General features: G+C 38.9%; 6 protein-coding genes across 8 annotated transcripts; 4 read left to right on the forward strand and 2 right to left on the reverse strand.

Moving 5' to 3' along the window:
- Positions 1-1640: 1640 nt before the first annotated feature.
- LOC145889265 (uncharacterized) lies at positions 1641-9034 on the forward strand. Of its 3 annotated transcripts, none has more exons than XM_082980188.1 (14): positions 1641-1755; positions 1864-2033; positions 2098-2954; positions 3054-3206; positions 3392-3493; positions 4760-4861; positions 5167-5274; positions 5411-5515; positions 5671-5775; positions 5831-5956; positions 6465-6584; positions 7021-7122; positions 7262-7366; positions 8151-9034. In XM_082980188.1, exons 1-14 carry the CDS (start codon positions 1738-1740, stop codon positions 8912-8914), a joined length of 2937 nt encoding a protein of 978 aa, XP_082836314.1. In that variant the 5' UTR covers positions 1641-1737; the 3' UTR covers positions 8915-9034. The 3 variants fall into 3 exon arrangements, with proteins under 3 accessions (XP_082836314.1, XP_082836315.1, XP_082836316.1); XM_082980189.1 differs by having other exon boundaries at positions 5710-5775; XM_082980190.1 differs by lacking the exons at positions 4760-4861; positions 5167-5274; positions 5411-5515; positions 5671-5775.
- Positions 9035-10461: 1427 nt separating this feature from the next.
- Positions 10462-14541, reverse strand: LOC145889890 (uncharacterized). The gene is made up of 4 exons (XM_082980940.1): positions 14400-14541; positions 13775-13880; positions 13068-13212; positions 10462-12664 (listed from the first exon to the last, which is right to left on the reverse strand). Exons 1-4 carry the CDS (start codon positions 14539-14541, stop codon positions 12599-12601), a joined length of 459 nt encoding a protein of 152 aa, XP_082837066.1. The 3' UTR covers positions 10462-12598.
- A 748-nt stretch (positions 14542-15289) lies between these two features.
- Positions 15290-16261, forward strand: LOC145890373 (uncharacterized). Its single transcript, XM_082981365.1, has one exon. It carries the CDS (start codon positions 15290-15292, stop codon positions 16259-16261), a length of 972 nt encoding a protein of 323 aa, XP_082837491.1.
- Positions 16262-34131: 17870 nt separating this feature from the next.
- Positions 34132-37236, forward strand: LOC145889891 (uncharacterized). Its single transcript, XM_082980941.1, has 9 exons — positions 34132-34267; positions 34345-34501; positions 34556-34611; positions 34691-34782; positions 34854-35031; positions 36134-36229; positions 36402-36506; positions 36874-36981; positions 37037-37236. The coding sequence occupies exons 1-9, from the start codon at positions 34132-34134 to the stop codon at positions 37234-37236; spliced, it is 1128 nt and encodes a 375-aa protein (XP_082837067.1).
- Positions 37237-40692: 3456 nt separating this feature from the next.
- On the reverse strand, positions 40693-41382 carry LOC145889893 (uncharacterized). The gene has a single exon (XM_082980942.1). The coding sequence runs from the start codon at positions 41374-41376 to the stop codon at positions 40693-40695; it is 684 nt and encodes a 227-aa protein (XP_082837068.1). The 5' UTR covers positions 41377-41382.
- Positions 41383-41842: 460 nt separating this feature from the next.
- LOC145889894 (uncharacterized) lies at positions 41843-44411 on the forward strand. Its single transcript, XM_082980943.1, has 5 exons — positions 41843-41972; positions 42214-42321; positions 42437-42541; positions 42642-42746; positions 43557-44411. Exons 1-5 carry the CDS (start codon positions 41843-41845, stop codon positions 44318-44320), a joined length of 1212 nt encoding a protein of 403 aa, XP_082837069.1. The 3' UTR covers positions 44321-44411.
- Positions 44412-60948: the final 16537 nt, after the last annotated feature.

Here is a 60948-nt window from a genome sequence, read left to right on the forward strand (position 1 = left end):
TTTAGGTGTTGTGTTTTGTGTTACAATAACATTAGGCCTGTAACAGCAGAATGTTCGAGTTTTTTTTACAATGCAAATTTATGTAGGGGGTTATTTAAAACGTCTACACAAAATATTAACACTGCCATATATCTGACTCCTGATAAAAAGGCTAGGGGAGACCGGGGATACCTCGGACACGGGGATACTTCGGACCCGGTATTTTACGTCACAATCAGGTATTGTTAAGACACTGATACAAAAGCTTTATGTCTCCATCAAACGTTAACAGGAACTTTGGAATTAAATCATGTCTGCTTAAAAAATTATAATCGAAAAAGTCAATTTATCAGTGAAACCAAGTTTTTCAATTTGTATGTGTAAGGCTATATATCAGTCACAGTTAATCAAAATGCACTAATTTTTGGTTGATTGCATATTCATATGTGTATTCTTGGATAGGCCAATGGTGATTTTGTGTAACCTTTAAAAATAAGGCCATATTTTTATAATTTCTGTTTCGTCACGTGGTCGGGGATACTTCGGACATCATGGCAAGAAATACTTTTTGAGTTTTATGAAAAATTATCAGACCATAGAAGAGAATATACAGAGGCTGTATGAAATAATCGAATTTTGGCAGTAAAAAAAAGCCCCAAAGAAAAAACATCGTTTGTTGACCCGAAAATCTATAATATCCGTGCTGTCGTAAAAGTACACGAGTTACCCAAAGCATGAACGTATGGAAGGGTCGAAACGATAAGTGGCCACGCCCCGATTCCTGAAAGCCTGAATATATTATATGCGCTAATGCCCCAATGGTGATATAGCGCCAAGTTTGATTTCAGATATTTGTTAAATAAACAAAAAAACGTCTGTTTAAAACTTGCTGTCCGAGATATCCCCGGTCATGTCCGATGTTACCCCGGTAATGCTTTACTACTTACAACAAAATAAAATTTAAGAATGTAGTTCATAATTTTAAAAAAATATGAGCAATTTTCCCAAAACCGTCCGAGCTATCCCCGGTCTCCCCTATATACTCTCTAACCCAAAGTCAATCTGTTAGTTTAATGCATAAATAACATTCGCACGAGTATTACAATAAAACGTTACAAACCGCGCATACTGACGTCTCTGTTTGTTAGGCTTGAAAATTATCGACTTAATGTCTTGACTTAATAACTCGGAAGGACTCTATTTTTTACCTAAAGATGTGGTGGCTTATATAATAAATGCATACAGGGTCGTTTGAGTTCGGACCAATTCGTGACTCATTTGAAAAGGCAGCTTGTTGCTGGAAGTTGTCACAAAATAGGTTGGCCGGATATTTAGTTGTCTTCCGTGCAAAACAAATGAATAGCACGCTCGTCGTAAATGAGTTGATATGGTTTCGTGGCGTGATTAGTATTCGACGTTATTAAAAATACAGTTGATGCCACAAAAACACAACATAACATACGATAAATACGACGTCGGATACATGCGTATCAGCGTTGCATGCAGTTAAAAATTTCGGTTTCTGCCCAATTTTGCAAAAATATTCGGCCGAAACAGAATAACTATAAAAACCTTAGTTTCGGCCGAATAAATTTGGCAAACCGAACTTTCGGTGCATCCCCAGTGGTTCTGTTCCCCCTTTTTGCTTTCGTTTGGTTCCTTTTCGAAACCACCACCGCCATTTTGAAAAGGGAAAGCAAAGAGGAACAGTTTTTTTTTCGTTTCCCGGCGTCCTTTCTGTCGCAATTAGATGGTAATATGTCTTCTGTGGAAGAGGTATGTTTTGTATCATTATCATTATGTTACCGGGGTAGCAGCCTACATCACCTTATGTTTTTGATCAGTAATATCAGCAATAACAATCCATTTTGTATGTTTTTGTAGTTACCTTTTATCCAAGCCGGGGATATTTTATGTGACGAATTGGACTATGTTGCTGGAAGTGGTGGATCCGGTGACGTAATAATTGGTTACCATGTTGGTTTGGAGCAATTTGTCGCCGTCAAAGTAATCAAAGTTGTTGGTCGTCACAGTGAAGAACTCTTTAAAAAAACGTAAATCCAGTATTCATGATACACTACTGTAACTGTTTTGTTTGACAATAATTTACTGTTGCAGAATTGGTGAAGAGCTGGAAAACCTGCAAAAACTAAATCATATCAACATAGTGAGTGTTTATGGTTGGACCAAATGGCCATTTGCCTTAGGGATTGTCATGGAGTTCTGTAAAGGGGGGAACCTCTTGGAATTACTGCTGAGGACATCAATCGATTTGGGATTCCCCTTGCGTGTCCGGTTTTTACTGGATGCTGCAGAAGGTCTAAAAGCTTGCCATGGTTTACCTCTGAAGAGAATGATTCACGGAGATGTCAAGCCTGAAAATGGGTTGCTTACCAAAATTCTGCTCCTGAAACTGTGCGACTTTGGAAATGCGGAACTCACAACCATAACTGGATTGACGACAAAGAATCCTTCTACAAGAAGCAAGAAGGAAAGACCTCAACACACACCGATGTACACGGCACCTGAAAAAATTGAAAACTCTTTCATGAAACCAACAAAAGAACTTGATGTTTATGCTTTCGGTGTGATGGCCTTTACTGTCGTGGTTAGGGCATTGCCATACTCCACCGACAACCTAAAAGCTTTACTAGACTCCATTAAGGAAGGGACTAGACCTAACTGTTTAGTAATAGAAGAACTGAAGCAAACTCTTAATGAAAGCGACAGAGCAATCGTTGAAAACCTGGAGCAACTAATGAAGCAGTGTTGGGATCAAGATCCATCTAAACGACCAAACATGATCGAAATCTGTGAGAGATTGCAGCAACTTCTTGACCAGCAAAGTCCGGAAGTGATCGAGCAACAAGTGGAAGATGTTGTCAGGCAGATGAACATGAAAGATCCCTTTCTTGTCAACGATGACAAGCTGGTTTCCCTTAAATGGTATTGTGCAAGAACCCGAAGATTCCAAGGTTTGTTCTGAAAATTACACCAACTAGAAAAAATTTAGAAATTGACTCATAATTTGCTGGCTTGTGTCTGTTGTATTATGTGAGCCCTTTCTTTCCCAGCACCCAACAATCTTCCAACCTTTAATGATGCGAAGAAAGATCATTCATCTACTGACAAGAAACCAGTTTTAGGTGATTCTGTTCAAGTCCCATCATCTTCTGGATTGGCGTCAAAAGTTAATCGAGATCGTCAGGATCAACAACATTTGGGAGGTATATACAGCATCAATGAGTTAGTGAAAAAATAATGTCAGACAGAAAACAATATAAAATCATCCCTCGAACACTGGGTTGGGAACCACTGGTTTAAAAGTGATGTACTAATCTTAAACTTTTAATTTCCTTGAAGTACAATAAGACTGTATTAAATCAAGTAATATTGTTTGCATCAAATTCAGGACCTATTTTACTTGGAAGAGGTCCTTCTTTTCAAGTTCCTCTTTACCATAACAATGCAATCCGACAAAACACAAGTTCATCAGCTCCACCACAGCAAAGAGGTAGAATTAAAGAAATTTGCATCCTCTCCATATATTATCTACTTCCTGTATAAAGATTTTACTTTTGTGAGTAGTGGAAGTTCCTATAATACTGTCTCCAGTTACCCACCAAGGAATGATCCCATAGTATTCACCTATCCAACACAACAACATCTGAATACTGTGCAAACTTTACAAACAGTTGTGAACTGCAATAAGATTGATAGTAGAAGTCGCACAGAAATGCAAGACATGTTTAGTCCAGTATTGTGTAAAAATTTGTTTTGTCTTAAATTTGAAAACACAAACAAGAATGGTTGGTCCTGGGGTGCTCGCCAATGTAAACTCAGTTATGCCATGAGGCAACCGGTGATGCATTGGGGGCAAATTTATGGTTGAATGAGCAGGGAGACATGTGCTGTTGCCAGGGCGATTTTCGGCTTGTTTGGTGCAGTTTTAGTGCACTTTTTGACTTTTTCATTCAGGTAGTCATTTTGTGCTTGGTGTTGTCGAAAAGTTAGTTGAAAAAGCATCAAAATGTTCAAGAGGACATAGCTTAAAATTGAATCACAGAACTATACCTTCATTTGTCATTTTATGTTAGGCCCACCTGTTAAAGGCTGCAAAAAAATGGAGGTTGGTGTGGCATATAAAACCTCTTCCAGTTTTCAATTCAATGTTGGCCCCAGCAATGGTGAAAATTTTTTGTTTGTTTCTGTTATCCTATAGGACATAAGATCTTCCCAGTCGCTCGTCAGATCCTTGTTATGTTTTTTCCGATGCAGCTGCAATCAATTTTTTGCCTTTCAAATAGAAGTAGTAGACCTTCATGGGTCAGCCACAGGAATTGTTGTGCGCAATAAAGCAAATTGCTCAATATGTGTATTAAGGCTGATAACCAAAATATAATTTTGAGGATTTAATACTGATATGGGGCCTTAAATCACCGGTTGCAACAGCTCGACACTATATTCTATGCGCTCTGATTGATCTTAATCATTATGCACCGACATGCATTACTATACTTGACTACACACACATAATTACACACAAAATGGCTATACCTCAATGGATTGGATATTTTTACCTAACAAACTTTCAGTGGGTAACATGGTGTACTAGGCTAGAATGGAGGACAGATGATTAGTGATACTCAATAAACTTATTCTTTAGGCTTGAATAAGCTGTAACACTCCAGAACTTGTCTACAATTGAAAACTTTTATGTCCTGTTTTTATTTTTTTCTGGTGCTTTATACATTGTGAACAAAGCGTATTCTTGTTTCAGTAAGTGCTGGAAATTTCAGCAACATTCCACAATCAAGCCATTTACCAAACCACCTCTCACAACAATTCCAGTACACTGCACCAAGTTTTTTTGTACAAACAGGTATTTTAGCAGTATTGGTTTAGGCCTTCCATTTTATAGTCATAAAACCCTTTTATGAATCCCTCACAGACCCATATGTAAATTTACTCAGGACATCTTGTGACATACTACATTATATAACTCTTTTTACAATTCTTTGATAACAATGGGTTTGATGCAGCAGATAGGAAAGTTTATGACCAACTGCTTAATATCAAACAACATTTGTTTGCATTGTAAATGTTTACAATGCATGCAAAACATTTTCCAGCCAATCCAATGGCAGTTAGTTATTGTAACACATCTTTCTTGCTTTGCAAATACAGACGATACCTCAGTGAATGGTTTCCACAACCCTGTGAACACCAATAGTGAAACTTGTTTCCCTGCACATCAAAGTGTCTTACCACCACAAATAGGCAATTTAAATAGAAGTAAGTGTTATGGATTATTTTGGAAGAAAAGTTTGAATATGAAAATTTTTACATTTGTAAATAGGTTTAAAGGTTTTATACATCCCTGACATGCAAATTGGATTAGTTGCAGCAGAAAAATGTTTTTTTATTTCAGTAACTGCTGGAAATTTCAACAACATTCCACATAGTCAAAACATTCTTCCAAACCACTTCGCACAGCAACCCCAGTACACTACACCAAGCTTTCCTACACAAACAGGTATTTTAATGATTGGTTTAGGTCATACAACTGGTTTAAAAGTTATCTACTATTTTTTACCTCTAAATTTTTTTTATAATTTTTGTACAATAAAACAATTAAGAGTATTACAAGATATTAATGTTATTCAAATAACATTGTTGTATCAAATTTAGGATATACTTCAATTAATGGTGGTCCTACTTATTTTGAAGTTCCTCTTTACCAAAACCATGCAGCACGACAAAACACAAATTTATCAGCTCCACCACAGCAAAGAGGTTGAACTAAAGAAATTTGCATCCTCTCCATATATTATCTACTTCTTGTACATAGATTTTACTTTCATGAATGATGGAAGTTCCTATAATGCTGTCTCCAATTACCCACCAAGGAATGATCCCATAGTATTCACCAATCCAACACAGCAATCTCTTAATACCGCACAAACATCACAAACAGGTATAGATTCCACTAAGAACCAATGTGAAAGTTACGTGGAAATGCAAAAAAGGACACATGGGCATGCATGTGTAGCAAATGTGTATTTCACATTTTTTTCTCCGAAGTCGTTTTATTTGAAATGTTATGTCAAAGCAAAAACAAGATTTACAACAAAAAACTATGCAGTGATTTCATTGCAATTTGTCACACAAAAAACTTTGTACCAATCTTGTCCACTGTAAATATTGTAGTGCGAGACTGCATTAAAATGCTGTCATTCACAGGTTTTGTTAATTCATGCATTGCCTTTCTTTCATGTTTATTCATGTCATGCCATGTGGTCATCAGTCAACTGTAGAAAATTTGCCTCGCATATACATAAAAACTAGGTATCGATGTCCTGTTAACTCTTGTAGTGTGGAAAGTATCGACATATAAAGCATTTTACAATCCCTGTTGGTCATCTTGTATTTTTATCATATTTGATTTTTTTCTTGAGTAATTTTTTTTCTGTTTTCAAATATAGAATTCACTGCAAACCATGTTGACATTCCTAATAACCCGACAATTGTTGTCGGATCAGAAACAACCAGTGATATATCTACTATGCAGTCAGATGCTGCAAAAGTGTTGATGCAACTTTCAGGTAAATTTTCTTCTAAACAAACACTTAAAACTAATTGGTAAATTTGAGTTAAAATTCAGGTGTAACAAATATTTACGCTATGTGTGTAACAAATATTTACTGAAAATAATTTAAATAAACTGTATCCACTCTTGGTATGCTACTGATAGTGGTAAACATTGCATTATAGCAGTTACTTACTTTCCTATATTGGGTTTTTAAGTTAAATTTGTCCTGGTAGCGGTGTACTTTCATCATCGATCTTGCGAAAAAGCACAAAACCTCAGTTAGTGTTTCACACAACCATATTGTGCTCCAATAAATATATGCCCACGAGTCTTATGTATTATTCAGGGTCACATGAATAATAAAACTATGCTGATATTTAGCGAATCTATTCGGGTTCGGGTTTGCTTGGCACATCCCTAGTTGACATTAGCAATCTATTCTCATTCAGCTTTGAAAAGAAAATCAAGCAATGACGTTCCAAGCACTTCCAGTGACAGCAAAAAAAAAAAAAATAATAATGAAGATGGAACATCACGAAAGGAAGAAGCAGGTGAAAAAATAAAACTCACGACCTCCGTCATATATATTTTGATATTGTTAACGGAGGGCACCTGTTATGACATCACAAACTAGTGATTGTGGTAAACATAGTATAAATAAATGTAAATTCATGTTATATTACTTCCAAGACACTGAACAGCATCCAACCACCTCTCATGATGAAACCCATGATCCTTTTTCAAGTGATGAACAAATAAATGCTGGAAAAGTTGTGCAGGGACGACAACAAACAGGTAATGCTATGTGTGTAACAATTTTTTACTGAAAACAATTTGAATAAACTTTATCTGCTGTTGGTATGCTACTGACAGTGGTAAACATTGCATTACAGTGAAGCAATTACTTTCCTAGGGTTTTAAGTTAAATTTATGTAAGACAAGACATTGGCAATCACTTTGTAAAGAAGCCTTTTTCCTTGCCAAGCCTTTTTCTTTTTTTAGCCAAATCTTTACAATTCAGCCACTCCAAAACCCCCAGGAACAGATTGCTAGCACCTCTATTTAAAAGCTACTGGTGACGAAACCAGAATAAATTGTTAAAATGTAGGAATACCATTTAACAAAAGGAGCTGTTGATGATACAGGAAATACAACTATTAAAAATTAAATACCATTGTATTTAAAAATATCTGTTTAAACCAATGAGTAAGAAACAAAAATCTTTCCAAAAACTTTCGGGAAAAAATGAACATTTAGGACTTCCAAATATCACATATAGGTTTTACAGCACATTTGTTGTTTTATGACGTCACAAATAATAGCATTGACGTGTATATTCTGTGATTTTTCACTAAACCAAATCAAAATCCCTTTTCTGGTAAATTGTAAAACATTAAAGGTAACAATACCTGGAATATATTTATACGCCCCCTTTTTTAAAAATAAACGGTTAATGATCTCTAGCGCCACCAAAAAAATTCCCCCGAAACACTGACACTTTGAATAGACCGCCAGGGTATGTGATGGCGGGAGGTTGGATTTATTTGTGTTTGAATTAAATAAATTGTTTTTATTTCAGATGAAAACATCGATTCAACTTATTTGATCCAAACTTACGTGAATTTGTTGGAAAAACATAAATATTTGGAAGCAAATGAAACAAGAAACCAACTTTCATGGTCGCTTGAAGGTCGTGGGGAAACTGCGGAAGATTTGAGAACAACTGGACATGAAAAGAGAGAAGAGGGAAAATATTTGGAATCGATTTTATTTTTCGATGTTGCGTCTGAACTTTATGTCAAACGTGATGGAGATGAAGCGGTGGAAGGTGTGAAGGATTGTGTTCTGGGTTTGAGTCTAACATGCGGATATTTGATGGAAACATCGGATTCGAATCAAGAACTTGAAAACAAACAAATAATTAGTGGTCATGTGATCCCACTGATGGAAACGATGAGACTCAAAATACAAAATATTCAAAACGTGGAAGAAGGATTTAAATGCGAGAATCAAGTGTGGTGTTTGCACAACATTGAAGGGAGTCTAGATTCAATCGGAGATTATTCGTCCGAGGAATCAACAATTAAACTTGGACTTGAAATGATGAGGAAACAGTTTGGTGAAAACTCAGCAAAACATCGAGTGTTCGGACTTTTGTTACACAACCTTGGTGTCGTTTGCATGGAAACAAATCGACTGAATGAAAGCGTGGATTTTTATCAAAAAGCAATCCAAGCTTTCAGAATGGCAACAGACATAACTGAAGAGGAAAGGGAGGAGTTGATTGAAACATGTAAAAACAATTTTAGTGAAGTTGAATCAAAACTTGCACAAAGAAAATAATTGTGACATCACAAACACAAAATGTATGTTTTTGTTAAATATGTTTGAATTATGCATTGTTTACGTAATTTACATGAAAATGGAAGTTAGCTACCATGCACTTAATGAATTTTGTGATTATTATTTTCATGTCGTTAGTGATTTGTAGCTGATAATAAAGAATAAATAAATGATGTTGACTTCAAGATTAAGCTTTGGTAAAGTCATTGCAAGGTTTTCGGTAAAAATGCAGAATATTATATTTTATCTTAAAAGAGAAACCAACTTTAGCCAAAGAAAATTAGTGTCCTGGTAAGAGTTTGCTTTAATCTTTGATGAAAGTGCTTAACACCATAAAAAAAAACTATTCAAGTGTGAAAAACTTACCAATATATTGGGTAATTCTGTTTGATAAATATGTCATTCGAATGTGCCATGGTTTTGACTAGCTCTTCATATTATTAGCTTTTAGCACATGCATTTGGTGCACCCAATGATAGGTCTTATAATAAAAAACTTTAAACAGTGCTAAAAACTTTGCAAAGTAATACGATACAATGGCCAACATCCTGCAAAGGGCCAAATGTAGTACATTAGGTCTTTGTATCTGGCCTGCTAGGAGTTTGTACAAATGAGACACTTTACAGACAAGGTTTATACTGAAGTTTGATGTAATTTTTGTGCACGTCACTTACCTAGGCCACATCTTCAAGCATTGTTGTAAATAGGTTGTAGTTTACCTCTAATTGTCCACTTTATAATGGTTACAAAAGCTGCATGCCAAATTTTTGATTATTTCCCGTCTGGTAATAGAGAAGTGTGCCTAACACTGCCAGGACAGATAAACGACAAAATAAACCTTACCCACCATTCCACATGGGCAAGACAAAAACTTTTCTGTATGCTACACAACCAATAGTTCCAAATTACAACTGGTTACTATAGTTGATTCCGCTACGAATGCATGTTGATTAAAAGACTGCATTTCCATCATGGGTATTGCATATCAACCCAACTTTTTGGAATGGGATATAACAAATCTACTGATATTAATCAGAAACCTGTTGCTTTTGATCGATTACTAGAGATATTATATGTGTTGGTTAAACAAATACCTTTACATGTTCTGTGCAAGTGTACACAGGATTTTCAGAGAATGTAAACGCGACGTAAGTCTGCAGGTAAGTTTTGTTGACCCTTCGGACGCTCAAGTTGGGAGGTGGATTTCAAAAGTTAACGATAAACTGTGGATAAAATCTGCCATGCATTTCGGAACAACAGAGATTTAAGTTTGAGCTAACTTAACTAAAAGATTTTGAAAAGCTAATTCTTCTACACTACGAGAATAATATTTATTAGAATGATATGTACATTTGCTGCAGAATCCCTCAAAAACGTTGACAATTCTATTTTTGTTGTAAAACTTGTTGTGACATCATTCTCGATCGTCCCAAACTATACAAGTAACAATCAAAGCGTTTTTGAAATTTTCTACAATAAGCAAAATTATTACTTGTTTTAACTGATGGTTACATCGTATACACAGAGAAATACGAACAGTATCTGCACACAGATGTTATAAAACTTGTTGCATGACAACAACAACAGTAAACGACAGTTAATAAATTAACATACATTTGGTCAATAAAAAGAAGGTTAAAATGAACACGAGAACAGTCTCAACTACAGCATGCATATGAAAGCAAACACACAATTTGTTTGGTGGTGGTTAAAGATAACAGAAAACTTATTTTGCGACTGATTTTAATAAAAACAAAAACCATTGGCTTATTTTGAAGCAAAAATTTGAAAAACCACAGGGAAATCCAATTTGGCCCAAAAATATTATTTGGCAGGGTTCCTTAGGTCTTTAAAAAACTGCATTGATGCCAACTATGGCTGTTTTGTTGGAAGGCCTTGCTTATTTGTATACACCAAACTCAGTTAGGTTATGTACAGATTTAGGTCAGCCATGGAAAAGTTGAACTGTTTGTCTAAAATTGTAATCAAAGTGCATTTCTGCAAATCCACGGTTCCACAAGTGATCCAAGATGTACAAGAATATAACGAGTATAAATACACAAATTATTCATTTCACTTTTTTGTTGATTCTTTAGGAACCATTTCCTTTGATTGGACATAAGCTAAAAAAATACAATCTATTGCCAACATAGTTTATTAATTTTAAAAACATTTTTTTCAGGTTTCTTATTTTTTACACTAAATCATACTTTATCAAGTTTTAATCAATTAACATGAAAATGAATATGACAGATACACACCCAACATATTTCAACATTTTTGTACACATTTGTGCAAAAAAATCAATGCTGATAAAATGAAGGTGTTTATGTAAATGTTATCAATTAAACATTATACATTATTTGTACATTGGAAAAAATTTCTGTTCAAAAATGGTATTTCAAAGTTAGTGACATATGGCAGGAAAAATGTGATTCACAGAATAACCAGCATCACAATATTTCCTGCTCCACTTAAAGTGCATATGACACGGCCATGACAACTTTGCGTAAAACTAAAGGTACATCTACAACAAACATATATCCAAAGTTTTTCGGTTCTACACCAACTAAAAAATGTAGATAACTGCACGAAAAGTAGCGGCGACCAAAAATCCTAAACCTTTTGCGCTAAGGAGAAAATGACATCACATAAGGCACTCACGTTGAAAAAATGCATTGTTTAGATAGAAGAGGGCGCCTTTTTTTCAGATATCGAATAGTTTCAAACATAGGATAATCCACAGATTACGTTACCTTAAAGGTCAGGACAGGGTTTTGCACCACACAAAAATATGTCATAGTGACATCATAAACCAAAGGCTTAACCTACTTCTAGCTATTGCTGTGAGTGGATAAAACGACAATGCTAAATTGACGGTTTGTCTCTGTCGTGTTTTCAAAAGTTCATGCATCACGTTAGCGATCATAAATGCAGCAACAACTAGTAACTGTTTTATTATTACACAACTAAACAAGACATAATAGGTCGAACAGCGGCCATCTGCCTTCAGCTTAAATTAACATAAAATCCGTATGTTTCACTTGTTCACTTTTTGTCCCCTGTTTAATGCAATATTATGCTAAACCAGTTTTACAATGTTTTCCATTCCTATGCATAAGGCTTGCTGCCAGCACTCGCGCACGACCGAAGCGCCTTCTATGACGTCACGCAACAATATCACGCTTTCGCACGATTTCGTTCGCAGCGGCAAAAGTGCGACTTTGATCAACTGTATCTCAGAAACCAGTCGCCGCATCAAGCTACTTTTTTCGCCAAAAATGTTCTCAAGTTATGAACATCTTTTACTTTTGATTGTTAACATGTTTTATTTTTACGTGTCATATGCACTTTAAGCACAAGCATTGGTTGATACCAACTCCATGCAGTTTGGACCAACCTATACCTAATATTTAATTTTCTTTAAGTTAAGCTGCAAAAAGCCAGGACCATTGACTACACATATATATTGGAATATATGTCTACACAAAATCAAAGAGTATGTACAAATAAAATTGCACAGTTTCGTCAGATGAGAAAGGTCTCTAGTATTGCAGAAATTGCAGAAAGATGTAATCCATGGATACTGATGAAATTAACACTGTATGTTAGGGTGTTGAAGCCACATACTGTTACCATTGTGTACAATTGTATGTGAACTGAGCAAGTCAAAGGTGAAGAGTGTCAATTTTTCAAGATTTTGGTCGCGCGTTCGTTGGCTTGGCTAATTCTCATGTTGTTCGATTCAGCCTGCATTAAAAATGAAGATATTGTTGTACGACAGAAGTGCATTTTGTATGTGACTGCTGCAGACGATTCAATAAAAGACATACAATCAATGTAACAGTAGTTGGGCATATGGGGGTGGTTTGCTGTTACAAATGCTTGCACAACACAGACAGAAATGCCTTTTTAAACCGCCAGACCAAACACATAATACAAATCCTACACACATTTATCAACACTTTATGCAAAACCAAACAACCATTTGCCCCTGAACCGATTATATCCTGTATAGAAAACCAAACAAACAATTATATCAAACTGATCGTAATCAAAAAAATCGAAAAAGTATGCAGATTATTCGTACAAGAAGTGCCAGAAAAATAAGAACCTTAATGTTTAAATCAGAAGGGAAAAACCAAACACCTACCTTAGTGTTTATTCTGTCAATCTGTTGGTTCTGAGAGTTAATTTCGTTGCCCATGTCGATAGCCATGTGTTTGAGGTTTCCAAGGACTCCGGCAACTTGGCCGAGGTTTTCTTCCATCTCATCTTCTCTTGCATCGTTGGTGACTCTGCATTCATTGCATACATATCATATTGATGAATGTTCATAACCAGCAAACCAGGTATAAATTTTTTTAAACATTTATACCTACAGGTTGGATCATTTTGTGTACGGGTGAAAGTTTACACAAAAAGTTTATGGGAAAATGATTAGGGAATAGTTTGGTAGCTGAGGTTATTGTCATGTGTGTTTCAGACCCTATATTTTCACCTGATTGAATTGTGCATTTTTTTTTATTAAGCCAATGTTTACCGATTTCAGGACAGTTTGGTGGAAGTATTCATGAAAAATTTATACAGACACTTTTCAACGTGTGTGGTCGTTTTTCGCACCCAACATTTTTATTTAATTGCTTATTGACCAATTTTAACGTTTTCAGAGTTTCCTCTAACTGTAGTAGATATGGCCTGACACTGTGGATATATCCTCCGCGCACGACATTTTTTCCAGTCTGGTTTAGTGGGCTGCAGACAGGGGCACTGTTTCGACCTAATAGTTCTCATCAGTGCAGCTATTTTCATTTGGACTGCTGCCGTACGTTTCAGCCATCTTAATAAAAGATTTTTTACCTGATTGGTGTTGGATATACGGAGTTTACAGCAGAACAAGCATTAAACGCAACAGTATCAACAGCAAGAACACGCAAGCAAGCGGACTTATCTTCACTCTTCAGCACTGCAGGCGGCCGAAATGATTTGGTACGCTGCAGCGTTTACCACCTTTTTTAATTTCTTTTCGACTTCTTCACTGAACGATTAATTTTATTTACAAATATTCCAATGTGTTATGCAGCAAATAATGCCTAAAGTGCCCACACAGCGAAGTACAAACTCAGCTAGTAGAAATCATTGACAGCCCTGCCGCACCGACACCGACTTGATGGAATTCTTACAGATTGATGTGTTCCGTTTTATGAAGATGGAAAGCATGTTTATGGCTGGACATACAAAGGTCGACCCACCTATGCTGTGTCCTTTTGTTTGTCCATAGACTTTGATTTTCAATTAAAGGTTATTTGCGCTGTTGTATAGCAAAGTGAATGTGATTTCGGGTTATATATGTCATGGTTATGGCCATTGTATATTAAAGATTCACTGTGAAGTCAACGACCATTCGAACAGCAAATATTGCCGAAATGTCCCACGGTTCGTCACGACTGCTTAAAGACGATACAGCGTCCGGATTCCTGTTAACTCTCTCGTTTTCTGTCCTCCCGGGGTGGAATTCGCTCCAATTTGAATACGAGGTACGGCTGCTGTGTGTAAGGATGTCGTCTTTGGAAAGTTACTTTTACGAATAGTATCGCCCAAACGTTCCCAAATGATGTTGATGGCATGTCGCAAGTATTCTTGAGTTGATTCGCGAATTTTAATCTGTATCAATCTGTGCGACCCCTTAATTGTTGCACTAATATAAACAATTTATCTTTGTGCATTATCTCAGAGAATTTCTCCGAAAAAAGGTCATCTGGAACGTTAACAGTTTGTTAGTGGTGAGCGCGTCATCTTTCACAAAAGTTGGGAACCTCTGTATTGGAATAACCACGTGTTTATCCTGGGTCTTGTGGAGATAACAAGAGAAGGGCAGTAAAATAGTATTTATCTGGCAGTAACATTAATCGTCATGTTTCAGTGTTGGAGGCTGAGCCAAGAATTGTTGGTTTTGATTCAAACAAAATCAATAATTCAACAGTTTTGACGATTGAAAGTGTTAGTCTCGCGTCATGGGTTCAATGCATGTTGGCGACACTAATTTCTCTGTAACATCGGCGTTAGGTCAAGTGCAAAGGCACTTTTTTATAGTTTGTTTGTTATTTGCGACACTTGAATCAACAAATCATGGCACGTGTAATTTCCAACCTCTGGTTACTTCAAGGTCATGTGAGTGTCACGCTCAGAGACTTTCGCGTGTTGCGTGTTTTGATATAATTATTGTTTATTTTAACATTGTGTAGTTGCAATGCCAAAATCGCGTTTTCTACTTATGTGCAAAAATTATTTCTTTCAGTACAATAACCAGTATCCTCTATTTTGATGTTTAAGCAGCAGGAAAGTGTTTTTTTAAAATAAAACAACATCGTTTCGATGTTGCCCAAGTGCTGTGACCCTTTTGCTGACGTCACAAACTGCTCTGTTACGTTTTATCAGCATCACAATGGCTCACTTGATGATTTGAGCTACATCAGGAACTGCCGCGTACCTGTGATATTATTTTCCGCTGTCTCGTTCTACCTCCTAGCGGTGATTGTTTACCGCGAGTGCTTCCGCAAGAGGCGCAAGAACAAACGCCTCTATCACCGCGTCGTGCCTGTGTCAATGCTTGCGGTCGCGCTCTATTCGGTGCAGACATTGTGTGATCTATTTCTGGGACGCATTGGCTATGCGGGTTGCAGCGCCCTCCACTGGTCGGCGACCGTGTTTTACAGCGGCGGAAGTTGCCTCGTGTACACCATCTTGTGGTCGAGGCAACGCAAATTCTACTCCGATCCCTTATTAAAGCATTCTGTGGGGAAGGTGTCGCGGACGCTCAGTTCGGCGGTGATTTTCTTCATCTACGCGCTGCTGATCGGTTCAGCATTTGCTTTCGAATTCACATACTGCCTTGTAAGCACGGCGGAAGGTTGCGTCGTGATATGGGAAACAGACCAGGGAGTTTTCTCTGTTGTTCCAGTAATTTTCGTCTTCATGAGCGTCTGTTTCCTATCCCAGTTAACTCTTCTCGCGCTGATAGCTTACCCGTTGGTCAGCGGCTCCAGTACGCTGTGGCTCACTCTAGCGGCGGTTTGCAAGCCAGCTCGAACCGATATCGAGTCAATGTTACGTCGGTTGCTGTACTGCACGATTTTCTGCATAGCAACAACCCAAATTATCGGTGTTTTCGTGATTCTCGATGCTACGGGGGTCGTCCATATTTACTGGTCGTTGGCACTCCAGCTTGACCTTCTGTTGAACAACGCGATCACATTTTCGTTTGCCGATTGGAGAGAGAGACTCCTGCCCGGTGTCCGTTTCCGTGGAGAAGGAACTCCGAATACTACGGAGTCGATTCCACTGTAAATCATATCTTGTTTTGTTGAATGTTACGCACTTAAATATTGTTTTTTGTTAAAAATACCAGAACGATGGACAAAACTGATAGCAGAAACGTTGAAACCTCATTTGTTTCGTTTTGTTTTAGTTTTGTCAGTTCCATTTCTCTGGCATTTTACATTATTGTTTCCTGTTAAGTTTTTTTAATGTGGCTTGTTCCAAACTTTTTTCATTTTCTTTTCCTTTCGTTTTCTAATTTCTTTTTCAGATAAAGCGCTGCTTTATCTTGATTTGTGAGAAAACTTATCGCAAAAGTAAGTAAATTGCATTGCACCCTGCATGTTGTTAGTTTGATTCCCACACCAAAAACCAGCTAAATTAAAAATTATTGACAGGGCTTCTGCAGCAGCCGAAGTTGAAAGACGTGAAAATTAACACCTCTATGCTGTTTTAGTAATTTTTTAGTGTGCAACTATTGCTGGTAATAACCTAAAATAAAATTTCCTGTCCTGTACGATTGCACGACAGAGATTATATGTGCCTTATTACAAACGATATAAAAAAGGGCAGTTTGTATAGTTATTAGGTTGTAGCGTTTATGCAAAATACTCCTTCAACTGTTTTCTATCGCAAGGTTTCCCCAAAAACGTACAGACCAAACTAAATTACGTTTTGTGTCGAGTACTGCTGTTCACTAGTTGAGCGAGACACGACGGGTTCTTGTAGAACAATTCTCGGTAATTTTTTATAATTTGATAATTTTATTTTCCCGTCGTGATAGCAGTCTATTTACGCCGTAAACATATGCAATGAACTGACGAGAACCGAACACCTTTGAAGGCGGTTATCGAGAAGGTGGAAGTTCCGCGCTTACCAAGACACAAGTATACCGAGGCAGCATATTTTGCAACCGATCAACAACTTTCACGTTTGCTGCGATTTGGCTTGGACTTGATACTTTTGTAATGGTAGCATACATTCTAAATAAATCTGTACAACGCTTTCTTTGCCCATACCCAACTTCCACGCGCAACCAGGAAAACACTACTGTCATTTCGGCGAAATATTTTTTTGGTTCAACGAAATATATTTCATGCATGAATGAACACCACTTCAAGGGATTCATCAAAAACAAAACACAACTACATACCCAAATTAGAACACATTGACAATCGAAAAACATCAAATGTAACTTTAACATACCTATGCTACCGAATCTGACAATATTCGTTCACATAAGATATACTTTAAGGTCACAAAACTTGTAAATTTGATGCGACCATGTATCAGGCAGATAGTGGTGTAGTCGCTTGATATAGGCGAACATTTGAAACCTTTCCGGGACATAGGATTTTTTTAATTTTGCGCAGGGCTTGCCTGGAGCCTGCTGATTAACGTAGTATAAGTTAAAATACCAACTCATTTCAAATTTCCCAGCGAAATGAACTTTACTGCAGGTCAGCGCCTGTGACGACAAAGAGACCATTGCCAGCGTACAGCTTGGCGACAAGGTCTCTTGTATAAGCGAACATTTGAAACTTTTCCGGGACAAAGGACTTTTTAAAATTTTGCACAGAGCTTGCCTGGAGCCTGCTGATGAACGTGGTATAAGTTAAAACACCAACTCATTTCAAATTTCCCAGCGAAATGAACTTAACTGCAAGTCAGCGCCTGTGACGACAAAGAGACCATTGCCAGCGTACAGCTTGGCGACAAGGTCTCTTGTATAAGCGAACATTTGAAACCTTTCCGGGACATAGGATTTTTTTAAATTTTGCACAGAGCTTGCCTGGAGCCTGCTGATGAACGTGGTATAAGTTAAAATACCAACTCATTTCAAATTTTCCAGCGAAATGAACTTAACCGCAGGTCACCGCCTGTGACGACATAGAGCCCATTGCCAGCGTACAGCTTGGCGGCAAGGTCTCTTGTATAAGCGAACATTTGAAACCTTTCCGGGACATAGGATTTTTTTTGAATTTTGCACAGAGCTTGCCTGGAGCCTGCTGATGAACGTGGTATAAGTTAAAATACCAACTCATTTCAAATTTTCCAGCGAAATGAGCTTAACCGCAGGTCACCGCCTGTGACGGCCAAGAGCCCATTGCCAGCGTACAGCTTGGCGACAAGGTCTCTTGTATAAGCGAACATTTGAAACCTTTCCGGGACATAGGATTTTTTTTGAATTTTGCACAGAGCTTGCCTGGAGCCTGCTGATGAACGTGGTATAAGTTAAAATACCAACTCATTTCAAATTTCCCAGCGAAATGAACTTAATTGCAGGTCACCGCCTGTGACGACAAGAGGTCATTGCCCGCTTTTACCTTGGCGACAAGGTCTCTTGTATAGGGCAAAGTCGACAGTGAATCTGCAAAAGGTGCGTCTGTTAAGGCAGTTTATGGAACAGGAAAGTTGTTTGGATTTGTGTTCGATGTCCTCAAGCGAGGTATTTGTACTATCTTCAGTTTTTTGATGTTCTATCTGTTTTTTTATGCAATATTGCCTGTGTTCGGTTGGGTTTGGGTATATTTGTTGTTTCGCCTCTAAGCAGCTTTGGTTTTGTTTCCGGAATCCGGCGATTAACTCGAAATCGGAAAAACAGTCGAAATAGTGGCATTCCCGGTTCGGTTTTATTAACGCCGCTGCAGTTGTCTTGTCGCCTGGTCCTCACCGGTGGTTCACGGTGTAAAACCTGCAATGAAAAAATTGACAGAATTTGTAAGTACTTGCGTTTACATCGATTGAAAAAGTTTACCACGAAAAGTCGTTTGAACTTTCTTCGTTCCAACGATCTTTGGCCCGGAATGCAAGTTAACAGGCGATTTAAAAAGTTGCTGAATTTTTGTGAAGTCCATAAATTACAAAACACATTGATTCAACGTCTTGATCTTTCTCCACATAGCCCAGGTCACCAAAAGCAAAATTTGTTTTACGCCACATTACCATCTTTAGTGGAGTGCCTACAAGAATACCCCCACAAGTTAAAACTACCAAACAAGGCCGTAAAAGCAGTTTTGAAACATTGCAAACTTCCAGTAAATGAAAAAAACAGGATGAAAGTAAAATAGTTTTGGCCAGAAGATAAATCATTTCGCAAAACGGCACAGTCGTATTTCAAACAACGTAATTGTTGCGAACCATCACCGAAGTTGTCCACACAGCCCAAAACGCCTTTCGGTGAGGCTTTATTTTGTATTTGTAACGCGCCCTATGATGGCACTTTAATGGTTGAATGTGAATCTTGCCAGCAATGGTTTCATCCCAGATGTGTATTTGAGGAAACGGCCGTCGCTGTAGGTTTAACGGACAATCAATGGAAGCGGTCGCATTTGGTTTGTCCTGGATTTGATTTGTGCTCGAAATCTTGTTTTGTGCATAGGCCATTAAAATCCGATGATTTTGCTGTTGGTGGTGATAAAACTGTGACAAATAATAGAGAGCAAAGACTGATTGACACCGATGAAGGGACGTTTCCATCATCGTTTTCTGGACTAGATTTTCAGTCGCATGTAACAAGTTCACCGGTCGCACTTTTACCTGCTTTTACTACACCCTTGACAGCTGTAGACAATTTAGAAGTGATGAGGGATCTGCAAAAAATCACAATAATTTGATCAATGAAAACAATGGCATGAACTTTAATTCGATATTACATGAAAATTTTGATGTGACAAGTGAACTTGGTGGAAAAAGTTTCGAAACCCAGCAAAACTTTCAACATGCAGCCGACGTCGCGATACACAGTAAATTCGTTCTTTCACTTCAGGAATGGCAATCAATTGTGAAAAATAGATTCGCAAATCACTTTGGTAGTAATGCGTACGTTGATGTCACAGTAATGCACCTTTGGAAAATTTACGCGGGTTGTGTCCCGAACATAGCTAAAAATTACTTGGTTAACTGTAGTGGCGTGAAGAATATCAAGAACTTTGACAAATGTTATAAGGAAGGTTGGGTAAACTTGTATTGTGCGCACAAAAGATGTGAAAATTGTGTTTGTGAGGTACAATTTAAAGTGACGTTTTGGTCGTTTGTGGATAAAATTGAAGGCCACGTACAAATTACTGAAAAAAGAAACCATCACCGCGCTTGAAAGAAATGTAGACGTGTGTGTGGACTAATGAGGGAAGAACTTCGCAAAAAACTGCAGCATCAAACTGCAGTGAAACAATATCGCGATATGTTTGACAAATTATTGCCAGAGGAACGTTGGTTAGGGGCTTGCACATATTTGCCTTCAGAATCAGCTTAAAACAACATTAAATTCGAACATAGTGGCAGCAAACGAATAAGCGATTCGTGGTTTGTAAATTTAAATATGCAGCCACTAAAAATGGATAAAAAATTTATTCGTTGTATTTCGGCGCATTTTCCTATGGTGGCAATGTATTCCGACGCACAGATAAAAAAATTTAATCGCGTGTGCGCGTTTGATATTGCATATTTTGATTCCACTGGCACTGGAACTTCCTCACAAATTGGCGCCAATGTCTATTACAATCCGAAATGATGTGGACGTTTGATAGATGTGGTTTTAAGCAGAATATGTTCAACGTCTAAGTTAATGCTTGGGGATTTGTCACGGCAATTCCACGACGGTAAATCCACCAACGAACAGGCCAACATGTTTATTACGTACTCGAAAGATTTCAATGTGATAAAGAGTTGCCTCCACCAACAATCCTTCACAACAACAAAACTCAAGGAATTATTGAGCAACATTTTCGAGATTTAAAACGAATCATAATTGATGGAAAGCGAATAGCTCGAATAGACGATTTTGCTTTGAAATACTATGATGCCATTAAAGTTTTAGAAAAACTCTTTGCCGATTCGTTAATGAGCTTTTGTGGAAAACCAAACAAATCCCCTTCAAACCCAAACAACACTGAAACCGCTAAACGAACATTGGTTGTGGAGTCAAAGTTTAAAAAGAGGAAAAGAAACAAAAGTATTTTTTACTCTTCGAAAATCATATGTAAACGTTTGAAATACGAAAACGAAAAATCACTTTCTCCGAAACCAATGTCAACACTTAAATGCACCCCGACGATGACATTTTTTACAAACTGTCCAAAACAAAATGAAAATTTTTACGACTGTAAGAAAATTGCAGATTTCGTTTGGAATCATATCCCTTTAACCCCAACTCAATTTTTTGATACCGCCCTCGTTATGCTCTGTCGTCAGTCAGTTTCTTGGTTAGATTTGTGTTCCCTTTGCAGTAGACCTCGTGGGAAAACTTATTGTGCTTTAACTCAAAACCCGGCGAAAACACATAACGACTTAACAATTGGTTGGTTAACGGACAACGTTGTAGATTATTATATTTCCAGAACACTCCGTTATTGTAATTTACGGCGCCTTTGGGTTTTTTGTCAACTATTACAGCGGGAGAAATTTTGCACGGCAAATAATTCAAAAATATTCGCAAAGCACTTCATGTCATGTTTCATAACGAACGTTTGTGTGAGCATGTTTTTATTCCAGTTCTTTTTGAAGGGCATTTTGTGATTTTGTGGTTTAAAAATTTTGAGAACGAAATGGTTCTTTATGATTCTACTGGAAGTTCGCAAAAGGAACTCAGGTCTTCAGTAAGAAAATTTTTAATTTCGATTTTTGTTTCAATAACCGGTCGTAATGTTTCTTTTAAATCCGACTCAATAGTACATCAAAGCGATCTGTCTAGTTGCGGTTTGTGTGTATGTTTCACCGTAGAAAAATTTGTAAACAACGTAATTGGGATTGATAAGATTGAGTTCGACGTTGCGCGATATCGTATTTGGATGGTGTTTGCGCTTGTCCAGGGATCGATCAATTGCAGTGACAAATTAAATACTTGGATTGTTAAAAACAAGCTAGTTTTGGCCGGTCTTCCAAATTTATACAATAACTGTTGGTTAAATTCTGTGTTACAAGCTCTTCAAAGTTTGTTAGATCGCCCTTCAATTTTTCCCGGTAAAACAACGATAGAAGGTAGGATTGGTCACATAGTTTGTCATCTTACACTGAACAACGTTGATTCCTCATTATACTTGCAATTGGTTAAAGACGTTTGTAGTCACCTTAATTTTAATTTAAATGAGCAGCAGGACCCCACTGAATTTTTAATGCTTTTTAATTTTGCTTCCGTAATAAAGAGTTGTGGATTAAACTGGTCGTACATCAAAAACTTGCAAGACATGTGGCAACGAAGAGAAATTTCAGAATGACCAATCTGTACTGACGTAGCCATTGTTCGATCACATCCCGGACAACAGTAATCTCAGCACATATTGTGAAACTGATTCACAACGTTGCCATCAGCCATTGTTCCCATTGTAATTTGGATACAGAGAAGAAGATTAGCAGTGAGCTCCAAAGTCCAACAGACGTATTATGCATTGTTGTTTTTAGGAATATAAGTGGCAAGAAAAGCAATAAACGTGTAGTCCCAGATGAATTGTTGCGTTTTGAACAAGGAGTTTCGTTTAGGCTGATGTCTGTTGTTGTACATATTGTATCCGGTGTTAACTCAGGACATTATTTGACGTACAAATTCAATAAATTTCATTTGACAGAATTTAATGACGACACTGTAAAACATGTCGCATGGAATAGTGTTAAAGAAAGGATACTTACGGGTTGTTGTATTTTTTTTACAAGAAAATTAAGACCGGTATTGATTTATCCAGCACCCCAACCAAACCTTTTGTCCGTCGCAAGCCACGACGTTTCAACGAGTCGGCAGCGAAGTCTACGGATCGCATTATTCAAACAAATATTGTTTTGGAACAATACATAGATGGAAGAAATGTTGAAATTTCGAATGTTACTGAATTAAACTCTGCTAGAAAACAATCATATGACCTTATTTTTAACAAAATAAAGGCGGCTTTATCAAAATCATTTCAACAAGCAAAAAATTTACCAGAATGTTACCGCCTATGTTTGTATTACCATGGTAAAAAAAATATGTTGATAAACTACAACAAAAAATCCCCCCCCCCCCCCCCTTACAATTTCCCAGGATGAAATGAACAATATATTGCGATTCGTTGAATATTCGTTTTGTCGACGTCTCCTGCGTTGGTAGTCAGGTTTTCCGTGAATCATTTTGCGGCCGAGATTTGAAACCCGGTTTGATTGTGGAAGGAAGCATGTTGAGTGAAATGTTGATTGACAAAATACTGAATGTGAAGTTTTTCCTAAACAACGTTTTGTACTTTGAGGCCATCATTTGCTATTTAATGAGTACGAGTAGCAGTACATACGAGGAAACGTGTAGAAGGGTCGGTTCCAATACCTTCGATTTGTGTTTAAAAGGACGCAGTTAAATTTGCCAGCCTTCTTATGTATACTTGTTGTTTTCCCGTTCATTTGGTATACATTTTAGATAAACAAGAGTTTTTCGGAAGGGGGTGGCTGACTACAAAATGGTTCTTAACCAGTGTATAGGAACACAACCATGCATGTGAACTAACTTATCACTTATGTTTTTGTTATACATTCAGAATAACACAATGTGTTTACATTTCAGATCAGTTCTTTTCTTCATTTGGATGTGATTGCATCCAAATGTAGTTTTATCTGCAAAATAAAACCACTACGATTGCCGGAACTTTGACGTGGTGTAGCGGCTTTATACCAATACCGGCATACTGATACAAAATAGGCTAATTTATTACATCTCACAACCAACCGCCTCTATGCAGTCACCCACCATAACCTGCGGTTAAGTCCATTTCCCAGGAAATTTTGAAGCCCGTTGGAATTTTCACTTGTATCACGTTCACCTGCAACCTCCAGGCAAGCCCTGTGCAAAATTAACGAAATTCTATCGCCCGGAAAGTGTTTGAATTTTCGCCTATATGTCCAGATGTCTCCGCCGCCATTACGCTCACAAACAGCCTCTATGCCGTTACACACAACGACCTGGGGTTGAGGCCGTTTCGCTGGGAATTATGGAGCCGGTGGGTATTTCAACTAATACCAAGTCCACCTGCATGCTCCAGGCAAGCCCTGTGCATAATTATAAAAAATCCTATGTCCCGGAAAGGTTTCAAATGTTCGCCTATACAAGAGAGCTTGTCGCCAAGCTATAAGCGGGCAATGGGCTCAATGCCGTCACAGGCGTTGACCTGCGGTTAAATCCATTTCGCTGGGAAATTTGAAATGAGTTGGTATTTTAACTTATACCACGTTCATCAGCAGGCTCCAGGCCATCCTTGTGCAAAATTTAAAAAAATCCTATGTCCCGGAAAGGTTTCAAATGTTCGTCTATACAAGAGACCGTGTCGCCAAGCTGTACGCGGGCAATGGGCTATATGCCGTCACAGGCGGTGACCTGCAGTTAAGTTCATTTCGCTGGGAAATTTGAAATGAGTTGGTATTTTAACTTATACCACGTTCATCAGCAGGCCTCAGGCAAGCCCTGTGCAAAATTTAAAAAAATCCTATGGCCCGGAAAGGTTTCAAATGTTCGCCTATATCAAGCGACTACACCACTATCTGCCTGATACATGACCGCATCAAATTTACAAGTTTTGTGACCTTAAAGTATATTTTATGTGAACGAATATTGTCAGATTCGATAGCATAGGTATGCTAAAGTTACATTTGATGTTTTTCGATTGTCAATGTGTTTTAATTTGGGTATGTAGTTGCGTTTTGTTTTTGATGAATCCCTTGAAGTGGTGTTCATTCATGCGTGAATTATATTTCGTTGAAACAAAAAAATATTTCGCCGAAATGACAGTAGTAAATCTAAATCGGCCACATCGTTGCATTGCAACAAAAGTTTTTACACAATAAACAACATTCCAAAAACAAAACTGAAGAAGCATGTGATTCCAGGGTAATACTGAATGTTTCTAGTGTTAATAAACTAAACAATACATGTCATGTTGATCTGTTTAAATTTTCTTTGCCATAATGAGTAACTTAGAGGGTATGAATTTTTAAATCAACTGTAATATAATTAACAATTTATTTGCTTACAATGTGAAAGTTAAATCCGGAAGCGGCATAACCACTCATGCGTGTCGGCATTTAACAAGTACCAAATTAATGCAAATATTTTCCCAACCTTCTTTAATTTTCTTGATTAAATAAAGGTCGGATAAGTGAAGTTATGCCAGACGTAATTTATTTTTTTCTTCAAGGTCAAACAAAACGCGGCATTTGCTTGACAGAAGCAGTACAAAACTAAGTACCATTGGGTTGTGTGTGAGACAATTATCCACACCATGCAGTCGTTCGGTCATGAGGCGCACCGCAGTGGTTCGTCTCTATTGTAGTTGGGTACTGCAACGCATCGATGTTGACTCCTAAATATAACGACAAAGTAGAAAATTTGGTGTCCTTCATTTTTAAAGCTAGTTTAGTGAGCTGCAGAGATGTGATCTAACAGGTCGAAAAGATGTGAACTGTTGTCAATTATATACGTTTTGTACCGCAGAAAGGCGAATGTAGATCCCACTGCAGCGTTAATGTAAATAAATGTAACTTATTGCTCACTTCGCACCTATTTAGGGCGAGGACGAATTCAGAAATTGAAAGGAAGCGGTTGCGACCCAACACCTATTGCGACAAACTGTTGGCAAATTTCGGCCCTAGATGAGAAGATGTTCAAAACCTAAACCAAATTTGAAAGTTTGTTTTCATTGTATCGCCTGTTGTCTCTATGGCTAACGAAGACTCAATAATTACCTCCATTAGTTTGTTTTCTTTGAAACGACTTTTTCTCACTTATGGATAAAATAAATATCAATCACCGCCGCTAGATGGTGCAACTGAAGTAAAAATATGTTGACTGTATTTCTTTAATTTAGAAAAAACAACCTTTTCTTAGATTAAAAAGTCCTGTTCGCTTAGGGGAGTTTTGTTTTTCGCAAAAGCCCAAATTAACACCGAATGTGACGTAACAACGGCGTGTATTCCGTCATATAAGGTAAGTAGAAACAAGGGGAAGATGATGTATAGCTGCCGAAAGCGGGATTGCGACAGAATGTAAACTGTGGTTTAACAGTAAACAAACTACGTTAGTTCGCCAATGTGAAGTGCGGATAATAAAAAAGAATGCTTGAATAACGTATTACTTGCCGTTTGTGTTCAGTGAAATGCGTAAATCCTAAAGTTTAGTACAGTTTGGTTGTCATGTGATTTTGCCGCTTGCTACTAGTACTAAAGGAACATCGAGCAATAAAACATAAAAGTGCATTAACTATGCTGAGAACTTGGCTGTAAAGTTTAAAGCAGGATATGATTTTGCCGCTTGCTACTTTTAGGTTACGAGCCTTGAATAGATTGTCTTATGACTACAATGCAGTGTACTGGCATTATGACACTGCTGGTACCCACGACTGGCATCATGTCCCTGCTCGTATTCGACTGAACAACCAATGCAGGCGCACGTTAATGTTTGAGTGGGCGCTGTATAATTGACAACAGGTATTTAACCTCTTCTTTCGAAGAGAAGAGGTCCGTTTATCACCCAAGCAAGGAACTGTAAACAACATTATTGAGCCAGTACTTTACTGTCTTGTATGCGTCAACTGTATAAATTTGTGTTACTTTGAAAGGTGTCGTCGTGAAGACGAACACATTTGTACCACGTCTTATACGCATGTATTTTGTAAAGTAATGGAACAAATATGTCCCCTGACTTGGCGGTGCACATGGTAAGAGTTTCACAAAAACTGTGCTTAGTGCAAATCGCTCTACAAACTACTACGCGTGAATTCTGCAATTTCATTTCACTATACAAAAGGTGTTTGTACAAAACAGAGTGGATTTCCATTGAATGATTTTTTTTAAATGCAGCCCTCACCGCCCTATACATGTTGATTAATCATCAGTCAACTTATCATTATAGTTTACCGTTTAGTGTCAGTGTTCGCCGTGGCACGATTAATTCATCTACAGCGGGAAGTTTATATTCGCTTGTTGCTGTTGCCTCTTACCGAATGTTGTGACGTCATAATTGCGAAGTAGAAACGCCTCGCGGATGGGCTGCGGTTTAACCACAATCTACAGAGAACCGCTATAAGCAGCATCGGTTTAACCAGACTGCAAGAGCTTTGTAGCGCAATAAAGGCAGGTGGTGAATTGACAACAATGCAAATTGTTACAGTGTGGTACTTGCGCTTCAGGACGGTTTCTAATCTTCCATTTGTGTAATAGAGGTAGCACCACTAGTCCAAGCTATTGCACTCATTTTGCTGCAAGAAAATATACAAGAGGTTCCTAATAGTTTATCAAGGTCATGTGTTTTTGCACGACCGTTAACAGCTATGTGATATTTCGTCTGTTTGTGTGGGATTAAGCGTTGTACAGTTCAATTCATTAAAGGCTAGTTTATCATGCCGAAGCAATGGAAATTATACAAGATCTGTTATTTTCAGCAATTAAATTTCGGTGAAACTCTTTGCGCGTTTTTGTGTGTAAGTGAGGGCGATGCGTGGATTGAGTCAATCGTTACAAACCAATGAGACACATCATGACTTTAAACTGTGGCATGTTTGTTCCTTGGATTGAGTTATTAATCACAGTTATATCAGAACAGTAAAGAAATTGTCCTCACAATTTAGGCTGTAACTCTTAGGTTCGTTTGCACAATATGAAAAATTATTGATATTGTATAGAGTCAGCCTGGAGAAAACCGATAGATTCGATTCGTCTCCCGAAGATTCCATATTATATATCATATTATAATATGATCAGTAGTTGAACTTTTTCTGAAGTTGTGAAAAGTGGAAATTTGTTATTGCATAAAAGTGCAACGTTGGCTCAATGGCTGTTTTTCGAATGCATTTTCTGTTGAGTCGGGTCAGCACAGCACCCTATTCAATTTTGGAATGTATTGTTATTTATCGGTGATTGTTACGTAACAACTATGGAAGGTAAGGTGTAAAACTCAGACCCCAGCAGTACAGTATGTTAAATAAACGTTCTGAAAGGGAGCTGTTTACAACGAGCCATGCAACTTTAATGTCAGCTTCCGCCTTTGACAACAACTGCTGTGTGCTTCTTATTTCCTCTTATATTCGTAATTAAGCGGTGGACGACCGGCCAGTGAAAATACTACCTGCATTAAACCAATCCGTACCACAACAAAGTTTAGGAGACGCTTGATTTGATTTGTGAAGAGTTCCAATACCTGAGCAGTGCGGATTTGAATTAAGTGTATATGTAACATAGTGTCGTTTATCATAATTTAAATATCTTCTGTACTCGTCGACCGAAAGCGTTGGGCGGCCAAAAGAGTGCTCAAAACATTAGCGACAACAGATCAATGTGCGTGTAACGCATTAATATTAATTGCAAGGCCTAAACCTAAGCCGAAGAAGTCCCTGTGGGAGTGGTGAGGCTTATTATTAGCCTGAACCTTGGCACGCACAAAAGTCAAAGAAACGGTTTCGAATTACGGAAGAGCATTATCATGATTTGAGTGCTGTCATTGGCTGGCAGATATCACGTGAAATCTGGCACGTGGATATTGGTAATGGGATGTAATCCTTTCATGGTAGTGGCTATTTGTGTCGTCACAAAAATTTTGGTCCTACTTATTGGTGATATTTCTTTCCTTTATCATTTCTGCATGAACATGTTTAGTTTAAAGTTAAGTGGGGGCATTGTGCATTGTAAATTCTCGTAGTCAGAAACAATTTTTTGTCTAATTGCATTTTGTATTATTTGCTTATGTAATGCTAATAAAAATCAGTATGTCATTTACGTCCAATAATTGGTTTTACTGTGGTCCGGTTGTGTTTTGAAAATATGCTGTTATGTCGGATGGAAATTTATGTAATGCTGGCGCGCACACGTCGTTTATCCAACGCAACAGATCGGCAAATTGTCCAATTATCAAACAATCTTATTTATCGAATGTTGATTGAATAGGTTACACCTGCTGGGCTACCTTAAGCGCAGAGGGCGTCCGCTAAATTATGTATGAGCTTTGGTTAAAAGACAAATTGAAACCCGAGTTATATCTACGGTTTAAATCTACTTTGTGTAGTATTTACTTTATGCGCTCAAAGCTTAGTCTAATCGGGTTGCAGTTACGCTCTTACGTGATTTCATTTTTGAATTATTAGTGATAATGCATTTTTGGACGAACGTCAATGTTATCATTTTATGTAATTTTTGTTACGTTTTAGAATACTCCATTTGCACACACTGATATAGTGAGCAACAGGGTTGCGCAGGAGCATTAAAGCCTGGCGCCAATTGAGAGATTTTCGTTTCAGATAAAGAAAGGGGATAATATTACACGGCTGATAAAGCCGCTGGTGATTGATTTTGAAGGAGGATTGTAGCAAAAACGTTGGCACGATCGTAAATGCATCGCATGTCTGTTTGAAGCAAAGTAAGGTAGTTTGTCGTTCGATACTGAAACTGCTACTTAGTTATAAAGTTACAAAGTTTTTCTTGTATGGTTCCTCGAAAATCATTATGATGCCGACACTAATTTTGAAAAGGAAGACACAACTCTTTCTTGGAATGAACTTTAAATCGCAGGTGATGCTGAGATCAGTTGTTCAAATATACTTCCACTGCTAAGTTTTTCACATTGCGTTGTTCATTCGTTTGTTTTTCTAGCGAGTGTGCGAATGCTGTGTTATCAGTTAAACTTAAAGTTGGTCACAGGCCTGAAAATTGTTAAGCGAAAAATCAACGCACTGTATTGTATTGTTTCGCCTCTCGTACAAAACATCATGGTTGGGCATTCAAATGCGACGGTGGTCAATAGACCGTGTATACGTGGGAGGTGATTTCGACGCTATCCGACACTTATTGTGTTAAAACGCAGTTTGTTTGATGGCGACTTGCAGCACATTTAGCGTCGCGAGCACTCGAAAAAAAGAAACGTAGCATTTTTAAATAGTTTCAACAGGGGAAGTTTTGCACATATTCTTATTTATTGGTTACGCTTATTACGTAGTTGTTGTAGCTTGCTGTGATTTGTTTGTGGCAAACATATGATAAATTCTGTAATGTTCGTTCTTTCAGCCTTTTCGTCGCGTTGCGTCGACGTTAAGGATAGAGCTGTGCAGACGGCTTAAATTCCATGGAAAACTAGTGGTAGTTCAAATAAAAGTAAGTAATGTTTTGTGCTTTAAGTTATTTAGTGAGATTGAATCTTCTGGGAAAATATTACGTCATGTCTACGTAAATACAGGTGTAAGGACATACAAATTTCGACCAACCTATATGCTGTGGTTTTTTGTTTGTCCAAAGACTTAGATTTTCAATTAAAGGTTATTTGCGCTGTTGTATAGCAAAGTGAATGTGATTTCGGGTTATATATGTCATGGTTATGGCCTTTATGTATTAATGATTCACTGTGAAGTCAACGACCATTCGAACAGCAAATATTGCTGAAATGTCCCACGGTTCGTCACGACTGTTTAAAGACGATACAGCGTCCGGATTCCTGTTAACTCTCTCGTTTTCTGTCCTCCCGGGGTGGAATTCGGTTCAATTTGAATACGAGGTATACCGCTGCTGTGTGTGAGGCAAAGGATGTCGTCTTTGGAAAGTTAACGAATAGTATCGCCCATACGTTCCCAAAATGATGTTGATGGCATGTCGCAAGTATTCTTTGGTTGCTTCGCGAATTTTAATCTGTATCAGTCTGCGTGACCCCTTAGTTGTTGCACTGATAAATTTGTCTTTGTGCATTATTTTGCGAATTAGTCTCCGAATAAAGGTCATCTGGAACGTTAACAGTTTGTTAGGGATGAGCACGTCACCTGTCACGAAAGTTGGGAACTTCTATATTACGTGGAATAACCACGTTATCCTGGGTCTTGTTGAGATAACAAGAGAAGGGCAGTAAAATAGTATTTATCTGGCAGTAACATTAATCGTCATGTTTCAGTGTGGGAAGCAGAGCCAAGAATTGTTGGTTTCGATTTAAACAAAATCAATAATTCAACAGTTTTGACGATTGAAAGTGTTGGTCTCGCGTCTTGGGTTCAATGCATGTTGGCGACACTAATTTCTCTGTAACATCGACGTTAGGTCAAGTGCAAAGACACTTTTTTATAGTTTGTTTGTTATTTGAGACACTTGGATCAACAAATCATGCCGCGCGTAATTTGCAACCTCTGGTTACTTCAAGGTCATGTGAATGTCACGCTCTGAGACTTTCGCGTGTTGCGTGTTTTTTATGTAATTAATGTTTTTTTACCATTGTATAATTGCAATGACAAAATCGTGTTTTTTATTTATGTGCACAAATTATTTCCTTCAGTACAATAACCAGTATCCTCTACTTTAATGTTTTAGCAGCAGGAAAGTGTTTTTAAAATAAAACAACATCTCGATGTTGCCCAAGTGCTGTGACCCTTTTGCTGACGTCACAAACTGCTCTGTTACGTTTTATCAACATCACAATGGCTCACTTGATGATTTGAGCTACATCAGGAACAGCCGCGTACCTGTGATATTATTTTCCGCTGTCTCGTTCTACCTCCTAGCGGTGATTGTTTACCGCGAGTGCTTCCTCAAGAGGCGCAAGAGCAAACGCCTCTAACACCGCGTCGTGCCTGTGTCAATGCTTGCGGTCGCGCTCTATTCGGTTCTGACATTGTGTGATCTATTTCTGGGACGCATTGGCTATGCGGGTTGCAACGCCCTCCACTGGTCGGCGACCATGTTTTACAGCGGCGGAAGTTGCCTCGTGTACACCATCGTCTGTTTCCTATCCCAGTTAACTCTTCTCGCGCTGATAGCTTACCCGTTGGTCAGCGGCTCCAGCACTCTGTGGCTCATTCTAGCGGCGGTTTGCAGGCCAGCTCGAACCGATATCGAGTCAATGTTGCGTCGGTTGCTGTACTGCACCATTTTCTGCATAGCAACAACCCAAATTATCGGTGTTTTCGTAATTCTCGATGCCACGGGGGTCGTCCATATTTACTGGTCGTTGGCACTCCAGCTTGACCTTCTGTTGAACAACTTCGCTATCACATTTTCGTTTGCCGATTGGAGAGAGAGACTCCTGCCCGGTGTTAATTTCTCTACAGAGTCGATTCCACTGTAAACCATATCTTGTTTTATTGAATGTTACGCACTTAAATATGGTTTCATGTTAAATATGCCAGAACGATGGACAAAACTGATAGCAGAAACGTTGAAACCTCATTTGTTGTTTTTTTAGCTTTGTCAGTTCCATTCCTCTGGCATTTTAAATATTGTTTCCTGTTAAGTTTTTTTTAACTGTGTCTTGTTCCAAACTTTTCCATTTTTCCTTTCGTTTTCTATTCTATTTTTCAGATAAAGCATTGCTTTATCTTGATTTGTGAGAAAACATATTGCAAAAGTGAGTAAATTGCACCCTGCATGTTGTTAGTTTGATTCCCACACCAAAAACCAGCTAAACTGAAAATTATTGACAGGGCTTCTGCAGCAGCCGAAGTTGAAAGACGTGAAAATTAACACCTCTATGCTGTTTTAGTAATTTTTAAGTGTGCAACTATTGCTGGTAAAATAACCTAAAATAAAATTTCCAGTCCTGTACGATTGCACGACAGAGATTATGTGTGCCTTATTGCAAACGATATAAAAAAGGGCAGTTTGTACAGTTATTAGGTTGTAGCGTTTATGCAAAATACTCCTTCAACTGTTTTCTACTTAAGGTTTCTCCAAAAACGTACAGACAAAACTAAATTACGTTTTGTGTCGAGTACTGCTGTTCACTGGTTGAGCGAGACACGACGGCCGTTCTTGTAGAACAATTCTCGGTAATTTTTTATAATTTGATAATTTTATTTTCCCGTCGTGATAGCAGTCTATTTACGCCGTAAACATATGCAATGAACTCACGAGAACCGAACACCTTTGAACCGTAGGCGGTTATCGAGAAGGTGGTAAGTTCCGCGCTTACCAAGACACAAGTATACCGAGGCAGCATATTTTGCAACCGATCAACAACTTTCACGTTGGCTGCGATTTGGCTGGGACTACTTTTGTAATAGTAGTATATAGATTCCAAATAAATCTGTACAACGCTTTCTTTGCCCCCACTCAACTTCCACGCGCAACCTGGGAAAAAAATGCAATGGTGAAATGACGTAATAATCGTGGCTAATGTGACGTAATAACCTGTGTTGGTTTAGCGGAGGATATAAAATCAAAAGGGAAACGCAATGTTGATATATAGTAAATGATCGACAGAAGACAAACTTTTTTCTGTTGACATGCTGGATTAAACAGCATTTGTCAAAGCAGCATAGAGGCTATTTCGGGTCTAGCTTATAACATTGCACCAAATAAAACACTATTAGGCACAAGACAATTTAGAGTAACCCGCAATAGATTAATTGTCAAACGGGGGTGGGTGATTGGCAACATTGGTCAAGCGCCCGACCTGTATACTAAGAAGAAAACTGATCGTAATTCGATGTCAAGATAACCAGGGTTAGAATCCGGTGTGGTCAAAAAAATGTCAAACGGAGTTACTAACAACATTGGTCCTGTGGAGTTGTAAATAATGATTTGGCAATGGAGAAACACATACCGCTGTTGAGAAAAAAGTTGAGAAAATTGCTGTTTACTGAGTCAGCCACGGTGAGCACGTAGTCTAGAACCAAGCGTTGAAGCGTCAAAGCGTCGAATGACGAGTTGACGACCCGGCCAACGTCCTATGGCAATAAATAACCGCTAGTTCCCTTTCGAAACCAGATAGCGTTTGAACACAGAAGGTGGTGTTTACCTCTCATTTTGTCGGCAGAAGCAAGGTGTAAGGACCGAGTTTTGAACGAGAAGTAATGTATTAGAAATTAATTTAATTAATTTTGTATCAGGCCTCCTGGCTGTCTGGCTCTATATATTTTTTCCACATTTTACTTAACTATTTTGCCAGTAGCCTACTATGTAAAGTTTTCAAAAATACTGATTAGTAGTTTAATATGGATTTTGGTGAAGTGCTCATACAAATGGTTCGCAAAGCACGGTGTTTATACGATTCTGCAAACAAGGATTATAAAAACTCAGAAAAGAAAGAAAAAGTTTGGAAACTAATCAGCAAAAAAACTGGCCAACCAGGTGAATCTTGGTTTATATCACTGATGATAACATGATATGTGATTGGAGGAATAATTATAACTAATTCGTATTTTCAGTGAATATATGCAAGGACAGATGGAAAAGTTTGCGTGATCGCTTTTTGAAGGTAAAAAAAGGTTTGGACAGCCTTGAAAATGGCAGTAAAACTGGTGCACGACAATGGGTGTATTATAAGGATCTTCAATTCTTGAAGCACCATTTAAGAAACAAACTGTAAGTAGAGCTGTAAATTGTTTTTGTATTTTCATTTCAATACTTTGTTTGCAGAGTTGTGACCGATTTGGACATCACGGATTTGGATAGGACTGAGTTGTCAGAAACAGGTACCTGCAGCACATTGGTCCTCTTTATGCAGCAATTATATTGGTGAAAGGGAAATCTATGTGTCTTATTGATTTGTAGAATCAGAAGCAAACGAAGCATTAGAGGAAGAGAGAATGTCGTCTGCCATGGACTTGCCACCTCCTTGCAAAAAGCGTAAGGCTGAATGTCAGGTAAATAAACACTCATAAGAATGTTATAAAGGAATATTATATAAAACAGCAATTGCCTATCTTTGTTTTAGGAAAAAATACAAACCACAACAACACCAACTCCCACACAAGCTGAATGTGAAGATGAGTTTTTAACTTTTGGAAACTTAGTGGCATGTAAGCTCAGACGTATGCCCAAGAAAAATGCAGACAAGATAATGCCCAAAATACTTGACTGTTTTGTGGAACATGCTGTGGACAAAGTGCCAGGTATGTGAAGTTCAGTAAACAAAACTTACAGCCTTCTCTATGTTTGTAAACCTATTATTGGCTTTTCTACATTTATAAATCTATTATACACTAACATTGTATATAACCATGGGCGTATCCAGGGGGGGGGGGTCCGAGGGGTCCGGACCCCCCCCTTTTGTGAAATATTTTGGTCTTTTTTGATAACTAAACAAACGCCAGTGTATTTTTTTGTCAAAGTCCGCATGAAAAACAGAAATTTTCTTTGATGTTGACCTAAAAACCGCATCGTGCTTGCATTCGCCATTGTTTCCAAACAGGGAGCATCGTTACCGAACACTTGGCACTGTTACCAAACATGTTGCATTGTTACGAAACAAGTGTCATTTTTCGTCAGTTTACGGACGAAACGTCGTTTTTCACGTTGTGATGACAAGCGGTTTACTTGCGTGAAAGTTAATTAGTTTAGTTGTTAAACTTTTTATAGCTTTACACAATTGCGCAAGCCAGAAAGTCACCGTGTATGTGACGATTGACGCGAACACCGGCGTTCGTATTTTGCGATTCTCGCCCACAAATAACCTTAGTTTATACCTAAAAATCGGGGAATACCCTAAAAAATTTGGACCCCCCCTTTAAAAATTCCTGGATACGCCCCTGTATATAACCCTAAAATATAGAATATTAAGTAAAAGACAAAAACATGCTGCAATATTCTTTCACATCAGATAAAATTTTCTGTACCTGCCGGGCACACAATCTTTTTCCACTCAAAATCTGAACATTTATATCTCCAGTTATTTTCCTTACCTATGTATTTGACCAAAGTTTGTTGTTTTTGAAAATAAAGCATTGAATCAAGCAATACCAGTAACATATCTTCTCATGGCCATATACTCTCTCTTGAGTGCCAACATAGATCCTACAATTAAACTTTATGGACACATTGTGTGGTGGCCACTTTGGGTAATTGGTTACCTGACATGCACAACAGCAATTGTGATTAACATCAAGCAACATTTTTTTGGTATTGTAAGTGTTTACAATGCATACAAAACATTTTCCCAGCCAATCCAATGACAGTTAGTTATTGTTACACATCTTTCTTGCTTTGCAAATACAGATGATACCTCAGTGAATGGTTTCCATAACAACCCTGTGAACAATAATGGTGGAACTTGTTTTCCTGCACATCAAAGTGTCTTACCACCTCAGTCAGGTATTTTAAATAGATGAAAGTAAGTGTTACGGATGACTTTGAATGAAACGTTTATGAAATGTTTGACGTTTTCATTGGGTTAGTAATTGTAAACAGGTTAAAATGTTTGATACTGGCATGCATCTTGGATTAGTTGTAACTTGTAGCACGAACGTTTTTTTTTTAATTTTAGTAAGTGCTGGAAATAACAACAACATTCTACAAAATCAAGGCATTGTTCCAAACCACGTCACACAGCAACCCCAGTACACTACACCAAGTTTTCCTACACAAACTGGTATTTTAACGATTGGTGTGTTTCTTTCCATTCTGTGTTTACAGACCTGCTTTATGAATCATCAAGTTCCTCACCGATCCATATGTAAATTTACTTTGGACGTCTTGCAACAAACTAAGTTTTACATTTTTTTAAATAAACAATGGGTGGAATGCAGCAGATAGGAAAGTTTAGGAACAATTGCTTTTCTTTTTTGCATTCTCCAGCCCCCTAAAACCGTTCTGTGGACCCCTTGGTGGTCAACGAACGCCGAATATGGAACCTCTAGTTTAAAATTTTTCTACCAATTATAAACTTTTATTTTTTGTTTTAACTTCGGTACAACAAGAGTATTACAAAATAATCATTTCATTCAAATCAAATTTAGGATATACTTCAATTAATGGTGGAGGTCCTACTTATTTTGAAGTTCCTCTTTACCAAAACCATGCAGCACAACAAAACACAAATTCATCAGCTCCACCACAGCAAAAAGGTAGAACTAAAGAAATTTGCATCCTCTCCATATATTATCTACTTCCTGTATATAGATTTTACTTTCTTGAATGATGGGAGTTCCTATAATACTGTCCCCAGTTACCCACCAAGGAATGATCCTATGGTCTTCACCAATCCAACACAGCAATCTCTAAATACCGCACAAACGTCACAAACAGGTATAGATTCAACTAAGAATCAAAGTAATGTCACAGGGAAATGCAAAAAAGGACACATGGGCATGCATGTGTAGCAAATGTGTATTTCACATTTTTTTCTCATAAGTCGTTTTATTTGAAATGTTATGTCAAAGCGAAAACAAGATTTACAACAAAAAAATATGCTGTAGCGAGGTGTTTATTCGAGGTACAAACTAATGGAATGACACAATGGGCGAATAAACCACGAGGGACGAGAGTAAAGGAAAAAAGGCAATTTGTCCGGTTCGCTGTAGGAGCGCAAACGTAGTTAGAGAGGCCGCTACATGACCCCCCTCCAGAAACGGACATATATCAACACTGAAAACGAAGTGGAATACGAATGTTGCCACGCGTGCGCGTGTGTCTGCCTGAATGTGAAAAGTTGGGCTGGTGCTCCGGTGGGCCCAGTGATGTATGCGAGGGTTCAGGTGGAACCAGAAAAGGCGGAGTCGAAGTGTGCGAAACCGGCTCGGACAGCCCCGGGTCGGATGGCGGTGGGTGGTGCGTTGATGTCGGGGGTCGACCGCGGCGAGGAGGCACAGCCACCTGTACCGGTTGTGTGAGGTCGACATGTGCAGGCTTCACACGGTCGATGGAAACGACCTGATTGTGTCCACCAATGGCAAGCGTAAAAGTCTTGGTATTGCGATCAAGGACGCGATATGGGCCATCGTATGGCGGCGTAAGCGGGGGTCGGTGTCCATCTTTGCGTACAAAAACGTACGGGGTCGTGCTTAACGCTTGTGGGAGCATTGTGCGAACGGAACCATGGCGTGACATCGATGTCGGCACCAGTTGACGCACTGTGTCCCTCAACGATGGAATGACATCTTGAGGGGTAGGAAAGGATCGGCCGAAACGGAAGAAATCGCCGGGTACCGTTATGGTAGAACCGTAAACAAGTTCGGCCGATGATGCCTGCAGGTCTTCTTTGGGAGCAGTCCGGATGCCAAGCATAACCCACGGGAGCTGGTCTACCCAGTTGGGGCCTGCTAGCCGTGCCATTAGGGCGCTCTTCATATGCCGATGAAATCGCTCCGCAAGGCCATTAGCCTGAGGGTGAAACGCAGTTGTTCGGTGTAGTTGGATTCCCAGAAGTTGGGTGAAAACCGTCCATAACTCCGAGGTAAACTGGGGGCCGCGATCCGATGTGAGGTCGGAAGGAATCCCGAAACGAGAAACCCAATGGAACGCGAAGGCTCGTGCACACGTCAGGGTGGTTGCATCGGGCATAGGAATTGCTTCCGGCCATCTGGTAAAACGGTCAACAATGGTAAAAAGGTACCTGTTTCCCTGTGAAGGTGCAAGAGGACCGACGATATCGACGTTGATCTGTTGAAAACGTGCACGACAGGGTGGGTAGTTCGCCAGAGGCGCACGAGTGTGGCGCTGGACTTTTGCCCTTTGACAGTGGATGCACTGTCTCGCCCAAAGGGTGACCTGGCGGCGTAAGCCGTGCCAAACAAACTTGGATGCGACAAGTTTGCGTGTAGACCGTATCGACGGATGCGATAGACCATGTATTATGTCAAAAATTTTGCGTTGCCATGATGTTGGAACAACTGGACGGGGTGAGCCGGACGAGACGTCACAGAGGATGGTGGTCCCGGATTGATCGAGCTGTATGTCCTCTAGTTTAAGGTTAGTGACAGCAGTGCGATACGCTTGAACTTCGGGAGAGGACTGAGCGGCTGCCAATGACGAATAATCCAAATCCAGAGGTAGTCGAACAGCATCAATGGAACCGCGCGAGAGTGCGTCGGCAACGTGGTTTTGCTTGCCTGCGATGTGTCGCACGTCTGTGGTAAACTCTGAAATCGCGGTTAAATGACATTGTTGTCGCGATGACCATGGAGCTGACACTTTAGTAAAAGCAAAAGTCAAAGGTTTGTGATCCGTGTAAGCGGTAAACACGCGACCTTCCAGAAAATATCGAAAGTGACGAATGGCAAGGTGCAAGGCGAGTAGTTCTCTGTCAAAGGCACTGTATTTCTGCTCGGGTGGTCGTAAACGTTTGCTGAAAAAGGCCAGTGGGCGCCAGGCATTGTCAATAAATTGTTGGAGGACAGCTCCAATGGAATGCTGTGACGCATCGGTAGTTACAGCGGTCGGCGCATCGGGTAAAGGGTGGTGCAACAGTGTGGCACGGGCTAGGGCGAGTTTTCCCTCTGAGAAAGCCGAATTTAGCTTGTCACTCCAAATCAACTTTGTAGGATTGCCCGAAAGTGAATCGTAGATTGGTGACATTATGCGTGCAGCCCCAGGAATAAAACGATGGTAAAAGTTTACTATACCTGCGAATTCTTGGAGTCCTTTGATAGTAGTAGGGCGAGGGAAATTCTGAATGGCTTCAACCTTGTTGGGAAGAGGTCGTGCACCGTTGGTGTCAACCCGATGTCCCAGAAAATCAATTTTGGATACTCCAAACTGGCATTTGCCGAGGTTAATGACGAGGCCATGATCTGAAAGCTGCTTAAAAAGGCGTTTTAAATGGTCGTAGTGCTCAGAGAGGGACTTGCTTGCGACGAGTATGTCATCTAGGTAGACGAACACAAAATCCAAGGATTGACATACCGTGTCCATAAGTCGCTGGAAGGCTTGTGCCGCGTTTTTCAAACCAAAGGGCATGCGAAGAAATTCGAAAAGGCCAAAAGGCGTGATAACCGCCGTTTTCGCAATATCATCCGGTGCCACAGGAACTTGGTGATAGCCGCGAACAAGGTCAATTTTGGAGAAAACTCGACATCCGGCCAAACGAGCCGAAAAATCTTGGATGTGGGGGATAGCGTAGCGATCAGGCTGGGTAGCAGCGTTAAGACGGCGGTAATCGCCGCATGGGCGCCACCCACCTGACGACTTTGGTACCATGTGCAGGGGCGAAGCCCATGGACTGGATGAGCGTCTAATAATTCCCAGTTGTAGCATGTTGTGAAATTCCTTCTTAGCGCGGGCGAGCTTTTCGGGAGGAAGTCGTCGAGCGCGAGAGTGCACGGGTGGTCCGCTGGTGGGGATGAAATGCTGAACTCCATGCTTAGGAAGCGACTGCGAGAAATGGGGAGAAGCTATCCCTGGAAATTCAGCCAACATTCGAGCATAGACCGATGTGCCTGCGGAAATGGCGTTAAGGTGGGGAGCCGATTGCGCTGCTTTGCCCAGTTTACTGCTGGAGAAGGTTTCGGCGTTGATTAGGCGTCGGTGCTTGAGGTCAACCAGAAGGGAATTTGCCCGCAGGAAATCAGCGCCGAGTAACGGCCGGGAAACTTCGGCCAGAACAAATTTCCATTGAAATTTGCCGGGAGGAAAATTCATGGTGACTAGACGTGAACCGTACGTCCGGATGTGAGTACCATTAGCAGCGACTAGAGCCTTTCCAGGAGGATTGGTGCGGCGCTCTAGTCCCGTGGGAGGTATGACGCTTATCTCGGCGCCGGTGTCAACAAGAAAATTACGACCCGCTGAGCTATCCCACACAAAGAAAAGACTACTAACTGCGCCGGCCATCGTAGCAACTAATGATGGCCGGCCTCGTCGTTTCCCTGCAGTGCACAAGGGGGGCGGCACTTTATCGCATCTTTGCCGAAACGACGATGATAAAAACAAAGCGACTTCGAATCGGGCATTATCTGTGGCAAACCTGATGAAGACTTGGAAGGTTTGATGCGACGCACGTTGGAAAGTGCGAAATCCGTAGACGGCTGACTTCCTGTCCATATCGCATCAGCTTTGCGTGCTAAGAGTCGCGAATCACGAAACTCCTCTCCTATCAGTCGTGTCCGTACATATTCTGGCAAGCGCTCCAAGAACAGTTCTTGAAAAACAAAGCATTCCTTGTCATCACCAAGCAAAGCCAGCATGTCATCCATTAAAGCGGATGGCATTCTATCGCCCAAAGGGGGCATGTGCAGTAGCTGCCTGGCCCTCTGCGAACGCGTAAGACCAAAGGCGTCAATCAATCGTGCTTTAATTGACTCGTACTTGGCATCATTGGGCGGATTGTCCAGCAGGTTGAGTAGACGCTTTGCTGTGTCCTGATCTAAGGCCGAAACGACATAATAGTACTTCGTCTGATCGCCTGTAATGTTTTTCAGAGCGAACTGCGCCTCGGCTTGCCGAAACCAAACTCGTGGCTGAGCTGTCCAAAACAAAGGTAGCTTGATGGCTACAGCGTTCTCTGAGTTTGCAGTTTCATTCATAATGCAAAAAAACGTTTTTGCACGCTCGGGGTCACCAAATGTAGCGAGGTGTTTATTCGAGGTACAAACTAATGGAATGACACAATGGGCGAATAAACCACGAGGGACGAGAGTAAAGGAAAAAAGGCAATTTGTCCGGTTCGCTGTAGGAGCGCAAACGTAGTTAGAGAGGCCGCTACAATGCAGTGATTTCATTGCAATTTGTCACACAAAACTTTGTACCAATCTTGTCCACTGTAAATATTGTAGTGACAGATTGTATTAAAATGCTGTCAGTCACAGGTTTATTCATGTCATGCCATCATCAGTCAACCGTAGAAAATTTGCCTCACAGTTTTATATAAAACCAGGCTGTAAACTCTTGTAGTGTGGAGAGTATCAACATATAAAGAAGTTTTCTATCCCTGTTGGTCATCTTTTATTTTTATCATGATTTGATTTTTCTTTATCGTGAGTAATATTGATTATGTTTCCAAATATAGAATTAAATCATGTTCAAATTCCTAATAACCCGGAAATTTTTTGTGGATCTGAAACAACCAGTGATATTTCTACGAGGCAGTCAGATGCTGCAAAAGGGTTAATGCAACTTTCAGGTAAGTTTTGTTGTAAACAAACACTTAAAACTAATTATTAAATTTGGGTTAAAATTTAACCTTGTTTTGTAAAAGTTTTTTTGCACATGATTCTCCATGAAAATCTTTCCTTTTTTTAAACTTTGTAAGGTCCTGTATACATTTTCAAGTGTGTTTGGGGATAGTATTACCACTAAGCCACATACATTCCAATTTCCTTGATGCTAACATGAAAAACATATTTTTGTAAAACCTGTTCAAGGTTCTGAAGAACGATCAGCCTCTTCGAATAGCCCAAGGTTTACTGAACTATTAAATAGTCAAGATGTTCATGCTGAAAATATTATCCAGGGAGCAATGCAACAAACAGGTAATTTCATTGTTTATTGAAAGCCCCTTAGTCACATAATGCAAAAGTAGTTGTAAATTATAAAAGAACATCCAAGGGTGAAGTTTAGATTTATTTTTGTTTAATCACTTTCAAGGCACTGAACAGCATCCAACCACCTCTTATGATGTAACCCATGATCATTTTTCAAGTGATGAACGGATAAATGCAGGAAAAGTTGTGCAGGGACGACAACAAACAGGTAATTTTAATATTTATTGCAAGCCCATTGATTTACATAACACAGAAGTAAAGTTGTAAATTTTTACATAATAAAACATCTTTGTTTAATCACTTCCAAGGCACTGAACAGCATCCAATCACCCCTTATGATGTAACCCATGATCATTTTTCAAGTGATGAACGAATAAATGCAGGAAAAGTTGTGCAGGGACGACAACAAACAGGTAACGCTGTGTGTAAAATTTTTTTACTGAAAACAATTTGAATAAACTGTATCTGCTGTTGGTATGCTACTGATGGTGGTAAACATTGCATTACAGTATAAAGCAATTACTTTCCTAGGGTTTTAAGTTAAATTTATGTAAGACAAGACATTGGCAATCACTTTTTAAAGAAGCCTTTTTCTTTGCCAAGCCTTTTTCTTTTTATAGCCAAATCTTTAAAATTCAGCCACTCCAAAACCCCCAGGAACAGATTGCTAGCACCTCTATTTAAAAGCTACTGGTGACGAAACCAGAATAAATTGTTAAAGTGTAGGAATACCATTTAACAGAAGTGTAAGCAATATAAATTGCTTCAAAAGGAGCTGTTAATGATACAGTAAATACAACTATTAAAAATTAAATACCATTGTATTTAAATATATCTGTTTAAACCAATGAGTAAGAAACAAAAATCTTTCCTAAAACTTTCGGGAAAAAATGAACATTTAGGACTTCCACATATCACATATAGGTTTTACATCACATTTGTTGTTATGTGACGTCACAAATAATAGCATTGGCGTGTATATTCTGTGATTTTTCACTAAACCAAATCAAAATCCCTTTTCTGGTAAATTGTAAAACATTAAACGTAAAAATACCTGAAATATATTTATATGCCCCCTTTTTTAAAAATAAACGGTTAATGATCTCTAGCGCCACCAAAAAATTCCCCCGAAACACTGACACTTTGAATAGACCGCCAGGGTATGTGATGGCGACAGGTTGGATTTATTTATGTTTAAATTAAATAAATTGTTTTTATTTCAGATGAAAACATCGATCCATCTTTTTGGATCCAAACTTACGTGAATTTGTTGGAAAAACATAAATATTCTGAAGCAAATGAAACAAGAAACCAACTTTCAAGGTCGCTTGAAGGTCGTGGGAAAACTGCGGAAGATTTGAAAACAACTGGATATGAAAAGAGAGGAGAGGGAAAATATTTGGAATCGATTTTATTTTACGATGTTGCGACTGAACTTTATGTCAAACGTGATGGAGATAAAGCAGTGGAAGGTGTGTGGAGGTGTGTTCGGGGTTTGTATCTGACATGCGAAGATTTGATGAAAACATCGGATTCGAATCAAGAACCTGAAAACAAACGAATAATTCGTGATCATGTGATCCCACTCATGGAAACGATGAGACTCAAAATACAAAATATTGAAAACGTGGAAGAAGATATTAAATGTGAGAATCAAGTGTGGTGTTTGTACTGGATTGAATTGAGTCAACTTTCAATCGGAGATTATTCGTCGTGGGAATCAACAATTCGACTTGGACTTGAAATGATGAAGAAACACTTTGGTGAAAACTCAGCAAAGCATCGAGTGTTCGGACGTTTGTTAAACAACCTTGGTGTTGTTTGCATGGAAACAAATCGACTGAATGAAAGTGTGGATTTTTATAAAGAAGCAATCCAAGCTTACAGAATGGCAACAGACATAACTGAAGAGAGAAGGAAGATATGCATTGAAAAAAGTGAAAACAATTTAAGTGAAGTTGAATCAAAACTTGCACAAAGGAAATAATTATGACATCACAAACACAAAATGTGTTTTTGTTAAATATGTTTGAATTATGCATTGTTTACGTAATTTGTATGAAAATGGAAGGTAGCTACCATGCACTTAATGAATTTTGTGATTATTATTTTCATGTCGTTAGTGATTTGTAGCTGATAATAAAGTAAATAAGTGATGTTGGCTTTAAGATTAAGCTTTGGTAAAGTCAATGCAAGGTTTTAGGTAAAAATGCAGAATATTATATGTTAGCTTAAAGAGAAACCAACTTTAGCCAAAGAAAATTAGTGTCCTGGTAAGAGTTTGCTTTTATCTTCAATGAAAGTGCGTAACACCATAAAAAAAAACTATTCAAGTATGAAAAACTTACCAATATATTGGGTAATTCTGTTTGATAAATACGTCATTCGAATGTGCCATAGTTTTTAAGTAGCTTATTTCACATTACTAGCTTTTAGTACATGCATTTGGTGCACCCAATAATAGGTATTATAATAAAAAAGTTTAAACAGTGCTAAAGGACGCATATTGGTATTTCTATGAAAATTAGTTTTGGTGCTGGGAAATGCCCACCGTGTAGACCTGTGTCACAATGCAAAGTCATGCATCACCAAGCAAAGCAGTGACGCAATTAAGTTAAATTTACGGTTGAATGGGCGCACATGTGCGTGCTGTTGTCATGGCGAATTTTAAGGTGTTTGGGGCAGTTTTAGTGTGGTTTTGAGCTATTCCAATTAGGTAGTAACTTGCTGGTGGGTGCTGCTGAAATTTATGTTGAAAATGGAGCAAAAAAATCAGGCTGTGTTTGTGGCAAAATGAATCGTTTAAGTGTCCAATCATTTGTGATTTTATGAAAGATCCATTTCATATCTACAAATTTTGATCAAAATTAGTCTCCGAAAAAATGGTTTAGCCACCCCCCTAGGGCCATTTGCCCCCCTGGTTACTCAATATTTTGGTTAAAAGAGCAAGCAAAAATGGAACTGGATTTTGCAGAAAAATGAATCGTTCAACTACCCACTCATTTGCATTTTTTTGTAAGTTCCAACTCTTCTCTATGCGATGGCATCAAATTTAGTTGCTGAAAAAGTGTCAATGCCCTCCCCCAAGGGCTGGGTATACCCCCCTGTTGGTCATATGATCTTCCAGGAGGCCCAAAAAGTCCTTGCTCTGTACAGTCTCATCCAGGAGCAATTTTTTTTTTTTCAACTTTGAAGAATTCCAGGTCCCTATGTAAGTCACAAGACCCATCAACGGTCATTGGGAAACAAGCGGAACAGTCGCTAGGTGCATTACAGCCGAGGGCCTTGAACACAGGATTTCTCCTATCTAATACCCATATAGGTCCTTAAGGCGAAATGTCAAATTTTTTAAATGGTGAAATAGACATTAAATTTACACTGAAATATGTTTATTTATGTAAGTTAAACATCATAGGAGGATTTTAAACCAGCTCCAGTCATCAGTCGCCACCTAGTGACAAAAATGAATTTTTTCAATGCCCTAATGTACATAAAGTATGGGGTCTGTTGCTTGACTTTCAGCTTTCAAACAACTTGAAATATAGCTTAAAATGCATGCATTTCCTCTATTGTCATTCCGCAACACATTTTGAGTCATTTATAACACATAGTTTTTGCAATGTATTGTTCATTCGTCATGGCATTTGTTGCATGTGCTGTCTTTCACAGCATCCATTCTTTTGTTGACCTATTTTGCAAAATCTTGAATTAAAGGCTTTTTCATCTTGTTTAGTCATAATACATGAAATATAATTATTTTGTGGCCTAAGTACTGTATTTATTGCCACAGAAAGAAGTGGTCCAATGCCGGTGGGTGATACTTCAGACGAAAGGATTCCAATAAACCCACTGCTGAAACTGCCGCAACCAACAATGTATTTCCTGTATGTACTGCACTTGTTGACATGTACAGTAGTTCCTATTTGTGTTTGGGCCATTAAATTTCAATACAAAACACTTTGCAAGGTCTTGTGGGCCACTTAACAGCACTTTTTTCATGTCATTTTCATGCTTTGGAGATAGCCATGATTTCTTACCATTATGCATGTGACTAATTAGCCTCGAATATTGATTAATTGAAACTTTTGTTGTGTCATTGAGCATGTGTGCATACAAATGGGTGTTGCCATGACTGGTGCATGATGTTTCGGTGTAATTTATGTGAACCGCTTAAGGTCGGTGGCATCATTTTCTGCCTATTAGCTGTACTGCTTGTAGCCCTGCTGATAAGGCCATTTTCTGTTGTTTAGGGGGTGTTGGCAAAAACAGCCATAACTCTGGGATCGATGATCAACCAGGTGTGAAACTTCACATTGTGATAGGTGAATGTCCCATATACTTTGCGGCTTAGGCCAATTGGGAATCTGGTCCATTGACCTTCTATTGAAGGACGCATATTGGTATTTCTATGAAAATTAGTTTTGGTGCTGGGAAATGCCCACCGTGTAGACCTGTGTCACAATGCAAAGTCATGCATCACCAAGCAAAGCAGTGACGCAATTAAGTTAAATTTACGGTTGAATGGGCGCACATGTGCGTGCTGTTGTCATGGCGAATTTTAAGGTGTTTGGGGCAGTTTTAGTGTGGTTTTGAGCTATTCCAATTAGGTAGTAACTTGCTGGTGGGTGCTGCTGAAATTTATGTTGAAAATGGAGCAAAAAAATCAGGCTGTGTTTGTGGCAAAATGAATCGTTTAAGTGTCCAATCATTTGTGATTTTATGAAAGATCCATTTCATATCTACAAATTTTGATCAAAATTAGTCTCCGAAAAAATGGTTTAGCCACCCCCCTAGGGCCATTTGCCCCCCTGGTTACTCAATATTTTGGTTAAAAGAGCAAGCAAAAATGGAACTGGATTTTGCAGAAAAATGAATCGTTCAACTACCCACTCATTTGCATTTTTTTGTAAGTTCCAACTCTTCTCTATGCGATGGCATCAAATTTAGTTGCTGAAAAAGTGTCAATGCCCTCCCCCAAGGGCTGGGTATAGGACGCATATTGGTATTTCTATGAAAATTAGTTTTGGTGCTGGGAAATGCCCACCGTGTAGACCTGTGTCACAATGCAAAGTCATGCATCACCAAGCAAAGCAGTGACGCAATTAAGTTAAATTTACGGTTGAATGGGCGCACATGTGCGTGCTGTTGTCATGGCGAATTTTAAGGTGTTTGGGGCAGTTTTAGTGTGGTTTTGAGCTATTCCAATTAGGTAGTAACTTGCTGGTGGGTGCTGCTGAAATTTATGTTGAAAATGGAGCAAAAAAATCAGGCTGTGTTTGTGGCAAAATGAATCGTTTAAGTGTCCAATCATTTGTGATTTTATGAAAGATCCATTTCATATCTACAAATTTTGATCAAAATTAGTCTCCGAAAAAATGGTTTAGCCACCCCCCTAGGGCCATTTGCCCCCCTGGTTACTCAATATTTTGGTTAAAAGAGCAAGCAAAAATGGAACTGGATTTTGCAGAAAAATGAATCGTTCAACTACCCACTCATTTGCATTTTTTTGTAAGTTCCAACTCTTCTCTATGCGATGGCATCAAATTTAGTTGCTGAAAAAGTGTCAATGCCCTCCCCCAAGGGCTGGGTATACCCCCCTGTTGGTCATATGATCTTCCAGGAGGCCCAAAAAGTCCTTGCTCTGTACAGTCTCATCCAGGAGCAATTTTTTTTTTTTCAACTTTGAAGAATTCCAGGTCCCTATGTAAGTCACAAGACCCATCAACGGTCATTGGGAAACAAGCGGAACAGTCGCTAGGTGCATTACAGCCGAGGGCCTTGAACACAGGATTTCTCCTATCTAATACCCATATAGGTCCTTAAGGCGAAATGTCAAATTTTTTAAATGGTGAAATAGACATTAAATTTACACTGAAATATGTTTATTTATGTAAGTTAAACATCATAGGAGGATTTTAAACCAGCTCCAGTCATCAGTCGCCACCTAGTGACAAAAATGAATTTTTTCAATGCCCTAATGTACATAAAGTATGGGGTCTGTTGCTTGACTTTCAGCTTTCAAACAACTTGAAATATAGCTTAAAATGCATGCATTTCCTCTATTGTCATTCCGCAACACATTTTGAGTCATTTATAACACATAGTTTTTGCAATGTATTGTTCATTCGTCATGGCATTTGTTGCATGTGCTGTCTTTCACAGCATCCATTCTTTTGTTGACCTATTTTGCAAAATCTTGAATTAAAGGCTTTTTCATCTTGTTTAGTCATAATACATGAAATATAATTATTTTGTGGCCTAAGTACTGTATTTATTGCCACAGAAAGAAGTGGTCCAATGCCGGTGGGTGATACTTCAGACGAAAGGATTCCAATAAACCCACTGCTGAAACTGCCGCAACCAACAATGTATTTCCTGTATGTACTGCACTTGTTGACATGTACAGTAGTTCCTATTTGTGTTTGGGCCATTAAATTTCAATACAAAACACTTTGCAAGGTCTTGTGGGCCACTTAACAGCACTTTTTTCATGTCATTTTCATGCTTTGGAGATAGCCATGATTTCTTACCATTATGCATGTGACTAATTAGCCTCGAATATTGATTAATTGAAACTTTTGTTGTGTCATTGAGCATGTGTGCATACAAATGGGTGTTGCCATGACTGGTGCATGATGTTTCGGTGTAATTTATGTGAACCGCTTAAGGTCGGTGGCATCATTTTCTGCCTATTAGCTGTACTGCTTGTAGCCCTGCTGATAAGGCCATTTTCTGTTGTTTAGGGGGTGTTGGCAAAAACAGCCATAACTCTGGGATCGATGATCAACCAGGTGTGAAACTTCACATTGTGATAGGTGAATGTCCCATATACTTTGCGGCTTAGGCCAATTGGGAATCTGGTCCATTGACCTTCTATTGAAGGACGCATATTGGTATTTCTATGAAAATTAGTTTTGGTGCTGGGAAATGCCCACCGTGTAGACCTGTGTCACAATGCAAAGTCATGCATCACCAAGCAAAGCAGTGACGCAATTAAGTTAAATTTACGGTTGAATGGGCGCACATGTGCGTGCTGTTGTCATGGCGAATTTTAAGGTGTTTGGGGCAGTTTTAGTGTGGTTTTGAGCTATTCCAATTAGGTAGTAACTTGCTGGTGGGTGCTGCTGAAATTTATGTTGAAAATGGAGCAAAAAAATCAGGCTGTGTTTGTGGCAAAATGAATCGTTTAAGTGTCCAATCATTTGTGATTTTATGAAAGATCCATTTCATATCTACAAATTTTGATCAAAATTAGTCTCCGAAAAAATGGTTTAGCCACCCCCCTAGGGCCATTTGCCCCCCTGGTTACTCAATATTTTGGTTAAAAGAGCAAGCAAAAATGGAACTGGATTTTGCAGAAAAATGAATCGTTCAACTACCCACTCATTTGCATTTTTTTGTAAGTTCCAACTCTTCTCTATGCGATGGCATCAAATTTAGTTGCTGAAAAAGTGTCAATGCCCTCCCCCAAGGGCTGGGTATAGGACGCATATTGGTATTTCTATGAAAATTAGTTTTGGTGCTGGGAAATGCCCACCGTGTAGACCTGTGTCACAATGCAAAGTCATGCATCACCAAGCAAAGCAGTGACGCAATTAAGTTAAATTTACGGTTGAATGGGCGCACATGTGCGTGCTGTTGTCATGGCGAATTTTAAGGTGTTTGGGGCAGTTTTAGTGTGGTTTTGAGCTATTCCAATTAGGTAGTAACTTGCTGGTGGGTGCTGCTGAAATTTATGTTGAAAATGGAGCAAAAAAATCAGGCTGTGTTTGTGGCAAAATGAATCGTTTAAGTGTCCAATCATTTGTGATTTTATGAAAGATCCATTTCATATCTACAAATTTTGATCAAAATTAGTCTCCGAAAAAATGGTTTAGCCACCCCCCTAGGGCCATTTGCCCCCCTGGTTACTCAATATTTTGGTTAAAAGAGCAAGCAAAAATGGAACTGGATTTTGCAGAAAAATGAATCGTTCAACTACCCACTCATTTGCATTTTTTTGTAAGTTCCAACTCTTCTCTATGCGATGGCATCAAATTTAGTTGCTGAAAAAGTGTCAATGCCCTCCCCCAAGGGCTGGGTATACCCCCCTGTTGGTCATATGATCTTCCAGGAGGCCCAAAAAGTCCTTGCTCTGTACAGTCTCATCCAGGAGCAATTTTTTTTTTTTCAACTTTGAAGAATTCCAGGTCCCTATGTAAGTCACAAGACCCATCAACGGTCATTGGGAAACAAGCGGAACAGTCGCTAGGTGCATTACAGCCGAGGGCCTTGAACACAGGATTTCTCCTATCTAATACCCATATAGGTCCTTAAGGCGAAATGTCAAATTTTTTAAATGGTGAAATAGACATTAAATTTACACTGAAATATGTTTATTTATGTAAGTTAAACATCATAGGAGGATTTTAAACCAGCTCCAGTCATCAGTCGCCACCTAGTGACAAAAATGAATTTTTTCAATGCCCTAATGTACATAAAGTATGGGGTCTGTTGCTTGACTTTCAGCTTTCAAACAACTTGAAATATAGCTTAAAATGCATGCATTTCCTCTATTGTCATTCCGCAACACATTTTGAGTCATTTATAACACATAGTTTTTGCAATGTATTGTTCATTCGTCATGGCATTTGTTGCATGTGCTGTCTTTCACAGCATCCATTCTTTTGTTGACCTATTTTGCAAAATCTTGAATTAAAGGCTTTTTCATCTTGTTTAGTCATAATACATGAAATATAATTATTTTGTGGCCTAAGTACTGTATTTATTGCCACAGAAAGAAGTGGTCCAATGCCGGTGGGTGATACTTCAGACGAAAGGATTCCAATAAACCCACTGCTGAAACTGCCGCAACCAACAATGTATTTCCTGTATGTACTGCACTTGTTGACATGTACAGTAGTTCCTATTTGTGTTTGGGCCATTAAATTTCAATACAAAACACTTTGCAAGGTCTTGTGGGCCACTTAACAGCACTTTTTTCATGTCATTTTCATGCTTTGGAGATAGCCATGATTTCTTACCATTATGCATGTGACTAATTAGCCTCGAATATTGATTAATTGAAACTTTTGTTGTGTCATTGAGCATGTGTGCATACAAATGGGTGTTGCCATGACTGGTGCATGATGTTTCGGTGTAATTTATGTGAACCGCTTAAGGTCGGTGGCATCATTTTCTGCCTATTAGCTGTACTGCTTGTAGCCCTGCTGATAAGGCCATTTTCTGTTGTTTAGGGGGTGTTGGCAAAAACAGCCATAACTCTGGGATCGATGATCAACCAGGTGTGAAACTTCACATTGTGATAGGTGAATGTCCCATATACTTTGCGGCTTAGGCCAATTGGGAATCTGGTCCATTGACCTTCTATTGAAGGACGCATATTGGTATTTCTATGAAAATTAGTTTTGGTGCTGGGAAATGCCCACCGTGTAGACCTGTGTCACAATGCAAAGTCATGCATCACCAAGCAAAGCAGTGACGCAATTAAGTTAAATTTACGGTTGAATGGGCGCACATGTGCGTGCTGTTGTCATGGCGAATTTTAAGGTGTTTGGGGCAGTTTTAGTGTGGTTTTGAGCTATTCCAATTAGGTAGTAACTTGCTGGTGGGTGCTGCTGAAATTTATGTTGAAAATGGAGCAAAAAAATCAGGCTGTGTTTGTGGCAAAATGAATCGTTTAAGTGTCCAATCATTTGTGATTTTATGAAAGATCCATTTCATATCTACAAATTTTGATCAAAATTAGTCTCCGAAAAAATGGTTTAGCCACCCCCCTAGGGCCATTTGCCCCCCTGGTTACTCAATATTTTGGTTAAAAGAGCAAGCAAAAATGGAACTGGATTTTGCAGAAAAATGAATCGTTCAACTACCCACTCATTTGCATTTTTTTGTAAGTTCCAACTCTTCTCTATGCGATGGCATCAAATTTAGTTGCTGAAAAAGTGTCAATGCCCTCCCCCAAGGGCTGGGTATACCCCCCTGTTGGTCATATGATCTTCCAGGAGGCCCAAAAAGTCCTTGCTCTGTACAGTCTCATCCAGGAGCAATTTTTTTTTTTTCAACTTTGAAGAATTCCAGGTCCCTATGTAAGTCACAAGACCCATCAACGGTCATTGGGAAACAAGCGGAACAGTCGCTAGGTGCATTACAGCCGAGGGCCTTGAACACAGGATTTCTCCTATCTAATACCCATATAGGTCCTTAAGGCGAAATGTCAAATTTTTTAAATGGTGAAATAGACATTAAATTTACACTGAAATATGTTTATTTATGTAAGTTAAACATCATAGGAGGATTTTAAACCAGCTCCAGTCATCAGTCGCCACCTAGTGACAAAAATGAATTTTTTCAATGCCCTAATGTACATAAAGTATGGGGTCTGTTGCTTGACTTTCAGCTTTCAAACAACTTGAAATATAGCTTAAAATGCATGCATTTCCTCTATTGTCATTCCGCAACACATTTTGAGTCATTTATAACACATAGTTTTTGCAATGTATTGTTCATTCGTCATGGCATTTGTTGCATGTGCTGTCTTTCACAGCATCCATTCTTTTGTTGACCTATTTTGCAAAATCTTGAATTAAAGGCTTTTTCATCTTGTTTAGTCATAATACATGAAATATAATTATTTTGTGGCCTAAGTACTGTATTTATTGCCACAGAAAGAAGTGGTCCAATGCCGGTGGGTGATACTTCAGACGAAAGGATTCCAATAAACCCACTGCTGAAACTGCCGCAACCAACAATGTATTTCCTGTATGTACTGCACTTGTTGACATGTACAGTAGTTCCTATTTGTGTTTGGGCCATTAAATTTCAATACAAAACACTTTGCAAGGTCTTGTGGGCCACTTAACAGCACTTTTTTCATGTCATTTTCATGCTTTGGAGATAGCCATGATTTCTTACCATTATGCATGTGACTAATTAGCCTCGAATATTGATTAATTGAAACTTTTGTTGTGTCATTGAGCATGTGTGCATACAAATGGGTGTTGCCATGACTGGTGCATGATGTTTCGGTGTAATTTATGTGAACCGCTTAAGGTCGGTGGCATCATTTTCTGCCTATTAGCTGTACTGCTTGTAGCCCTGCTGATAAGGCCATTTTCTGTTGTTTAGGGGGTGTTGGCAAAAACAGCCATAACTCTGGGATCGATGATCAACCAGGTGTGAAACTTCACATTGTGATAGGTGAATGTCCCATATACTTTGCGGCTTAGGCCAATTGGGAATCTGGTCCATTGACCTTCTATTGAAGGACGCATATTGGTATTTCTATGAAAATTAGTTTTGGTGCTGGGAAATGCCCACCGTGTAGACCTGTGTCACAATGCAAAGTCATGCATCACCAAGCAAAGCAGTGACGCAATTAAGTTAAATTTACGGTTGAATGGGCGCACATGTGCGTGCTGTTGTCATGGCGAATTTTAAGGTGTTTGGGGCAGTTTTAGTGTGGTTTTGAGCTATTCCAATTAGGTAGTAACTTGCTGGTGGGTGCTGCTGAAATTTATGTTGAAAATGGAGCAAAAAAATCAGGCTGTGTTTGTGGCAAAATGAATCGTTTAAGTGTCCAATCATTTGTGATTTTATGAAAGATCCATTTCATATCTACAAATTTTGATCAAAATTAGTCTCCGAAAAAATGGTTTAGCCACCCCCCTAGGGCCATTTGCCCCCCTGGTTACTCAATATTTTGGTTAAAAGAGCAAGCAAAAATGGAACTGGATTTTGCAGAAAAATGAATCGTTCAACTACCCACTCATTTGCATTTTTTTGTAAGTTCCAACTCTTCTCTATGCGATGGCATCAAATTTAGTTGCTGAAAAAGTGTCAATGCCCTCCCCCAAGGGCTGGGTATAGGACGCATATTGGTATTTCTATGAAAATTAGTTTTGGTGCTGGGAAATGCCCACCGTGTAGACCTGTGTCACAATGCAAAGTCATGCATCACCAAGCAAAGCAGTGACGCAATTAAGTTAAATTTACGGTTGAATGGGCGCACATGTGCGTGCTGTTGTCATGGCGAATTTTAAGGTGTTTGGGGCAGTTTTAGTGTGGTTTTGAGCTATTCCAATTAGGTAGTAACTTGCTGGTGGGTGCTGCTGAAATTTATGTTGAAAATGGAGCAAAAAAATCAGGCTGTGTTTGTGGCAAAATGAATCGTTTAAGTGTCCAATCATTTGTGATTTTATGAAAGATCCATTTCATATCTACAAATTTTGATCAAAATTAGTCTCCGAAAAAATGGTTTAGCCACCCCCCTAGGGCCATTTGCCCCCCTGGTTACTCAATATTTTGGTTAAAAGAGCAAGCAAAAATGGAACTGGATTTTGCAGAAAAATGAATCGTTCAACTACCCACTCATTTGCATTTTTTTGTAAGTTCCAACTCTTCTCTATGCGATGGCATCAAATTTAGTTGCTGAAAAAGTGTCAATGCCCTCCCCCAAGGGCTGGGTATACCCCCCTGTTGGTCATATGATCTTCCAGGAGGCCCAAAAAGTCCTTGCTCTGTACAGTCTCATCCAGGAGCAATTTTTTTTTTTTCAACTTTGAAGAATTCCAGGTCCCTATGTAAGTCACAAGACCCATCAACGGTCATTGGGAAACAAGCGGAACAGTCGCTAGGTGCATTACAGCCGAGGGCCTTGAACACAGGATTTCTCCTATCTAATACCCATATAGGTCCTTAAGGCGAAATGTCAAATTTTTTAAATGGTGAAATAGACATTAAATTTACACTGAAATATGTTTATTTATGTAAGTTAAACATCATAGGAGGATTTTAAACCAGCTCCAGTCATCAGTCGCCACCTAGTGACAAAAATGAATTTTTTCAATGCCCTAATGTACATAAAGTATGGGGTCTGTTGCTTGACTTTCAGCTTTCAAACAACTTGAAATATAGCTTAAAATGCATGCATTTCCTCTATTGTCATTCCGCAACACATTTTGAGTCATTTATAACACATAGTTTTTGCAATGTATTGTTCATTCGTCATGGCATTTGTTGCATGTGCTGTCTTTCACAGCATCCATTCTTTTGTTGACCTATTTTGCAAAATCTTGAATTAAAGGCTTTTTCATCTTGTTTAGTCATAATACATGAAATATAATTATTTTGTGGCCTAAGTACTGTATTTATTGCCACAGAAAGAAGTGGTCCAATGCCGGTGGGTGATACTTCAGACGAAAGGATTCCAATAAACCCACTGCTGAAACTGCCGCAACCAACAATGTATTTCCTGTATGTACTGCACTTGTTGACATGTACAGTAGTTCCTATTTGTGTTTGGGCCATTAAATTTCAATACAAAACACTTTGCAAGGTCTTGTGGGCCACTTAACAGCACTTTTTTCATGTCATTTTCATGCTTTGGAGATAGCCATGATTTCTTACCATTATGCATGTGACTAATTAGCCTCGAATATTGATTAATTGAAACTTTTGTTGTGTCATTGAGCATGTGTGCATACAAATGGGTGTTGCCATGACTGGTGCATGATGTTTCGGTGTAATTTATGTGAACCGCTTAAGGTCGGTGGCATCATTTTCTGCCTATTAGCTGTACTGCTTGTAGCCCTGCTGATAAGGCCATTTTCTGTTGTTTAGGGGGTGTTGGCAAAAACAGCCATAACTCTGGGATCGATGATCAACCAGGTGTGAAACTTCACATTGTGATAGGTGAATGTCCCATATACTTTGCGGCTTAGGCCAATTGGGAATCTGGTCCATTGACCTTCTATTGAAGGACGCATATTGGTATTTCTATGAAAATTAGTTTTGGTGCTGGGAAATGCCCACCGTGTAGACCTGTGTCACAATGCAAAGTCATGCATCACCAAGCAAAGCAGTGACGCAATTAAGTTAAATTTACGGTTGAATGGGCGCACATGTGCGTGCTGTTGTCATGGCGAATTTTAAGGTGTTTGGGGCAGTTTTAGTGTGGTTTTGAGCTATTCCAATTAGGTAGTAACTTGCTGGTGGGTGCTGCTGAAATTTATGTTGAAAATGGAGCAAAAAAATCAGGCTGTGTTTGTGGCAAAATGAATCGTTTAAGTGTCCAATCATTTGTGATTTTATGAAAGATCCATTTCATATCTACAAATTTTGATCAAAATTAGTCTCCGAAAAAATGGTTTAGCCACCCCCCTAGGGCCATTTGCCCCCCTGGTTACTCAATATTTTGGTTAAAAGAGCAAGCAAAAATGGAACTGGATTTTGCAGAAAAATGAATCGTTCAACTACCCACTCATTTGCATTTTTTTGTAAGTTCCAACTCTTCTCTATGCGATGGCATCAAATTTAGTTGCTGAAAAAGTGTCAATGCCCTCCCCCAAGGGCTGGGTATACCCCCCTGTTGGTCATATGATCTTCCAGGAGGCCCAAAAAGTCCTTGCTCTGTACAGTCTCATCCAGGAGCAATTTTTTTTTTTTCAACTTTGAAGAATTCCAGGTCCCTATGTAAGTCACAAGACCCATCAACGGTCATTGGGAAACAAGCGGAACAGTCGCTAGGTGCATTACAGCCGAGGGCCTTGAACACAGGATTTCTCCTATCTAATACCCATATAGGTCCTTAAGGCGAAATGTCAAATTTTTTAAATGGTGAAATAGACATTAAATTTACACTGAAATATGTTTATTTATGTAAGTTAAACATCATAGGAGGATTTTAAACCAGCTCCAGTCATCAGTCGCCACCTAGTGACAAAAATGAATTTTTTCAATGCCCTAATGTACATAAAGTATGGGGTCTGTTGCTTGACTTTCAGCTTTCAAACAACTTGAAATATAGCTTAAAATGCATGCATTTCCTCTATTGTCATTCCGCAACACATTTTGAGTCATTTATAACACATAGTTTTTGCAATGTATTGTTCATTCGTCATGGCATTTGTTGCATGTGCTGTCTTTCACAGCATCCATTCTTTTGTTGACCTATTTTGCAAAATCTTGAATTAAAGGCTTTTTCATCTTGTTTAGTCATAATACATGAAATATAATTATTTTGTGGCCTAAGTACTGTATTTATTGCCACAGAAAGAAGTGGTCCAATGCCGGTGGGTGATACTTCAGACGAAAGGATTCCAATAAACCCACTGCTGAAACTGCCGCAACCAACAATGTATTTCCTGTATGTACTGCACTTGTTGACATGTACAGTAGTTCCTATTTGTGTTTGGGCCATTAAATTTCAATACAAAACACTTTGCAAGGTCTTGTGGGCCACTTAACAGCACTTTTTTCATGTCATTTTCATGCTTTGGAGATAGCCATGATTTCTTACCATTATGCATGTGACTAATTAGCCTCGAATATTGATTAATTGAAACTTTTGTTGTGTCATTGAGCATGTGTGCATACAAATGGGTGTTGCCATGACTGGTGCATGATGTTTCGGTGTAATTTATGTGAACCGCTTAAGGTCGGTGGCATCATTTTCTGCCTATTAGCTGTACTGCTTGTAGCCCTGCTGATAAGGCCATTTTCTGTTGTTTAGGGGGTGTTGGCAAAAACAGCCATAACTCTGGGATCGATGATCAACCAGGTGTGAAACTTCACATTGTGATAGGTGAATGTCCCATATACTTTGCGGCTTAGGCCAATTGGGAATCTGGTCCATTGACCTTCTATTGAAGGACGCATATTGGTATTTCTATGAAAATTAGTTTTGGTGCTGGGAAATGCCCACCGTGTAGACCTGTGTCACAATGCAAAGTCATGCATCACCAAGCAAAGCAGTGACGCAATTAAGTTAAATTTACGGTTGAATGGGCGCACATGTGCGTGCTGTTGTCATGGCGAATTTTAAGGTGTTTGGGGCAGTTTTAGTGTGGTTTTGAGCTATTCCAATTAGGTAGTAACTTGCTGGTGGGTGCTGCTGAAATTTATGTTGAAAATGGAGCAAAAAAATCAGGCTGTGTTTGTGGCAAAATGAATCGTTTAAGTGTCCAATCATTTGTGATTTTATGAAAGATCCATTTCATATCTACAAATTTTGATCAAAATTAGTCTCCGAAAAAATGGTTTAGCCACCCCCCTAGGGCCATTTGCCCCCCTGGTTACTCAATATTTTGGTTAAAAGAGCAAGCAAAAATGGAACTGGATTTTGCAGAAAAATGAATCGTTCAACTACCCACTCATTTGCATTTTTTTGTAAGTTCCAACTCTTCTCTATGCGATGGCATCAAATTTAGTTGCTGAAAAAGTGTCAATGCCCTCCCCCAAGGGCTGGGTATACCCCCCTGTTGGTCATATGATCTTCCAGGAGGCCCAAAAAGTCCTTGCTCTGTACAGTCTCATCCAGGAGCAATTTTTTTTTTTTCAACTTTGAAGAATTCCAGGTCCCTATGTAAGTCACAAGACCCATCAACGGTCATTGGGAAACAAGCGGAACAGTCGCTAGGTGCATTACAGCCGAGGGCCTTGAACACAGGATTTCTCCTATCTAATACCCATATAGGTCCTTAAGGCGAAATGTCAAATTTTTTAAATGGTGAAATAGACATTAAATTTACACTGAAATATGTTTATTTATGTAAGTTAAACATCATAGGAGGATTTTAAACCAGCTCCAGTCATCAGTCGCCACCTAGTGACAAAAATGAATTTTTTCAATGCCCTAATGTACATAAAGTATGGGGTCTGTTGCTTGACTTTCAGCTTTCAAACAACTTGAAATATAGCTTAAAATGCATGCATTTCCTCTATTGTCATTCCGCAACACATTTTGAGTCATTTATAACACATAGTTTTTGCAATGTATTGTTCATTCGTCATGGCATTTGTTGCATGTGCTGTCTTTCACAGCATCCATTCTTTTGTTGACCTATTTTGCAAAATCTTGAATTAAAGGCTTTTTCATCTTGTTTAGTCATAATACATGAAATATAATTATTTTGTGGCCTAAGTACTGTATTTATTGCCACAGAAAGAAGTGGTCCAATGCCGGTGGGTGATACTTCAGACGAAAGGATTCCAATAAACCCACTGCTGAAACTGCCGCAACCAACAATGTATTTCCTGTATGTACTGCACTTGTTGACATGTACAGTAGTTCCTATTTGTGTTTGGGCCATTAAATTTCAATACAAAACACTTTGCAAGGTCTTGTGGGCCACTTAACAGCACTTTTTTCATGTCATTTTCATGCTTTGGAGATAGCCATGATTTCTTACCATTATGCATGTGACTAATTAGCCTCGAATATTGATTAATTGAAACTTTTGTTGTGTCATTGAGCATGTGTGCATACAAATGGGTGTTGCCATGACTGGTGCATGATGTTTCGGTGTAATTTATGTGAACCGCTTAAGGTCGGTGGCATCATTTTCTGCCTATTAGCTGTACTGCTTGTAGCCCTGCTGATAAGGCCATTTTCTGTTGTTTAGGGGGTGTTGGCAAAAACAGCCATAACTCTGGGATCGATGATCAACCAGGTGTGAAACTTCACATTGTGATAGGTGAATGTCCCATATACTTTGCGGCTTAGGCCAATTGGGAATCTGGTCCATTGACCTTCTATTGAAGGACGCATATTGGTATTTCTATGAAAATTAGTTTTGGTGCTGGGAAATGCCCACCGTGTAGACCTGTGTCACAATGCAAAGTCATGCATCACCAAGCAAAGCAGTGACGCAATTAAGTTAAATTTACGGTTGAATGGGCGCACATGTGCGTGCTGTTGTCATGGCGAATTTTAAGGTGTTTGGGGCAGTTTTAGTGTGGTTTTGAGCTATTCCAATTAGGTAGTAACTTGCTGGTGGGTGCTGCTGAAATTTATGTTGAAAATGGAGCAAAAAAATCAGGCTGTGTTTGTGGCAAAATGAATCGTTTAAGTGTCCAATCATTTGTGATTTTATGAAAGATCCATTTCATATCTACAAATTTTGATCAAAATTAGTCTCCGAAAAAATGGTTTAGCCACCCCCCTAGGGCCATTTGCCCCCCTGGTTACTCAATATTTTGGTTAAAAGAGCAAGCAAAAATGGAACTGGATTTTGCAGAAAAATGAATCGTTCAACTACCCACTCATTTGCATTTTTTTGTAAGTTCCAACTCTTCTCTATGCGATGGCATCAAATTTAGTTGCTGAAAAAGTGTCAATGCCCTCCCCCAAGGGCTGGGTATAGGACGCATATTGGTATTTCTATGAAAATTAGTTTTGGTGCTGGGAAATGCCCACCGTGTAGACCTGTGTCACAATGCAAAGTCATGCATCACCAAGCAAAGCAGTGACGCAATTAAGTTAAATTTACGGTTGAATGGGCGCACATGTGCGTGCTGTTGTCATGGCGAATTTTAAGGTGTTTGGGGCAGTTTTAGTGTGGTTTTGAGCTATTCCAATTAGGTAGTAACTTGCTGGTGGGTGCTGCTGAAATTTATGTTGAAAATGGAGCAAAAAAATCAGGCTGTGTTTGTGGCAAAATGAATCGTTTAAGTGTCCAATCATTTGTGATTTTATGAAAGATCCATTTCATATCTACAAATTTTGATCAAAATTAGTCTCCGAAAAAATGGTTTAGCCACCCCCCTAGGGCCATTTGCCCCCCTGGTTACTCAATATTTTGGTTAAAAGAGCAAGCAAAAATGGAACTGGATTTT

Source organism: Ascidia mentula, chromosome 2 (assembly GCF_947561715.1).
Source record: "Ascidia mentula chromosome 2, kaAscMent1.1, whole genome shotgun sequence".
NCBI classification, from domain to species: Eukaryota; Metazoa; Chordata; class Ascidiacea; order Phlebobranchia; family Ascidiidae; genus Ascidia; species Ascidia mentula.

Excerpts from the sequence above, each read along its gene's own strand:
- LOC145889893 (XM_082980942.1), bottom strand. The coding sequence starts at position 41,376 with ATGAATGAAACTGCAAACTCAGAGAACGCTGTAGCCATCAAGCTACCT.
- LOC145889894 (XM_082980943.1), top strand. The coding sequence starts at position 41,843 with ATGTTTCCAAATATAGAATTAAATCATGTTCAAATTCCTAATAACCCG. Across the intron at positions 42,322-42,436 it reads GGGAGCAATGCAACAAACAG|GCACTGAACAGCATCCAACC; the intron begins GTAATTTCATTG and ends ATCACTTTCAAG. Across the intron at positions 42,747-43,556 it reads GCAGGGACGACAACAAACAG|ATGAAAACATCGATCCATCT; the intron begins GTAACGCTGTGT and ends TTTTTATTTCAG.
- LOC145889891 (XM_082980941.1), top strand. The coding sequence starts at position 34,132 with ATGGATTTTGGTGAAGTGCTCATACAAATGGTTCGCAAAGCACGGTGT. Across the intron at positions 34,612-34,690 it reads GACTGAGTTGTCAGAAACAG|AATCAGAAGCAAACGAAGCA; the intron begins GTACCTGCAGCA and ends ATTGATTTGTAG. Across the intron at positions 34,783-34,853 it reads AGCGTAAGGCTGAATGTCAG|GAAAAAATACAAACCACAAC; the intron begins GTAAATAAACAC and ends TCTTTGTTTTAG.
- LOC145889265 (XM_082980188.1), top strand. Across the intron at positions 3,494-4,759 it reads AGCTCCACCACAGCAAAGAG|TAAGTGCTGGAAATTTCAGC; the intron begins GTAGAATTAAAG and ends TTCTTGTTTCAG. Across the intron at positions 7,123-7,261 it reads ATCACGAAAGGAAGAAGCAG|ACACTGAACAGCATCCAACC; the intron begins GTGAAAAAATAA and ends ATTACTTCCAAG.
- LOC145889890 (XM_082980940.1), bottom strand. The coding sequence starts at position 14,541 with ATGCCATCAACATCATTTGGGAACGTTTGGGCGATACTATTCGTAAAA. Across the intron at positions 13,213-13,774 it reads GTATATCCAACACCAATCAG|AGTCACCAACGATGCAAGAG; the intron begins GTAAAAAATCTT and ends CAATGAATGCAG. Across the intron at positions 12,665-13,067 it reads TTGACAGAATAAACACTAAG|GCTGAATCGAACAACATGAG; the intron begins GTAGGTGTTTGG and ends TTTTTAATGCAG.
- LOC145890373 (XM_082981365.1), top strand. The coding sequence starts at position 15,290 with ATGTTGCCCAAGTGCTGTGACCCTTTTGCTGACGTCACAAACTGCTCT.